We start from the raw sequence: 72,089 nt of genomic DNA, 5'->3' as shown, positions 1-72,089 counted from the left end.
GGAGGCAGAGAGAGCTGTTAGGCACAGCCTTGATGAGGAACTGAATGAGTTGGTGAATCAACATGAAGAGGAGTTAGCAGCCGAGCATGCTGATAAGAATGAGAAGTTGAGCAAGCTTCGCGCAGAGTACAAGATTTTGGTGACAAAGTCCTGTAAAGCCGTCGTGCTTCGTGAGCGTCAACAGGTTGTTGCGGCTGCTTCTGCCAATATTGCGATCCCTCCCCCAGTCGTCGAGCCCGAGCCTGAGCAAGAGCGAGAAGCTCCTGATGTCGAGGACTAGATGGACACTGATCAAGGCGCTCCTGGTGATGGACAAGCTTGAGCTTTCCTGCCTTCTTGTACATGTAGGTGTTGCCTTTTAAAGGCTTTAGATTCTCTTCTTTCGACCTCTGGGCTTTGCCCGAGGGTGTAGTAGTAAATACTGTTTGATGGGTTCTCGTGCTCCTTGCGAGGGCCTCCTGAAAATACCTTTGTACGACCGAGTTCAAATGCTTTTCTCGTCGACTGTAAAATCACCATCTAATGTTTATTGCGGAACATGACTATCCCTCACTAAGCAGGGGACTTAATGTTGATGGTGGATTTTCGACAAAGGTCAAAATCGTAAAATCATGATACTGCATGAACGCATGTGACGATTCATATTTTACGATCCGTGAACCGTTTCACGATCTCTGATCTAATTCCTCTCAGAGCCATGATGAATATGTTTCTCGAAAGGCCTCCCACTAGCTGAGTGTTCGATGCTACACATTTCAATGTGACCTCTATGTAGAATAACAATTGGGCGGTCCTCCTACATAATTGTTTGTTGAGAGGGCTTAATGCCTTCAGGACGTCGACGATACTCGTTGTTCCCTGACTACATAGAGAGACAAACCTCTACATAGAAGAATGATTGGGCGGTCCTACTACATAATTGTTTGTTGAGAGGGCTTAACACCTTCAGGACTTCGGCGACACTCGATGTTCCCTGACTATGTAGAGAGGCTGTGTATAGATTCAGGCGGCTCTCCTACATAATTGTTTGTTGAGGGGGCTAAACGTCTTCAGGACGTTAACAACGTTGCACGTTGTTCCCTGACTATGCACCTTTCAGAACGTGTATGATGCTTCAACTATCTCATATCTCGATTCTACAATAGATTAATTCTACCGTGACATTCGCCACAGAATTCCTAGAAAATAATCTATTATATCTTATTACTCTGTTCCATGAATCCCCGACTGACTCCATGGATTAGTAATAGATAACCAATTCATCTCATTACCCCGTTCCCTGAATTCCCCGGATGAATTCATGGATTAGTAATAGATGCACAATTCATAATTATTGCTCTGTTTCATGAATCATTCTCCGCTGAATTTCATGAATTAGTAATAATTTCTCAACACTCGAGCATCTGGACTATCACCGAGTAAGCCCCAATAAAATGGTGCAAGTGTACTCAACAATTATGCACGAACGAGCACCCAAATGCACGAATGAGCATTCGAAAATATGGACAAACGAGGAATCCTACACAAAATAGGAGAGAGAAAATAATAATTAAAAAAAATAGAAAAGAGGCGCCTAGGGACCGGGCCCACCGGCCGGTCCCCCATGCCTCTTCCTTTATTTTTCTTATTTTATTTATTTATTTCATGAACTCATGAAAACTCCTTCATTCAAGCAACTTTCCTTGTTTGAGCAAAACTCACGGTTTCTCCATATTTTCACAGTTTCATGAAAAATAATAAAATAGGGAAAGTGTCGTGGAAAGTGTCGTGGAACCAGGCTACCTAGCCAGCCGGCCATGCCCTAGCCGCGGCCGGTCCCACACCTTGCAATCCCTTGTTTTCATAAATATTATTTCCCTCATCTCATTGAACTCCTCCGTTTGAGCAAAAATCATGGTTGCTTCATATTTTCTCAAATATTGCCCAAACCATGAAAAACCCAAAAAGTCATGTAGTCACATGACTGACTAGGCTATCACGCTAAATAATAAAATATTACTCCCTCCATTCCATTTTACTTGATGTTTTAGGGTATTTTCTATGTTCCAAAATAGATGATAGTTTTGGTATTTTTCTCATATTCTCACTAATTTCCCTTGCTTTGGAATTACACAATATTATTAATTTTTATTGAAATCAGTACTCTAATTTTAAATCTACTCTAAATTTTTATTGTGTTCCAAAATGATAGAGAATTTGGTAATACATCCCAAGTAAAATACTACGGGATTGATAACTTTCCCTAGAATCTAGAAACTAAAAACTAGGTCATCTAAATCTTTAAGAAGAATTAATATGGGTAAACATGGAAAGATTTTACTCTCTCTGATATTTCTCAATCTCCGTGAAAAACTCTACAACGTCAAGTAAATCGGAACGGAGGGATTATTATTTTAATATTCTCCAAATATTGATCAAACGAGCAAAGTCCTACTTGCTCATTCGAGCAAAATCAAGAATTTCAGTCAAAGATCGAACTCTTCTGAAAATCCAAGATATTGCTCAAACGCACACCAGAAAATACCAATACTCTCAGGACTGAGACACAGACATTGTGGTGACATGGGCATGCTTCCTTGACCAACCAAGGCCGACCCTAAGGCTTGTAAGGAGCCGGTCCCATGTATTCTTATAATTTTGACATAATTAGCTCAATTGCTCATATTGGGTTCAAACTCTTTCCAACCAACTCGGAATTTGCTCCATCGACCATCAGCTGGTCCCACACCACCAAGGGCCGGTTCTATACCCTCTTGGCCGGTCCCTCACTTCTCCAAAATTAGGTTTCATCATCTAATGCTCGTACGAGCATTATTCTAATAAATGATCAACACCAGCATTTGATCATTCTTTCACCAACCGGTCAATTAAGGACCCTGGTGCACGCTTACTCGAGCACTTGGGAACCACATGGTTATCCATCATCCCATGTGGTCGGTCTCTCCCTCACTCATGACCTATTTTCAGTAATTCATCAATTGACGAACAATTGATCAAAAAATAGGATTTCAAACAAACGCTCCACAAATGATCATTCTGAGAAAGTTCAAACACTAATAATTTTTTTTGATCCAGTAATCAACATTCAGATTAATTACATAATATTTGGTAGGCTACCAATATTTTAATTAATATTTTATTGGGTCATGTTACCAATAATTCGACAAATTGAGCAATACTTGCTCAGTTGCTCGAATATTGATCCAACTATCAATATTCAGTAATTCATCGAATTGAGCAATACTTGCTCAATTTCTCGAATATTGATCCAACTATCAATATTCAGTAATTTATCAATATTCAGTAATTCGTCGAGCAATACTTGCTCACGAATATTGATCCAACTATGAGTAATTCGTCGAATTGGGCAGTACTTGCTCAGTTGATCGAATTTACAACATTTGTTCAGAGGGGAAATATCAACATAAGAACTGTACGTCTGATATGTTCAATCCATAAATCACTGAGCATTCGTCACTCATGCTCAATTCAACAAAACTCAGAATCACTGTCTAATAAGTCAATGACCGACTAATCAAATACACGTCTGCTTTGCAGATTCCACATTCGTGAGATCTCAATCACGTCACATGGCGGATACCAATTAGGGTTTTGGTTTGGCGGCTTACGGCACCTGTGTTCATCCACGATGAGAAATGTGAGTAAGTCGTGCAAGCAATTGAGGAAGTTATCAAAGTATTGGGTGGACGATCAACCAAGTCTCCACACGACACGGAACTAGTTTTACCATGATCTCCCACTTTCCCACTCTTCCACTCATGAAAGTGTCACAATTACTGGGATCAATGTGTTTGCTACTGTGACAATATAAATAGGTTCCGAATCGATGACTGAACAACAAAAATTCGTATATACACAAGTCCTCTCGATAAAAACTTATTTACACATATTTACAGAAACCTTCAACACATCTACAATCCTTGATCACCATTGATCCCGCAATTCTCATCTTTCCTCCTACAGATCAACCCATCTCCCTTTTTGTGACCGAATTGACTCTGGAATGGCCATTGACTTGGTTTAGGCCGGAGTCCTACAGATTGATCTCTCGAACTCAAAGCACTCTCGTGCAGTGCATCTGTGTGAGGTTAAGCAGTTTGCTCGGTTGAGGAGTCTTTCCCGAACCATCGTCTCTTCACTTCCCTAAAAAACCAGCAAATCGTTTTTCCCCATCTACAGACTCTAGCTTAGCAACCAGGACACATAAGTGTAGGGGATTAAGAAATCTTGTTGCAAGAGTCTCTCTATTTATAGATTTTCAAGGTTGTAGGTAGCTTTGTGAAATGACGAGAGTACCAAGTACAACATAATATTTTTCATATCAACCTATTTGAGACAACCTTGTGTAATCTAATTCAGACAAGCACTGTCAAGGAGATTACTTTTCAGCAAGGTGACACTAGGTATATAGAATAGGTACGCAAATCGAACCTAACTATTAGGATCAAACCCAAATGTCGGATTAACGTACAAATGTATTTATAATAATTATAATCGCGAAAAGAAAAGTAAATAACACAACAAAACTGGACTAGATCCTGGGGGTTTTCTGCAAATGTAAACCCAGTTTTGAATACTCTTAAAATTAAGCCGCTAGAAAGACTACTACCAACTCTGTATAGTTGAGACCAAGTAAACTAACACCGAGTTACCTAGTTCCTTCAGTATCCCTGCGCATACGACCAATCTTGCCAACACAAGTGAATCCAAAGTCCACTATCTTAAGTTTTTTTACCAGCCGTGAAGACTTCTTGCATTCTACTCTTTTGGATCGTTTTCCGAAATAGTAAAGGACTAATCTGTATTCAGTAACCGCTCTATCAATCTCAACAACTAAATCAGAAATGTGTTGAGTCAAACAAAGGCTCTTCCGTTTAAATAGTGTTAAGTTAAACAAACGCTCTCCCGTTCAAATAATATAGTCTCCTTTGTTCGATTTTAATCAACCAAGATCTAAATTATCAAGATAATCAGATCTGGGTTCACAACCTATGACATTCGAATCTTGAAGAGAACCACCAAACAATGGATCGTCGATTTATACAAATAGCTATAAGATGTCTATAAAAAATATAAACAAATTTATGTCGGATCCATCCAATCAAGTATGTGCACGAAGAAAATCTCAAAGATCATAAACCAATAAGAAATCTTTTTGTCTCCAAATCTTCAGTCTTCAATGTACATGCACAAAAAACTTGATACCCTTGTGATTGATCACGCACAGAATTGAGTCTTTTAACAATGGATGATCACAAGCCTATCGTCAGGTATAAAGACAGATGTAAACTTTGTCAATCCTTGATCTAGTTTGAGTGGCCTTATATCAGAAGATAAGGAACTTAAGAATAATTAAACTAGGTGCGATCTAGGTTCAACTGTCGTTAGTCCATAAAATCAATAATCGAAACCTTCTAGTTTCTCACCAACAGTACTTTCTAGTGCTTCTTGATCCCACATAAGAATTTAAATTAGCGGACATAAGAGATTTTACCTAATTAGGTTATTCTCCTCTCCGAAATAGTATTACAAGTAATATTATTAGTCGGCTACCACTCTGACTACAAAATGAAGTACGAGTTTCAGGATCAGTTTATAAGAAGAACAAACATCACTATTTATAGACCAAGGTTGATTAGGCACCAAGGAATTTCCATAACCGAAAATATCCAAAGATATGCAATAAACACCAATTTGTGGTTTTGTCTAATTCCAGCTAATATGCAACTAATATACAAAAATCCCTCATGGATGACAACTAAATATTAGGTAGTTGTTAGAGCATAGCTCGGTCGAACTCACAAGTGTTGTTATATCAAGCTTGTTATCAAATTAAGTTTATCAAAACTATATCTTGATTTCTAGTCTACATTTTAGTCATGTGTCGGACTAGGTTAGAAGTGTATAGTTGAGTACCGGACTTCACTGCGTTCACCATTTGAAGACGGAGATCAACTGAAAACTTTGGAGGATTTCATCGACAAAAGTTATGTGAAGACTGAACCATTCCTATTTACTCAAGTATTCACAATTTATCTGTGATACTAAGTCGCATGACTAAGTGGACTTTAAATTATAACACAATAGAAATTTTGAGCCAAGTTTATACTGTTGAATATTTTTCTCGAAATATGAATTAAGATATAAGTTAATCATCAACTTGATGAATTTATTAAAGAACAATTTATTGCTTATGAACTAGATTATGATTCGAGTTAATCATTTGAAAATAACTTGAAACAATCATATGTGTAAGATTATCATTGATGTTATTAGGGAATGTTTCAAATTGATTATTGAGAGATTTTAGAACTACTGAAATCTGGATATAGGGACAGTACATATACTGGCGTAACTGTTTGGTTCTAGATCAACGGTACACGTACCGTCGAGGTCTAAGTTCGGTAACGACTTGTTGGTACACATACCTGGTATGCATACCAAAAAGTTATGTTGCTTGTAAACACAAGGGTGGTGCATGTACCCTGTATGCGTACTGAAACTCCTTCGATCCTAACTTCCTTAAGGATACAGTACCCAGTACATTACCTTGGCAGAGTGTCTCACGAACTGGAAGCAGTACACGTACTTACCCAGTCGAATAGTTTTATATGCACTTCAAAGTATTAATTTCTAATGAAATATTTGGCATTTGAACAACTCTCTAAAACACATATAAGAAATAATTGACCACCTATTAAGTTATGGTTGTTTATCATGTTAAGTCTAAAGTGTTTGATGAAAATGGCTAAGCCTATTATGTTCGCATGGCTAACTTTGGTTAACCGTTCTTGAACAGATTCATTGTAGACGTTCGGTTATGGTTCTTCCTTATCCAAATGTATTTGCTATCAGTGTTTATCTCAAGCTAAACCATCTAATGGTGGAGAATGATCACTTCATTTTACCTTGAATCTTAAGTCGAATATCATCTAACAGTGAAAAGTGTTTGCTTGATTACAAAGTTATCTTAGCTTAAATCGTAAGCAACCTTCGATCTTGATAGTCTATATAAAGAGAACCTCGAGCAGCTAGGAAAACTTAATCCCGACACTTTCGTGTGTCCTAGTTGCTAACTAGAGTCGATTCTATCTTAACATAGGTTTCCAATTTTACCCAGAAACATAATTAGGTTTATCGAATTAAAAACTTCGCTTAGGGATTCGTTAAGCCAGGTCCGACTATCTTATCTTTGATAGTTCTTGTATCATATCTTGTTACTGTTTGTTTGAGCTTTCGCTCCAACGAGTAAGATTGATATAAATCACAAAGTTCTTCGTCTCAGACTCTATGATTCCATAAGAAATTACAATTAAAAAATTCTTCATTGGTACTAGTTGTTGATTTTCTTGTGAGGTGAATAATAATCTAGGCTTCTCTTCGGGAGTCGTAAGTACCGGATTTTGAGATTCACTTGACCTAGTCTACTGTAAACGATTTCCTATCTCACATGATCTAACGATAGAACAGAAACCAAAATAGGATTATATGTGGGAGACAGATTGGTTTATAATGTCTTCTCTTAGATTGAAGCAACTCTTAGGTTGTAAAGGACGTCAGCTAAGGGAATTAATTGCGCAGAGTCTTGCGAGATTCAAGAGGCGTAAGGAGCGCGATTGTAATTGAATCGTTGTGATGGTGTATTCAGTCTCAATTACATTCCAGTCCTAAGATATTGATAGTGAGATAGAGTTTTTAGCGCCTTAATACAGTGTCGTGTTCAAATTTGGACGAGGTCCCTGGGTTTTTATGCAGTTGCGGTTTCCTCGTTAACAAAACTTCTAGCGGCTGTGTTATTTCTTTTCCGTATCATATTTGTTTATCTATATAATTGAAATATCACAATTAGTACGTTAATCAATCAAATTATATATATCCATCATTATTTATTGGATACGACTTTATTGATCTTTGATATTCATCTTTGGTGTCTATCAAGTACTCTCACGGTATCATCAGGTTCACAAACTTGTTCAAAGTAGATAAAGACTCTTATATTATACCTTAATTGAGATTCATTAAGTTGTAACTCTCGGAATTGTTAAGAGTTTAGTCCATATAGGTTGCAGGACGAAAAAGTTGGTGGTGTATTTGTAACCCCGGTTCTTTCAGTTGGTATCAGAGTAGGCAAACATGCTAAAACCTCATAAGTTTTTGTTTGAAGCAATCTAATAGTATGGAAAAAAGTTATATCTCTATAAACGTACCGCCAGCAGTCGATGACACAAATTACTTATGGTGGAAAATTTCTATGCATCCCTTTCTACAAGCGTGTGACTTTCCGACATGGAAATTTGTCGTAAAAGGATATAACGCTCCAACAATTGTAAGATACGGTGCTACTGTTGAGAAAGATATAGCCAATTATAGTGAAACTGATATCAATGCTGCAGAGCATAATTCAGACGGATTAAACGCTATTATTCATGCCATAAGCACAGATCTTCAACACCATATGACTATGTGCACTAAGTCTAAAAATGCTTGGGATATCTTAGCAACCGTATTTGAAGAATACCTCAGAGCTAGGATTCAAGACCTAAATTCTGATTGGGAAAACCTTCGTATGGCTGACGAAGATTCGTTTGGTGAGTTTAATCACAAAGTTTCTAAAATTGTTAATGCATCTTATGCATTGGGTAAAACTATTTCTGAAAAGGACATTATGTTGAAGATTCTCCGATCTCTTCCAGCTAGATACGAGTCTAAGAAGCACGCCATTATTGAAGGAAATAACGTTGAAACACTTTCCATAAATACTCTTGTTGGAAAGTTAAAAATATTTGTTCACGAACAGAATACAACAAAAACTTTTGCTTTTGAAGCTGTAACCAGTTCAAATGAATATCCTTTAAAAACACTTGTCTTGGGCTGACGAATGTTGCGCTGATCATGATGAATTTTTTACTTGTCTATGACCACACAACAGATCAAAGATATTGTAAGAAGAAGCAAAAGTGTTATAAAGAGGCGTTTCCAAACTAATGCTTCTGATGATTCGACCATTCAAGAAAAAATCTCTTCAGTGCTTTAAGTGTCGTGGTTTCGGTCACGCCCGAAAGTATTTTCCAAGTAAAGAATATTATCAAGGAAATAATTTTTCCTTGGGTCTCCTCATATTATTCATGATATGCATCCTTTTGAAGATTTTAAAGAAAATTCAGCTCTCTCTGCAGAAACATTTGTTAATCCTTATTCTGATTCAGACTATGAATCAGATAAAGAGATTCTGGACTTCTTGAACAAAAGTGAAGAAATTCACCGAGAAAACCTTCGTTTGAAGAATACGTTGGAAAATTTCGAATCATCCTTTCAAGTGAAATACCTTTAGTTAAACAAACTTAATGATAACTTCACAAGAACCCTATCTTTATAGGAAAAGGAGATTGATACTCTAAAGTGTGATCTACAAAGACTCTCTGGAAGTTCTGACGAAATTTTAGCAATTTTATTGGTCAAAAGTCCTTTGGTAACACTAACGATATTGGGTTCAAAAATAAAACCTTGGTCATTGACAATTGTTTCATTCCTGCCGCTTCAAAGAAAGAGGATAAAGACTGTTGTGACAAACAGGTAGCAGATTCTCAAAACAAGGATCTCTATCTGCTATGCCTGTTTTGCGGTAGTATGAAACATGTTCAAACCAAAAGTTGGAAGTTCAAGAATAATAACAAGAAAAATTTTAAACTTTAGAATGACATGCAGAGAATGAATCAAGCATTGAAAAATTGCACATGAACTTCTGAGCCTAAGCAGAGAAAACAAAGAGTAAGATCCAAAAGAGGTAAGAATCCAAATTGCACAAAAAACCTTGTGACGTCACTTTGTGACTCGAGTAGTGAGCACTCTGCTCACCCCACCGCTACTTAATTGTAGTAATGTATGCAGCCTCGTCATTAGCTTGAGAATATGAGGTAAGTATCAAGGTTGCTCAAGTATGTTTTTGATTTCCTTCTTACTGATTGCTAATTGAATGACGATATCCTTTAACTGTTTTTCTCATATTAAACACATCTTTTAAAGACTTGATATGTCTATATACATCTTTTATGCTTTAAACCTGTTTATTGAGCTAACAATAAGATTGTATCTTATATTGATATTTACTATGAGGAATTCACATAAGGATAAGTATGTATGACTTATTATGCTTAAGGATGTCAAAAATGTGTAATTTGTGGCTCACAAACCGTGGAGACTATTCCCACACCATACAAATTCGTGAACCTCGTAAGGTTTATTAGATCAGTCTTTCTGTTATATGAAGCCTCCTTCTGGAAATATATTACCTTCTGCAGTAGGGTAAAAACTGATTCTGTTGAAAATGCTAAATTGGGTGTGCCGCCGAGAAACGAATCTAAACCCTAAACAAATGTGCTGCACAGGAGCACTTTAGATTCGAGAGATCAATCTGTACAATTCTTGCCTAAACCAAGAAATGGCCTTTCCAGTCTTGCTTCGGTCACAAAATGAAGGAGAAGGGTTGATCTTAGGGAGGGAAGCAGAGAAGATGTTGAGATCAGAATGATGAATTATGAAGGTGTGGTTGTTTTATGACTTGTATCAAAATGAAGAACCTGCTTGCAGAATGTGAGCTATCAGTTCTTGACGTTTTCTGGATACTTGCATTAATCAACCCCTAACTGTTGTTGGTTGAAATAGATTAAAAACCTATTTATACAAGTCATAGTTGAACACACTGATCTCGTAGGAAATGGAAGTAGTTAAGTAGTGGAGAAGTGGGGATTGTGTGTAAAAGTGGTGAAAACCATGTCCTTGTCATGAAGGGAAGACCGGTCAGCTTTACAACCACTACTCCTTTACTGCTATCAACCGTCCGCCTTTCCTGACACTTTCTCATTAATGGGCGTGTTGCACGCCGCATGTTGTAAACCGCCAGACCAATACCCTGATGAACATCCCCCAGTTTGTGACATGTTTGATGTCTCGAGTATTTTCGTGGAAAATATGTAGCAAGTTGTTGAGTGGGTCTTGCTTGCAAGACCTAATTATTTTGACCAATCACGCGCAAGCTAGGCGGCGGGCGGTCATATTTGAGCAGCTGCCAGGAGTTATCCATGTACATTAAAGGTGTGGTGGTCGGTCCCTACAGGAGAATGAAGGTTGGCAGCCATTTTGACATCCTATTGGTTGGCCCAAATTAAATCTAAACCGGTTAAATTGGCTAGCCAAGTTGGATTGCTGAGATGATTTGCAGAAGTTTGTGTTAATTCATGAAATTTTTTAATCAGAAAATTCAGATGTGAGACCCTCACTAAAACTGCTGTAGAATTCTCGTACAAACTCGGATTTTGATGACCCGCCCCCATTCTTACTAGAAAAGAATTTCCTATCTTCCGCGTGGGAATATTTAGGATTTGAGCTCGTTTAGGAGGTGAAAGCAGCCCGACAGTTAAAACTCATGAATAATTTTGTCACTTTTCAGCTATGACCTAGCTCGCCTTTTAAGTTGTATCTTTTAGCTCGCCTTTTAAGCTCATACTCAAATTATTTACCAAATGCTCTCAGCTGTTCGTCTAGTCTTTGGTGACCTTTTGGATATCATTCGACCAAGTTAAAGGTATATGAATGGTCAAAGCCAAAGACGGGTTGTCGGCCACCTTCAATTAAAAGTGTAGGTTGCGTCTTTGGAGCGATTTGATTGGATGATGGGAAAGAGGAGCCCGCAGACAACAAAATAGAAGAAGGAAGGTCGTCCAAAGGAGGCTCGAGTTAGGGAAAATTGGCCGGCCAAGTGGCGCGACCAATCCCTTTCTGCCACGTATTTTAGTCACGGTTTCCTCTTTTCCCGTTTCTGGTAGGATTTGCTCTTACTAGTTCCATGATGGATCAATTTCCTAGTTTGCGTAGGTTTAGTTTCGACCAATAGGGATCGAGATATTGCACAGACCGCAAAAACCTAATTTTTTGTAAATTGATAAAATTAGGTTAGAAAATTGAATTTTACGAGCTGACACAAAATTAATCAATTTTGGTGAGTATTGCGTGTTGACACAAAATCACTAATTTTTATCTCAGAGCGCAGGCGCAGCGTGCCTCTAATTGAGCATTTTCATGCACATCTTAATCCTGACATCTTCGGGAACTCATGTTGCTCATCTGCGAACGAACATTAGTTGTCATATCATGTCAATATTAAGAGTTCGTCCGTGGACATAACATAGGGAAAATGCTCATCAAGCCATGCATTTAGTGAATAATGCAGGTGGGGGATTAATAAAATTTATAGAATACTTGGTGAAAAACCGGGGGTCTAACAACCTCACCCAATATTTCGCTTAGCAATTTGTATGGACTAACTCCAATATACTTTCAAGAGAATCAACTAGACAGTCAGACTCAATCTTAATAAAAAGTATATCAAAGAGTTATATCTCACTCTCTCAATTCAATCCGCAATCAAACAAATAATAATTTGTGAGCCTGATTGAATATAAGAGTGATAACTTGAACGGTACCAAAGACCAATATTCGAGGATCAATCAATTTCAATCAACAACCAAAGGTTGGATTTACCAATTGATCGATTCAATGCACAACCTGTGATATTTCAATTATATAACAAAATATAATGCGGAAAATAAATAACACAGACACCAGAAGTTTTGTTAACGAGGAAACCGCAAATGCATAAAAACCTCGGGACCTTGTCCAAATTTGAACACCACACTATATTAAGCCGCTACAGACACTAGCCTACTACAAAGCTTATTTCGGTATGGATTGTAGTTGAACCCTAATCAATCTAACACTGATTCAAGGTACAGTCGTGCTCCTTACGTCTCTGATCCCAGCAGGATACTACGCACTTGATTCCCTTAGCTGATCTCACCCACAACTAAGAGTTGCTACGACCCAAAGTCGAAGACTTGATAAACAAATTTGTATCACACAGAAAAGTCTATTGAATAGATAAATCTGTCTCCCACAAATATACCTACGAGTTTTTGTTCCGTCTTTTGATAAATCAAGGTGAACAGGAACCAATTGATAACCCGGACTTATATTCCGGAAGAACAGCATAGAATTATCAATCACCTCACAATAATCTTAATCGATCAACGAAAGAAGATATTGTGGAATCACAAACGATGAGACGAAGGTGTTTGTGACTGTAGCGCCCCCAAAGCTAGAAGCTGACTAATCCAAGAGATTAACTAAATAAAGAGGCGCTATGAATCTAAATCAAATACTTAAACCTTCAATTAAGAAATCTGCTACAAAAACTTAAACCAAAACTAACCCCGCTCAGAAATATATATACAAGAAATCCTCTCAAATAATACATAGTCAATAGTCATTTGGTTTACAAATAGAATATACAACATAATAAACATATCAGAATATAACCAACTAACGAAGTCAACTTCTCGTAGCTTTCCTGCGCAACTCTGATCTGTCTCTGAAACTGAAAGTGGGAATGGGTGAGCACATCATCCCTAAAAGGAGTGCCCAGTAGGAATAACATTTAACTTTAAAGAAATCATGGCAAGAGATGGAAAACAATACAAGTTTTCCCAAACATTAAAAATAACCAAGTCACTGTAAAAAAAACATGTATATGTACAAACTCCTTCTTCAAACAATGTATAATATGGTTGTGCAATTCCGAACTCGAAAATCCACACCTAATCGTACGTATGGATGTCGACAATTCCGAACTCACAAACTGTCGACCAATATATCATAAAAGCTCTAGGTATAAATGTGAAGGAGCGTATCCTATATACCACAGGTGGAAATTCTTATTTCCCATAAAATTCATATTGACATTCAAACATTACAAGTCCTTTCCAAACCATGGAAAGATTAAAAGAATCAACAGAACTATAATAATACAAACTAAACAAAGCATGAAATACACATACAGTAAAATACATGAGTTTGTAAAACATAAACTTTTGTAAAAGAAACAAGAATGGTTTCAACAGAGTCAAATGTATTCCCACCTCTTTTGATGACAAGCCACGCCTACCTTGAGATCCATGATCCACTGGTTCATCCTTTGAGTTGATCGTTGTTAATATAGACTAATTGTTAATCATACAAGAGGTCTAAGAATCTAGCCAAAAGCTCATACAAGAATCATATAGTTATCTCTAATGGTTCTACACCTTTTTATTATCTATCTTTGATAGGTGTTGTAAACACCTAATTTTATATCTAGTATTTATGTTTTCTTTGTTATTATTCTTGTGAATTGCATCTCTTATGTTTAGTTTTGAGTTATTAGGTGCAATGGAGTCCTTGGGAGCAAATGAAGGAGAAAACGCCCCATTTCGAGCATAAAATACAAAAATGTCAATTCACAGGCGAGTGATACATGGAGCCGGCTAAGGTCGCAAAAAGGAGTGAAGAATGATCTGTCAGTTCCGCGCAACTGGCAATTGAGCAAGAAAACAAATTAGGCAGTCAGTTCTCTGAAACTGACAAGCCAACTATCACTTTGGTGGCCCTTATCTTAACTGGAGTGCCTGTATCAATTTCCATCACTACACAACCCTTAGAATCAGAGAATTTTTATCTTTTCTCTTATCATTTGAGCTTTACCTGAAATAAAGAGGAGTGGAAATGGCTACTGCTGTCAGGCAGAATTAGAGAAGATAAGAGAGAAATCGACGAAGAATTAGGAGCTGAGATGTCTGAATTTGTGAAATATGGAAGATTCGTGTTGTTTCTGGTCAAATTGAAGACAAAGAACGATAAGTTAAACTCGATTCGAGTTTGGGTAGCTGCTGTCGTGATTTGAGAGATGATGATAGTTTGAGGTTTTATTTGAGTTCGAGAAATTGCAGATTCATAAGGAATGGCTCGAGTTACTGGTGGGTCTGTGACAAATTTGTAAAAATTGCAAGCTAGGGTTTTTGAGTCTGATGTTCAAGGGTTTTGTTGGCCGAAGATGTAACTGATATTCTGATGCTTGTCTGGTGGTTGAGATGGTGGAGTCTCAGATGAATGATGAGTTTTGGGTTCTCAACAATACGATTCAACTGAGTTTGTGGCTCTGAGATCTGAAATTGAGTGATGGATGAAACTTCAACTGTTGGTAAGAACAAGTTCAGGCATGAGTTGAAGCTGATGTTGTTGTTGGTGCATAATACAAGGAAGTGATGGTGTTGGTGATGGTATCTGTTGAAGAGAAAAAAGGAGATACTTCTGGTGATGCTATGAAGTGGAATTGAGAAGTTGTTGCTTTGAGATTCATGGGTCTGTGTTGGATTCAATGGAGATATACTAAGAGACTTCAGGGGAAGAGAATGTATAACTGATTGTGATTCTGCTGGTCTTGTAAATGAGTTGGAGATGGGGTTGAGTCCTGGTAAGAATGGATGCTGGTTTGCAAGTCTGGTTCAGGTGGTGAGCTGAAGCTAGAGCATATGCAGCTGAATTAAGTGGTGAACTGAAATTGCAGCAAGAGCTACAGAATGGATTTATGGGTTTGTAGTGGTGTTGAACTGTTGCAGGAGTACATGAAGTTGCAGCTACATTTAAAGCTGAGAGGGGCTGGTCTGGAGGTTGTTATTAGAGCTGAGATGAAACGCAGAGCTGCTGGTGTTTGAGGTTACGCAAAATATGTATCCTGGTCATGAGTTGTGAATGAGAAAGTGAGAATGGAGTAGCAGGCAATTCATGCTGCTTTGCAGGTCAGCTGAATTATGAGATGGAGCTATGATGGAGCTCATGGAAAAAATGGGTCTCTGCTGTAACTAGGTTTGATCGATGTTTTTGCTGAGTAAGTGCATCCTGAGATGGAGGCAGGCAGAGTAACTCAGGATGAATGTGTGTGAAAATTTGGATGCAATGCTGTGGAACTACAGGCAATGTTGTTGAGGTTGATTGCGAAACTGGATGTTGTTGCTTGTTGAACCTACAATGACTTTGATAAGTGTTGTGGAAAATTGTAGAAATTGCAGGTGATGGAAGTCGAATGTATATCTGAGCTGAAATTGCAGGGTCAAGAAGATACAGAAGGCAGCAGGTATGGAGATGAACCTGGTGGTGTTGGATATTTTGTATTCGACAGAGAAGAGTGGAGATGATGTGCTGCAATTGGAACTGAAGTTGCAGAATGGTTCAAATTGTATTTTTCATGGCAGTTGAGCTGATATGTTGTTGGCAGAAAGAGGAACTGAGAAGGCAGGATTGTGAAAGAATGAGCTGAAGTGCAAGCAAGAGATAGAGCTGAACTCGAATACAGGGAATATTGCAGGTTAGGTGTTAACTAGTGCAGCAATGGAGTGAAGTATTGCCATTAGTTGAAGGTTATAATGGATATGAAGAATACAGGGGTAGATCGTGTGATTTTGAGTTTGTCCTTAAGTTCAAGAAGCTGCTATAAGCCATGAACTAGATTGTGTAATTACAGGTTAAGGTTTGTTGTTGCTAAATAGAATGGTTCTGTAGTGCTTTTGCTGCAGTTGTGAGGCAGAGCAATGAAGCGCCATCATGGTGCACCATATTATGGCTTGCAACAGCTCAGGTTTGTGCAAAATGGCCTAGGCCAAAGTGAGTCAGACTAAGCCAGACCTGACTCATTTGTTTAGCTAACTGACTCAATCTAGTTCAGACATTGAGTTAACTCGGCCGACTAGACCCTGACTCAGTGGCTTTGACTGAGTTGACTGATACTTTGACCGGTGACCGGGTGGACTTTGCCGGTCACCTGAACTACTTCTCCGACCAATTTCCGGCGCTAGCACCAGTTTTCTGGCGAGATATTTTTGGAAGAGTTTATACATGGGTATTTCTCTCATATGGGCTTCGTGGACATCTTTGTATTGGACTTTGGAGATTGGACCTAATCTTAGAAGTTGGAGAAAAGCTACAAAAAGGAAAAGTTTTTATTCTTTTGGGTATCACGTATTTTCTACTTAGAGCTTTGGAGAGCGGCGACTAGGGTTTGCTTTCATTTTTGTTTTTCATCTTCTTCATTTTATTATTGAATATGATGAACTCAAAAGTTATGAGTAGCTAAATAACTATTATTGGTTATGGGATAAAGTTGATTTCACAACATGATATTGCTTCAATGAATTATTTTTGTCTCAATAATTTATTGTTTATGATTCATGGTTTTTATTGTCATATGATTTGAATACTTGTTAGGTTGAGTCCGGAATCAATCCGATTTGCATTCATTTCTAGAGCTATATTAGGGTTTTCAATACGAAAAAGTTGTTTATCCCTGATTCTAAGTAGCATAATTGTGGGTAGTGCTTGTAGTGATATATCATACTAGTCACAAGTGAATCATAACTTTTGTTAAAACGGATTAGTGCTTTTACACGTTCGTTTGCATTGATTAGTCTTATTCCATAGAACTTAGTGCTTTTAGGGGGTTAAACTTGATTGTGTTTTTACACTTTAGGTTTCCTTCTAGGAAGAATTCACATATACATCTTTTAATGTGGTTGTGATGAAATCAGGGAATTAGCGGGATATATTTGCGATCAAGGTATCCTAGGACTTTTAGTAAATGAGATATTAAAATTCCAATTCTAGTCATTGATGAAAATACATGTTTGTGAATGATACTATCCCGTGACCAATATCTTCTCCTTATTGATTATTCAAATTATTTTATTGCTTTCAATTACTTTTATTGCTTAGATAAAAACAAAAATCTCCCCCTTGGTTACTAAGAAACTGAAATTTTATAACAACAAAAGCCTCTCTGTGGGAACGATCCTTTCTTACCCTTGTTATATTATATATTTTAAGTTGTGAGAAAGTAATATTATTTTTGACGCATACGACAGCGATCAAATTTTGGCGCCGCTGCCGGGGAGGCAGCGGTTGTTATTTTGTTTTGGTTTCTTATTTGTATTTTGTTTTTAATTTTGTTTTGAGAATTGTGTTTCAGGTACCTTGCTGAAATACAAACCGAGGGAAGCAATGGGTGATGCTAATCGTACACTCAAGGAGTTAGCTTCTCAGAAGTTGGATCAACAACAATGGTGTATTGAAGCAACTTCCAATTTTGATATCAAGCCAGGGTTGATCAGTCAAATACCAAAGTTCCATGGATGTGTATGGGAAGATCCGAACAAGCATCTTATGGAGTTTCAATGGTTGATGACAAACATGATACCTAATGGGGCTAATGCAGATGAAGGACTGTTGCGTGCTTTTCCTTTCTCTTTACTCGATGCAGCTAAAGATTGGTTATATTACTTACCGCCTGGTAGTATTACAACATGGAATGGGTTGAAGAAACTTTTCTTGGAGAGATATTTTCCTGCGTCGAAAGAGACTCAAATTCCCAAGGAGATTTGTGGGATGAAACAAAGTGTGGGGGAATCGTTGTATGAATGTTGGGAACAGTACAAGAGATTGGTAGCAAGCTGCCCTCATCACCAATTTAGTGACACAATGATTATCCAATACTTCTATGAAGGTCTCCAAGAAAGTGATAGGAATCTTATTGACGCTGCAAGTGGTGGTGCACTTATGAACAAGACGGTGACACATGCTAGAGAGTTGATTGAGAGTATGGCAGCAAATTCTCAACAATTTTCAAGTCGTGGATCAGAACCACCTACCAAGGGAGTTCATCAAGTTGACGAGATTATTGAATTACGTCAACAAATGAGAAATATGATGGCAATGATGCAACAAATTGCAGCAGTGGTTGTAAAACCATCACGCACAGCTTATGAGAACGTAGAGCATGTCAATGCTATATTCTCAACTCAGTCGTATGGTATTTACTCCAACACTTACGAGAAAGTTACAAGTACAAGTTCTGTTTACAACCATCCGAGTGAGTTCCAACAACAAGTGCAACAACCGCAACAAGCCCAAAATTCAGAATTGGCAAAAATGGTTACTTTGGTGGAGGCTTTAATGTCCGTGGTACAACAAAATCAACAACTAGCGAACTTAAATCAGCAGAAAACGGATAATGCAATTAAGGAATTGCAATCACAAGTTAGTCAACCACAACAACAACAACCTCAAAATCAAGGGTCCAATATGGAAGAGTTGCTTAAATCTTTTATGCAAAGAATGGAGGGTGCAGTCAAGGACTTGCAAACACAAGTTGGTTCGATGGCCGAGGAGATTAATCAGTTGCATGCACAAAATGGTGAGAAACTCCCTTCCAAACCTCTTAACCCAAGATATGGTGTCAATGCTATTACGTTTGGAAGTGGTACACGACTTGTGCAACCTGAAATTACTGATTCGGGTAAAGAAGAATCCCCAAAGGAACCAGTTTTGGAGGAAAAGGATGTTGATTTCCCCCAAACTTCTGAGGTACCTATTTCCAACTCTAAAAATCATATTCCTACTTATGTTCCTCCTCTACCTTTTCCTGGAAGGTTCGTTAAAGCTAATAGAAAGGTAGAGCAAGATAGGGATATTTGGGATGTTTTTAAGAAGGTCCAAGTGAATATTCCACTCATTGAAGTAATTAGGCAATCTCCTCGCTACGCAAAGTGTGTAAAGGAATTGTGCACTAACAAGCACAAGCTAACCGGTAATGAAGTAATGAGTGTGGGGGAGAATGCTTCGGCATATCTTCGAAAGAAACTCCCACCTAAATTGAAGGATCCCGGTAGTTTCACAATTTCATGCACAATTGGTAAAACGAGGTTTACAAAATCTATGTTATATTTAGGAGCTTCTATTAATGTTATGCCTACTTCTATTTATGATGCTTTAAACCTTGGTCCTCTTAAGAAAACCGGCATAGTTATTCAACTTGCCGATAGATCTAATGTTTACCCGAAAGGGATTGTTGAGGATGTTTTGGTGCAGGTAAAAGGACTAATATTTCCAGTGGATTTCTACGCTTTAGACATGAGTGATGTGAATTCATCCTCGTCTACACCTTTACTGTTGGGTAGACCATTTTTGAGTACCGCTAGAACGAAGATTGATGTCCACAATGGCACCTTGACTATGGAGTTTGATGAAGAAGTCATACACTTCAACATCTTTGAGGCAAGGAAACACCCAAGTACCATTCAATTAGATTTCCTTAATGTGTTGGAAGCCGGCTAAGGCGCAGAAAGCAAGGAGATAGTCGGGCTGACGACTTTAAACCAAGCGCTACATGGGAGGCAACCCATTGGATGAGTATTTCTTATCTCTTATCTTTTAGCTTTTTCTTTTCTTGTAATTATTTTTTCTGATTTCTTGTCGCATATCATTTTATGATTTCCCACCTTGACTTTCTTTGGACGATTCAATTTACATTGAGGACAATGTAAAGTTTAAGTGTGGGGGAGTGGTTAAGCATTTGCATTGTAATATTTTCAAAAAAAAAATTCAACTTGTGTAAAATAGTGAATAAAAAACTCCAACTTGTGGTTAGTTTAGAGTCACATAGTATACATGTCGCTAAGATTACATCGAGATTCTCATAAGAGTGACTGAACTTAGAGATGACAGAGAACATGATCGGGTTTCTTACTTGTATGAGAGTTAAAGTTGGATTTAACCATGCCAGTGGCAAATGAGGTGCAGACTGAATTCGGTATTAGAGTTATGGTCCCATATAGTGGAGATTACCCATGTTACATCATGAGAGGCACCGACCTTCACTTCTTTGTACGTGTCTAAATTTGTGCTTTTAGAGTGCGTGTCACCGTACGTAAATTCCGGGTAGAATGGTGAGCTACCCAACCTCCCACCAATAGAAGCACTATTTTGATATCTTGAGTGCTATTTTATCAATCATGATGGTGACATCGAATTGCTAACTTACATACCACTTGTAATCTTGTTCGCAGTTAGCACCATCCACTTTATCTCTCTCTACACCAACAGGTCCTAGAAACACCATCATCATCAACAAGAGGAGAATCACAAATTCGAAGGAAAGTTAAAGACGTTCAAGGTTTACAAGCAACGGTACAGAAATGAGCAGATTTCAGATTCAGGTAAAGCAACAAGACAAGAAGAAGAATTTTTACAAGTTGAAGACTATTGTACAAGAGTGAAGACTATCAAGATGAGAGTCCAAGAAGTTTATGATATCAAGACATACAAGTTATGAAGAATCAAGCGGTAAAGTACTTACACCATGGCCTTTGTACTTGCATTTTTATTTTATCGTATTTGTTAATTTGTATTTTATATTCTCTTGTCTCAAAAAAAAAAAAGAGAAAAGTTCATTAGGTTCATCATTAGTTTTAATATTTTGTTTGTTTTTATTTTGTATTTAGCTTACTTATCTTGCATTATCTAAAAAAAAAGAAAAAAAAAACAAAAAAAAGAAAAAAAAAAGACAAAAAAAAATCATTGCATCATATTTTGGTTTGTTTAGTTCGTTTTTGGTTTTGTATTCATTCAATAAAGCCAATGGAAGAAGAAATATATATAATGAAGTTTCAAGCAACAAGGAATTAGAGGAAAGAATCATATATTCAAGATTCTACGAAGTTCAATATTTTATCATCAAGAGTCGAAGACAAAGATGAAGACAAGGATTGAAGACTGAAGACGTTTCTATGGATGTTGTGAGAGTGGTGCTAACTGTACGCCGAACGGATAACTAGATAAGTAAGCATATTCACACCTTCGTTAAGTGGTTGATTTCCTTGCTTAGAGATCGTCAGAAAAAAGGGTTTTCAAAATGAATAAAAGATGTGGGTTTTCAAAACAATTCGGAAGGTTTTTGCCTTCCTACCATTCAAGGTGTCGCAGGATTCTCTCTTCACTCCTACCTGGACACATGTGTGACCCATAAAAAGTTGTTTATTATTGAGAGCAATATCATAAAACCCTTTCTTATGAGGTAGAGTCGAGACTTTTGATCACTCCGAACCCGAATTTCTTTCGATAAGGGATGGTTATTTCCCTCTCAACTTTTAAGGATGAGATTGTGTTCATTTATGTGTCTAACTTCTTATTACTAGTGTGCAGAATCTCTATGTCTTCTTAGCGCGTTGGATGCTTTCATTACGGAGAACTAGTAAGTTGGAAAAGTAGGTTTTGTGGATATATCTCTAGTAAACCCTCACGAGATGGATTTGTAAGTTTTTTAGAATTAGTTTTGTTTGATTTTCTCGAGGACTAGCAAAGTCTAAGTGTGGGGGAATTTGATAGGTGTTGTAAACACCTAATTTTATATCTAGTATTTATGCTTTCTTTGCTATTATTCTTGTGAATTGCATCTCTTATGTTTAGTTTTGATTTATTAGTGCAATGGATTCCTTGGGAGCAAATGAAGGAGCAAACGCCCATTTGGAGCATAAAATGCAAAAAGGTAAATTCACAGGCGAGAGATACATGGAGCCGGCTAAGGTCGCAAAAAGGAGTGAAGAATGATCTGTCAGTTTCGGGCAACTGGCAATTGAGCAAGAAAACAGAATAAGCAGTCAGTTCTCTGAAACTGACAAGCCAACTATCACTTTGGTGGCCCTTATCTTAACTGGAGTCAATTTCCATCACTACCCAACCCTTAGAGTCAGAGAAGTTTTATCTTCTCTATTATCATTTGAGCTTTACCTGAAATAAAGAGGAGTGGAAATGGTTGCTGCTGTTAGGCAGAATTAGAGAAGATAAGATAGAAATCGACGAAGAATTAGGAGCTGAGATGTTTGAATTTGTGAAATATGGAAGATTCGTGTTGTTTCTGGTCAAATTGAAGACAAAGAACGATGAGTTAAACTCGATTCGAGTTTGGGTAGTTGTTGTCGTGATTTGAGAGATGATGATAGTTTGAGGTTTTATTTGAGTTCGAGAAATTGCAGATTCAGAAGGAATGGCTCGAGTTACTGGTGGGTCTGTGAAAAATTTGTAAAAATTGCAAGCTAGGGTTTTTTAGTCTGATGTTCAAGGGTTTTGTTGGCCGGAGACGTAATTGAGATTCTGATGCTTGTCTGGTGGTTTAGATGGTGGAGTCTCAGATGAATGATGATTTTTGGGTTCTCAACAATACGATTCAACTGAGTTTGTGGTTCTGAGATATGAAATTGAGTGATGGATGAAACTTCAACTGTTGGTAAGAACAAGTGCAGGCATGAGTTGAAGCTGATGTTGTTGTTGGTGCATAAGACAAGGAAGTGATGGTGTTGGTGGTGGTATCTGTTGAAGAGAAAGAAGGAGATACTTCTGGTGATGCTATGAAGTGTAATTGAGAAGTTGTTGCTTTGAGATTCATGGGTCTGTGTTGGATTCAATGGAGATATACTAAGAGACTTCATGGGAATATAATGTATAACTGATTGTGATTCTGCTGGTATTGTAAATGAGTTGGAGATGGGGTTGAGTCCTGGTAAGAGTGGATGCTGGTTTGCAAGTCTAGTTTAGGTGGTGAGCTGAAGCTAGAGCATGTGCAGCTGAATTAAGTGGTGAACTGAAATTGCAGCAAGATCTACAGAATAGATTTATGGGTCTGTGGTAGTGTTGAACTGTTACAGGAGTACATGAAGTTGCAGCTGCATTTAAAGCTGAGAGGGGTTGGTCTGGAGGTTGTTATTAGAGCTGAGATGAAACGCAGAGCTGCTGGTGTTTGAGGTTACGAAAAATATGTATCCTGGCGATGAGTTGTGAATGAGAAAGTGATAATGGAGTAGCAGGCAATTCATGTTGTTGTTGGTTGCAGGTCAGCTGAATTATGAGATGAAGCTATGATGGAGCTCATGGAAGAAATGGGTCTCTGCTGTAACTAGGTTTGGCCGATGTTGTGGCTGAGTAAGTGCGGCCTGAGATGGAGGCAGGAAGAGTAACTCTGGATGAATGTGTGTGAAAATGTGGATGCAATGTTGTGGAACTACAGTAAATGTTGTTGAGGTTGATTGCAAAACTGGATGTTGTTGCTTGTTGAACCTGCAATGACTTTGATAAGTGTTGTGGAGAATTGTAGAAATTACAGGTGATGGCAGTTGAATGTCTATCTGAGCTGAAATTGCAGGGTCAAGAAGCTACAAAAGGCAGCAGGTATGGAGATGAACCTGGTGGTGTTGGATATTTTGTATTCGGCAGAGAAGAGTGGAGATGTTGTGCTGCAATTGGAACTGAAGTTGCAGAATGGTTCAGATTGTATTTGTCATGGCAGTTGAGCTGATATGTTGTTGGCAGAAAGAGGAACTGAGAAGGCAGGATTGTGAAAGAATGAGATGAATTGCAAGCAAGAGATAGAGCTGAACTCGAATACAGGGAATGTTGCAGGCTAGGTGTTAACTAGTGCAGCAATGGAGTGAAGCAATGCCGTTAGTTGAAGGTTATAATGGATATGAAGAATACAGGAGTAGATCGCGTGATTTTGAGCTTGTTCTTAATTTCAAGAAGCTGCTGCAAGCCATGAACTAGATTGTGTAATTACAGGTTAAGGTTTGTTGTTACTAAGGGGAATGGTTCTGTAGTGCTTTTGCTGCAGTTGTGAGGCAGAGCAATGAAGCGCCATCATGGTGCACCACATTATGGCTTGCAACAACTCAGGTTTGTGCAAAATGGCCTAGGCCAAAGTGAGCCAGACTGAGCCAGACCTGACTCGTCTATTTAGCTAACTGATTCAATCTAGTTCAGACATTGAGTTAACTCGGCCGACTAGACCCTGATTCGGTGGCTTTGACTGAATTGACTGATACTTTGACCGGTGACCGGATGGACTTTGCCGGTCACCTGAACTACTTCTTCGACCAATTTCCGGCGCTAGCACCAGTTTTCCGGCGAGATATTTTTGGCAGAATTTATACATGGATATTTCTCTCATATGGGCTTCGTGGACATCTTTGTATTGGACTTTGGAGATTGGACCTAATCTTAGAAGTTGGAGAAGAGCTACAAAAAGGAAAAGTTTTTATTCTTTTGGGTATCACGTATTTTCTACTTAGAGCTTTGGAGAACGGCGACTAGGGTTTGCTTTCATTTTTGTTTTTCATCTTCTTCATTTTATTATTGAATATGATGAACTCAAAAGCTATGAGTAACTAAATAACTATTATTGGTTATGGGATAAAGTTGATTTCACAACATGATATTACTTCAATGAATTAGTTTTGTCTCAATAATTTATTGTTTATGATTCATGATATTTATTGTCATATGATTTGAATACTTGTTAGGTTGAGTCCGGAATCAATCCGATTTGCATTCATTTCTAGAGCTATATTAGGGTTTTCAATACGAAAAAGTTGTTTATCCCTGATTCTAAGTAGCATTATTGTGGGTAGTGCTTGTAGTGATATATCCTACTAGTCACGAGTGAATCATAACTTTTGTTAAAATGGATTAGTGCTTTTACACGTTCGTTTGCATTGATTAGGCTTATTCCATAGAACTTAGTGCTTTTAGGGGGTTAAACTTGATTGTGTTTTTACACTTTAGGTTGCCTTCTAGGAAGAATTCACATATACATCTTTTAATGTGGTTGTGATGAAATCAGGGAATTAGCGGGATATACTTGCGATCAAGGTATCCTATGACTTTTAGTAAATGAGAGATTAAAATTCCAATTCTAGTCATTGATGAAAATACATGTTTGTGAATGATACTATCTCGTGACCAATATCTTCTCCTTATTGATTATTCAAATTATTTTATTGCTTTCAATTACTTTTATTACTTAGATAAAAACAAAAATCCCCCTTGGTTACTAAGAAACTGAAATTTTATAACAACAAAAGCCTCTCTGTGGGAACGATCCTTTCTTACCCTTGCTATATTATATATTTTAAGTTGTGAGAAAGTAATATTATTTTTGACGCATACGACAGCGATCAATCTCAGGTTTACTAACTCAGTTAGATTGATTCTAAAGTCCAATAGATAAGTCTTATGAACATCTACAACTTTGTAGAAGGAATCGAAGGTTAAATCATACCTTAAGTGTCCAACACATCAAAATAGAAACTAACTATAAGCCCAAGCCCAACAAACCATCTCCTTAAACTAGGCCTGGTTCTTCTGGGTCAACTAACGGTCACTAACGGTCAAAGTAACGGTCAAGGGTCAACTAACATTCAACGTCCAAGGCCGGGTCAAATAGTCAAAGTCTAAACTCAGGTCAGGACAAGGTAACACGGTGAGTCAACACCGATTCAGCACCGAGTCAGCTACACTAACTCAGTCAGACATTAGACTAGGATCACTAGCAAACCTAAATCTTAAGAGCAGGAGTTCATACAGTTTCACTAACTCAGATTCTATCCAAAATGATCATTACATAAATATTCACTCTAATAGAATTCAAGAATTCAATATACAACTGGAATTTAAGCTTTACCTGCAAATGCAGCTTTAAGCATCACTCAGATCATCTCAATACATTCATATAACTCTATTTATAAAGTTTCAGTCCTATAACATCTCATACAACCTGAGTTCAGTTCAACATAACCACCATTACATATCTCCTCCCCTGTAATATCAACACCATCAGATTCCCTCATTAACTCAGATTACTACATCTGCAACTCATATCAACAACAACTCAGTTTCACCATTGCACATTCATTCATTCGCCACTCTAACTTCACCACAACTACATCATATACTTCCTCCATGTCCTGAGACTAAAAACACCACTACCACCAATCAACCACATACATTTTCCTAACTCATTCACAACCAATCCACTTCTCATTTCAACACCAACTGTGAATCACCATTGCAGTACCATTTCCCTGAAAACCAACAAACATCAAAAACACAACCAAAGCTTCAAGCCATAACTTCATAAATCCTCACATCACCACCACCATACTCATCTTAACCATTTCAGCACCACCAGTTCAATACCATCAACAAATCTGCATACCTGCAATCTCCTAACATTCATCCAATCATTAGCACCCTTTGAATTGCAACATCACCAATTTAATTCTTATGAAAACCTAATCTCTGTTTTGTGGAAGAACATCATTCACAACTTCAATTTCAAAAGCCTATCTTCCAACTTTAATTTGTATTTCAACCTCAAACTCTAGTCCGTGTAAAACCCATCTCCAATTCCATCTTATTCATCATTAATCGAACCTCTAAACAATCTTCTGAGTTGCTAACTCATCAAATCAATTCTGCAAAAACCCCGATTTCCTATTTCTTGAAGAACAGAAACCCTAATCATTTTCAAACTCAAAACATCAGTCAACCTCATCAACACCGTCGAACCCATCCTTTAATTCAATCTCTTAAACCCACAACTTCATCTTCCCTGACTTTTCTTGAAACCCTAATTCCTCAAATCATCTCCAAACAACTTTAGAACCTCAATTAAACTTCGACCCGCTAGTTCTTCACCTAACAGCAACCCAAATCACTCATCAATTTTCTTAAGAACTCATCATAATCACCAAAACCCTAACTTGGTTCTCTCTGTTCTAATTCGTCAACCTCTAATTGATTTTCTTTACGAATTACAACTACACCATCTCCTTCATCATCCACATACTCATCAAATAACTTCATTCGATTGATTCCCTTGCTAACTCTCAATCAAACCGGTAGAAGGTCGAACAGAGAATAGAAAAGAGAAGAGGGAAGAAAACGAGAAGAAAGAAGAAGAAAAAAAGAAATGAGAACGAGGTTATCCTCTCGGCTGGGGATAAGGTCGACCCAATTTGCTGAGACACCCACTCCCTTAGACACGTGCAGCCATAAGGGTAATATTCCAAAATTACTATTTTACCCTCCGAACACAAATTGATAAATCTTCTTCGCCCAGTATCCGAATGACGTGTGCGAGTAGTCCATTCAGCGAAACTTTTTGAGATCTATCTAGCGGTACTAGTTTCGTATCTAAATCGTTGTTATATTAATTCTTTTAATTAACGTTCATGTTAAACTAATCGAGTCATTATCGGCTATTTCGTCTCTTGACTAGTCTAATAGCGTTGACGAGCTTAAAGGTCCTTATAGTGACTACTTTTCTATCTTGCCTATCGGAGATATAAATCTCAAGCCAATCTTACGATTGTACTCAAACACGATAGAAACAACAAGATCTGATCACGCAACTACATATAAAATAGTTGGGTCTAGCTTCACAATCCCAATGAAGTCTTTAAGTCGTTAACCTACAGGGTTTCGTGAAAACCTAAGGTTAAAGGAGAATCGACTCTAACTTATACAACTAGTATCACACAGGAGGTGTGGGGATTAGGTTTCCCAGTTGCTAGAGTTCTCCTTTATATAGATTTCAAATCAGGGTTTGCAATCTAAGTTACCTTGGTGACAAAGCATTCAGTATTCACCGTTAGATGAAAACCTGATTAGATTCAAGCTAATATCTTTCAACCGTTAGATCTAACTTAGCTTGTTATACACAAATGAAATGTAACTTCATGTAGGTTTGAGTGACCATACCTAAACGTGTACACTTAGTCGGTTCAACAATAGTTAACCAATGGTTAGCCATATGAGCACTTTCATATGAACCTTATTCATCTTCATCATAACTAGTTTAAATGACTCAAATGAACTAGTTAGAGAGTTGTTCAATTGCTTAGATCTCATAGAAGTATACAAGACACAATAAAAGCAATTCACTCGAATTGATTCATGAACATTATAGCCACGGTTTGCAAAGATTTCATTCCTTATTATATAAATGTTTTAGTTCATGAAAAAACCGATTTTAGAAAGCAACCTACCTAAGTATGCAAACGGGTACGCGTACTTAAGTAATCGGATTGAGTTTGTTTTTCACTTTCAAACTCCAGCAGAAATTCACGTACGTGAAACTTCTGCCAGTATGCGTACGGGTACACATACTTACCCGGATTTCCAACAACCGCCAGTACGCGTACGAGTACGCATACTTTGGGTTCCTGGTTTTTGGCTTACACAAATGTGAGAACACACTATGTTTATATACAAAGATGGTTACTTGTTCTAAACTCTCATTTCAATCATTGAAACTTTCTTTGAGGATGTTAAAATAGTTGTCATAAACAAACTATTTTCATCAAAACGATTTTCAAGTTATTGAAATAATCAACATGACTTTCGTCATGAGTAAAGATGAACTTGGCTAAAGCGAAAGCTTACCAACACATATTTCGAGAAACAGATATCTGAGATTGATCGCTGTCGTATGTGTCAAAAATAATTTTACTTTCTCACTCTACTAATATAAATGAAGTACGTGGTAAGAAAGAGTTCGTTCCCACAGAGAGGCTTTTATTGTTATAAAATTTAGTTTCTTAGTAGCCAAGGGGGAGATTTTTGTTTTAGCAAAACAATAAAAATAATTGAAAGCAATAAAACATGAAAATAATCAATAATAGGAAGATATTAGTCACGAGATAGTATCATTCACAAACATGTATTTTCATCAATGACTAGAATTGGTAATTTAATCTCTCATTTACTAAAAGTCCTAGGAAACCTTGATCGCAAGAGTATCCCGTTTATTTCCCGATTTTATCACAAACAACATTAAAAGATGCTATTGTGAAATCTACCTAGAAAGCAACCTAAAGTGTAAAAGCACAATTAAGTTTAACTCCCTAAGAGCATTAAGTTCTATGAAATAATACTAATCAATGCAAACAAACGTGTAAAAGCACTAATTCGTTTTAACAAAGGTTATGATTCATATGTGACTAGTAGGATATATCACTACAAGCACTACTCACATTTATGCTACTTGTAATCAAGAATTATCATTTTTTCGTATAATAACCCTAATCTAGCAATAGAGATGAAGACTAATCTAATTGATTCCGGACTCAACCAAACTAGCATTCAAATCATAAAACAATATAAATCATGAATCATAAACAATAAAGCTGAGACAAAACTAATCCATTGATTTAAATATCATGCTTGAGAAATCAACTTTTATCCCATAACCAATAATTGTATTTAGCTACTCATAGCTTTTGAGTTCATCATAATCATAATCAAAAATGAATTGAAGAAGATGAAAAATAAACGAAAGCAAACCCTAGTAGAATCGCCGCTCTCCAAAGTTCCAAGTAGAAAGAACGTGATCCCAAAAGAAGTAGAAACTTTCTCCTTTTGTAGCTTTTCATATTTCCAAAACTAGGTCTTCAAAGCCCAAAGTCCAATAACAAGATGTCTACCAAGCCCATATGTGAGGAGTACCCAAGTAATATATGTCCCAAAAGAGGTCGCCGGAAAACTGGTAAAATGACCGAAAATTGGCCGGAGAATGGTCGGAGAAGTAGTTCAAGTGACCGGAAAAATCCACCCGGTCACCGGTCAAACATAACAGCAGACCTTAAAACGGTCACTAACGGCATTAACCCGAGTCAGACTGATTGATTCAGAAACGAGTCAGACACTGACTAGGTGAGTCAGAGTCTGACTGCCAGGCCAAACCCATCTTGCACAGCCTGGTCTTGTGTTGCACCAATATACAACTAGTACCAGTCATTTTGGTGCTGCATCAGTTCCACAAGCAGCATTTCAATCTGAACCTTCTCTGGCTTCCTCCTCCAACTCATTCATTCCATAACTCTACTCGAACGTCAGCTTCCACCAATCCCTGTGATTTCTTGTATCAACAATATCACATCTACAGCTTAGCCTGCAGTTTCATCAATTGCAGTGACAACTGCAACCTCAAATCTCATTCCTTGGCTTCTGCAATCCACCAGCACCTGCTATTCCATTTACACACATGACCACCAGCTTCACAACATAACTTCACAAGCCTGTAATCATAACCTCCACCTGCAACTCTGAACTCAATTCCAATCACAAACCAAAACCATTGCAATTACCATCTTCAGCTGTACTGTCTCAGCACCACCTACTCCAGTTGAGAGTCATTACCAACACCAGACCTAAATGTTATATTTCAGCTGCACTAGACACCAACTCCAACAGAAGTATTACCTCCAAGTTCAACTCAGTAGCAGTTATCACTTCAACTTCAATTGCAACTGAGCTCAAAACCACCAATCATACATATAACCCATTATCACAGCCACACACCAATAGGCACTACAACCTGCAATTCCAGTTCCATCTGAGCTTTAACTGCAGCTGCAACTTCATGTACTCCCCATTCCAAACTTCCCTGTAAAGTTCCTAAGCATACATCTATTTCCATTATCTTCTCAACTCAACTTCATCACCTTCTGCCACAACAACCAGCGCCTTCGTCACCATTTCTTATTCTCTGTCACTTTCCTTATCAGTGCTCAACCAACATCTTCAGATCACATCTACCAATTTCGACATCCCTGTTATCAAATCAACCTGCGATCAGGTACCCAGCACCATTACAGCTCAACCATACTCTCGATCATCAGCACCAACATGACAGCCAACTCCTCAGCTCATTCATCCATTTAAACTTCAGTTCCACAATTCAGTATCACCAAAGCCATTTCCTGAGTCTTGCGCCGCAGTTCAGCTTCACAGTAAACACCATCTTCTTCTCTGGCCAACACCTGCAATCTCAGTTTATGTACATTAGCATAACAACCTGCCATTACCTGTACCTGCATCTTCTTGCATCATCCGTAGCTTCATACAATGTCTATCACATCTCATCTCTTCCTTGTAAGCCGAATTGCATTCATCTAATCCCTACATTCTCAAATTTCACCTGTAACCTGAGCTTACAACCACCAGTTTGTGGCCATTACATCTGTTGATGGTGGATTTTCATTTAAGGCTAAAATTGTAAAAGCCAAAACTATGCGCTAACCTCCTGCAAAGGATAAAGCCACTGATAAAGTGGAGAATACTTCTTCACTATAAACTTATAGCATTACCAATTAATGCATGACCAGCCTTGTATTTCCTGTACTGCTTCACTTTCATTATTGGTGCGGCATGACGACTGAGTGTGGCTCTCAACAGAACAACACGAATCTCCAAGCATTAAATAAGCATGTAAGAAATACCCGTACATGCTATAAATCTAGGAGTGTTATATTAGCCCGATCGAGCATCTGGACTGTCCGTATCAGTCTCAGAAACGATCACGACCATCCAACTTCACCAGCATGATTGGATGGCTTAGATCAGATCCATAACCCCCAGGCAGGTATTAGAGTATTCACCACCGACCCAATACGGGCCCCGCATGGTCGGTCTCCCCAAAAGGGTAGCATAGATTGCTAATACGTCCAGCCAAAGCAGCGTGGACGTGAAACCCTAAATTAGGGTTTGCGGCACATTACATGTGTCGCAAAACAGTCTCAACCATCCATCTTCGCAGGCATAGATGGAGGGTGTAGATGTAGATTCAAAGGGCCCAGGGCATGTCAACACAAACACTGTGGGACCGCCTACATACATGACCAATTGGTCAGGACCAACTATGATTGGTCGTCCCAGTTCGTGCGCCTAAACAAGGCATGACGCACGGCCGGAAAAACCCTAATTAGGGCTTGTGTTGCGATCACGAGCGTCCATCTTCTCCTGCTCGGATGAAGGGTTTAGGAGTAGACTAAGCAGGTCCGGTGAGCATCAACATGATCACTGTGGAACCATCTATCTCCACACCCGATCGGCCAAAGCTTATCATGGCTGGTTGCCTCCCAATTGCAAACTAATCTCGACCACTCAACTTTGTCGGACAAATTGAGTGGCTTAGATCACGTTTCTATGCGATAGTAAAGTATAGGCGTGTACATCAGCCCGCCATATGCACGCGCGGACTGATCAGCCAAGACCGACCAAGCTTGGTCATCTCGAAACGCGCGCCCGAAGTAGGCTTGTCGCGCAGCATTTGCGGCACAAAATTTGTGTCACAAATCAATCCTAGCCGCTCCTCTTTACCAGACAGATTGAGCGGTCCAAATCACGCATTCATGGGGCAGCAAGGTATAGGCGCCTACGCCGGCATGCCATTTACACGCATGCACAATCGGCTTGGCCAAAATTGCGTCCCGAGCTTGGTTTCGACCAAGATGAAGAGTGATGCTTGTGCACCTCTTCACAAACCCTAATTCCACTAACGGTCACAGATGAGTGTCTCAAAGATCATATCGTCCGTTCAACTTCACCTGCTTGGTTATACAACCCTGGTCAGGAGTTAACTGGTCAATGAGGTGTCGTGGTGATTATCATATGCCACTCTACCACACCATGTGGTCGGCCAAGGGAGGACTTGCTTGCGCAGCCTCCAAACCATCACATGAAGTAGGATGGACATGAAGCTATTTTAAGACGCTCAAACAGCGATGCTTCATACATGCTGAGTATATTCGATGCATTACTTGCATAGAATACACACGACACTTCACAAGTATCGACTTCCTAAATAACTTAGTTATTTAATCTAGCATCACATGCTGCTTTCTGTGGGTCCCACGATCCACACACTCGAGACATCAATCATGTCACAAACTGGGGGATACATACTGGGGTATTGGTCTGGCGGTTTACAGCTTGCAGCGCACAACGCGCCATCACAAGAACGTGTCAGGAAGTCATGGACGGATAGTGATGATGGGAGAAGTGGGCAAGACCGATCGTGTAACACTAACACACGCAACTCCACTACTCCATCACTCCACTTTCTCCACTTCCCATGAGAGACGTGGGTTAGGCTCAATGACTTGTATAAATAGGTTCTCCTCCCTATTTTAAAACAGGACAAGACAACAAAAGCAAGTGTTGATACAACCGTATTCAAACACCGGAACTGATAGCTTACATTCTGCAAGCCAGTTCAGCTTTCTGATACGAGTCATACACAGCCAACACCTCCACAATCTCAACACCTTCTTCGCTTCCCTCCCTAAGACCAACCTCATCTCCTTCACTTTGTGACCGAAGCAAGTCTGGAACGACCATTTTTTGGTTTAGGCCAGAATTGTACAGATTGATTTCTCGAATCACAAAGCACTCCCGTGCAGTGCATTTTTTTATGGTTTAGATTCATTCCTCATCCGCACCCCAAATTACCAAATTCGGCTGGAATAGTTTTCACCCATAAACAATTGGCGACCACAGTGGGAGACTAATCTTTCGGTTGCAAAATTGAATTCTCAATATTCATTCCAGCCTTCTCAATTTTTGGGATAGATCTTGGTTTCGATCCAATCATTAACCTATTCATCTTCGGTTTTCATCTCACGATGTATCTTCACCCGCTAGATTCTTCGGAAACCATAAATGATTCCGATATCATGGGAAGTGTGGCTAGAATGCTGGAGGATGTCTTGGCAAATCAAGATGGTATCGCTAGAAGGCAGAGCGAAACCTTCCGTCTTTTGAATGATATAACATCTCAATTACAAGAAAGATCGACAAGCATTTACCCAGACAAATCAAGAAATGCTGAATCCTTATCTAAAAGTCATGCCTTTACCAGTGGAGATACAGAGAGAGTGCGTAGCCATAGGGGACTCAGGAGAGACGAACAACATGGTCCATCCGGCGACAGAGACTCGGGACAACTCCGTAGAAGAAAAGACTTGTCCGGGATGCCACAACATCTGTCGGATAAAGAAAGGGAGCCTGCAGCTTACGGAGCTTTGCTGGAAGATTTATATCTCAAGACTCTTGCCGAAGCTCAGAAAACTTCCCGATCTACAACGACCTTTCAGCCAAGTGAAGAAATGCTCGAGGAGGGAGAAATCAACCAAAGGACGCGTGAGTGTGGCGGATAGAAGCATTCAACTCATTCACTCAGCAGTGATATTACAATGCCTTCCGAATTCCGTCACCCAGTCAAGCGAGCCGCGGATATGATGACACATGCTGGTCTTCCAACTCCGTCTCCGAAGCGTGCTTCACATCAAAGCCACATAGAGATGTCACGATGTCCACTGGCGCAAGAACAGCTAGACTCAAGGTACCTGCATTTTCCATTCCCAATGAAAAAGATGTTGGAGGCGTGGGTACGAAACGGAGAGGTGGAGGTGCCACCTGTATGGCGCCCACCGACCGATCAAGAAATAATGGATCTGAGATATTGTCATTATCACCGGTTCCTTCACCACCCTACCAGTGAATGCAACACCTTGAAACACATTGTTCATAAGAAGCTTAATTCAGGAGAGTATCTTTCCCTCTCTGAAAATTAGTGCGGACGATTTCCTTGGAGAGGTTTCTCGGGAAGATTCAGTTTCGTGCAAATGAGGCTCCAAAGAGCAAGTAAGTTCTATCAAACAATTTTACGACAAAGATATTTTTAGAGTTTACTGGGACTTGACATCCCACACACAGAGAAAGAGATTTGATGATCAAACATCATGTTTGTTTCTTTTTCACACGATGTTTACAATTTCATGTGACATGTATAATCATTCGTAACCAAGATGCAAATTCTATTTAGAATAATCTCTTTCAGAAAATCAATTGTTCACAAAACTATCTCAAAAACCAATTCAAAATTCAACCACCTATTAGTTCAAAACCTGAAATCAAATTGTGAAAGGAAATCCTCACAATCACTCAAAAGCATCTAAAGAAAGAACAAAAGTAGGCGGCACGAATTCTTCAATGAAATTCCTTCAGCAGCAACTCATCCTTCTGAGCAAGAGCAGCTTTCATCCTTTGGAGTGCGACCTGTTTCAGCTTCAACTCCTTAGACAACTTTTCAACCTCTTCTTCCTGCCGAGCAATACAGTCTGCAGAAGGAGCTTCGTCTTGCAATTTCTGAAGCTCCTGGATTTCAGAGAACCCTTTGAAGAACCAAGGAGCGTTGAAGTTGTACTGCACAAACACGTCTCGACGGCACTTCCAGTCTTCAATCACCTCCTCAGAAACACTGCGACCGGTCGTGACGCTCATCCCGTGAATAGAGAATAAAGATTTTTGGACGTGATTGACCAATGCAAGGCGACTTTTGAGCTTCGTAGTGGTAGCAATGTGGCCGTGCTTATTCCATATCACCGGGTATAACTCCTCGAACTGAGCCGGCACACCGAATCCTTCAACCAACACATGACCTGCATGAGGGGTATCAAAGGGAGGATCGAAGATAGCCCCAGGAACAACAGGTTTCCTTGCCAATACTTCATCAGGAACCTTGTCAGCTGCAAGAGGCCTTTCAGAAGAAGTCACCATGACTGCCTTATCAATGGGAACCTGCTCAGGAAGATCTTTAAGGGGTGTCGCCTCAGCATTAGCAGATGTTGCCTCTCCTGCATTCCTCCGGATTTCCACTTTACTCTGAATGCTGATTTCCGTCACGACCTCGTCTACAAGTCACTAAGGTTACCACTTGGGGAGGCATTCCGTTCAGTCGATCTTGCACCATCTTTGTCATTATCTTGAAGAGGATCAGTATCACCAGACCTCTCCTTAGAAGCATCACCATACTTCTCATGAAGACCAGCATCGCCAGACTTCTCATGAAGACCAGTATCGCCAGACCTCTCGTTATGACTACGAGCCAGTCTTGCGAAAGCATTTTCTTTCGAGATTCCCTGATCACCAACAAAGGATTACCTTTAGTGAAAGTTGCTCAGTAAGAACGAAACCAAGAGATCAAACAGAAAGAAATTTAAAATACCTGCATATTGGAGGAATTGAGGATCACCGAACCACATGCCTGCTTCTTAGACGTCACTCCTGCTTGGGGACTGTAGTCATCAGCTCTGGTTCGTTTACCTGGGAGTGGTTTCAACCGAAAATGCTCCTTCAAAACGTCAGAAGATGGTTCGCCGCGGGAATCTGTCACAACCTCCTCCGAGAATTTCTGAAAGGTTAACAATTGCTCCCTCCAAAATTCCTTATACCTGTCGGTTACCACTGGTTTTCTTCCGATAGGAAAGAAAGGAAGGCTCTGCACTGATGAAAAGGCGTCAGCATTAAGAATATCCGAGAAAAGTTCTTTTGGAGCCTCCAACAGACGAAGGAATGGAACACCCTGGTCAAATCCCATTTTTCGAGCAGCCCTGTCAATATTGTACGGAGTCACAGTAAATCCTTCGTCAAATAAAGACGGGACATATCCCGGAATGCAGCTTCGCAAGTAAATGAGTTCTCCAAGACTTGCGGTTTCAACATCAGTACGCAACACGGCATCAGGAATAGTAGCAAAAGTCTTTGGCGTAACAATGGAAGGATGGATCGGCCCCCATGGACGAAAATCTATGGAGGACACATTGTCGAAGACATCCACGAGCTTCACACCGGTTTTGGGACGTCTCTTATGCCAACGGAGTATTCTCGGACCACCATACAAACTGCTGAGCGAAGTTGCAGGAACAGGAGCATAACTTTTGAAATGTTCCCACAAAAACGCCTGAAGAAAAGAGATGTGGATATGCGACTCCACCTTCTTATACCCATTGGAAGCATGCATGTCTGTCGCTAAGGCATCCAGATGAGAATACAGTGATCCAAGAAACAAGGCACCTAGGGGAAGGACCTCACCTTTTGCCAGCCTTATAGAAAACATAACAAGGTCGCCTCTTATGGTATTTCTTCCAGAACCGTAGTCGAATATGTCTCTGGATAACCACAAAGACAGGAATGCAATCACGCTGAGCTCGTCTTCCAACTCCTGACCGGGTTTCGGGTCTACAGGAGACCACTCCGACACCCACCAAGTGTAAAATCATTTCGTGTCTTTCTTCTCCTTCTCTAGATCATCGAATTCTCCCACCTTTCGAATTATAGCATTATAAGACCGGCGTTCTGCATCAGTAAGTTTGTAAAAGAAGCTTCCAGCAACAGGCAGGTTCATCAAAGCAACCACACTTTCCAGAGAAATGGTCATCTCTCCCCATCTGCATATAGATGTATGAGTAGAAGGACGCCACCGAGAAATGAAAGTGATCAAGCCTGCATCATCTTTCTTAATCTGAAGAGTGGCGGACGCCATGACCGCATCAAGGATTTGCGCCTTAACTAAATTAGCCTTAATCTTTTTATTACTCAGCATGCGTCTCATCCATCCTTCGTAAGAGCCCAGCGGAGTGTGACAAATATTGAAGTCAATAGGTGAAGGCGGATATTCATTTCTCCGAAGACGGAACCTCATCACAAGTGCTGAAGAAGAGGATGCATCAGCTTCCATATTTTCTGAACCAGAGAGCAGGACTATCTTGTGACTAGGATGTTTCCTAATGTTCGGAAAAGGCAAATTGAACAACTCATTATCTATGTTCGGCATATCTTTGAAGATGTTAACACTCCCTGACTTGGCACCAACGTTATCTTCAGAAGGCATTTCAACAGGAGTCTTTTTGTTCATCCTACGAAAAGCAAACGTGGAGGTCAACACCTATACAAAACGCATGGGATATGAAGTCACATATGACAGGACACACATTCGTGTTAAAGCATACAAAGCAGGGAAAGCAAGCAGGCTGGTATAAAGTCATAGTAGCCAAGTCAAGGTCGCGAGACTGGTATGGGTTCACGTGAAGACAAGACTAGTCACGCCAGTCCGGTATTGGTCAACGTCAAAGTCAGGTATCGTCCACGTCAACAAATGAGGCTGGTATTCATCAAGTCACAGGTCCGGTATTGATCAATTTACAAGTCTGGCATTCATCAATTCACAAGTCCGGTATTGATCAATTTACAAGTCCGGCATTCATCAAGTCACAAGGCTGGTATTGGATTCAAACGAGGCTGGCATTAAGCCATGACAACATACAAGACTGGTATTACTCAAATCACAAAACCGGTGTTGGTCGAGGAAGCAAGGCTGGTATAAGGTCGACTTTCGGTCAGGCATATGCGGTGGGACCCGCATTCAAACAAACACACATGATGGGCCGCATTCATGTGCACGTATCATAGCACGGTTTTCTTATATTCATGGGAATCGTGTTTACGAAATTCAAGCCAAACTTCTTTCCAAGCTACAACCTAAAAAGCTAGGTTTTCATGCAACGATGAAAAGGAAGCAAAAACAACGTATTCATGGATTCACGACCAAGCAATCCTAGCAAATATTGGGAGTTTTTGCTATCAATTTCGGTGTAAGAACTAATCATGATATACCTTGCAAAAGGTTTTCCTAACAAATTAGGGTTTTTTCCTTAAAAAAAAAGGGAAGCTTACCTTGCTGCGGACGGACGGCGGCGGCGACGACAAGCTCCAGCGGCGTGATTGGCGGCTGAAGGTCACGGGCGGGATCTCTACACAAAAAAAAAAAGAGAAAAATTCGTGAGAAAAGAAAAAAAGGGGTCGGCCCTTTTTATAGACAAAAATTGGAAGAATCCCAATAGAAAAAGGATTCCTCTTTTTGGATTCTTCTTTTGATTCAAACACCCAAGGAAGGAAACCGGTCCCACCAAAGGATTCCATGTTTGCACGGCGGTATTTACATGAACTATTACTAGCGTTCGGTAAAAATTCTTCCGGGTAAGCTTCCTTTATCCTGTCTTTCTCACATATGTATGTCACCATCTCATACCTACCCCACAATAGTGTAACCATTATGTGCTAGGCAGGGGACTTAATGTTGATGGTGGATTTTCATTTAAGGATAAAATTGTAAAAGCCAAAACTATGCGCTAACATCCTGCAAAGGATAAAGCCACTGATAAAGTGGAGAATAATTCTTCACTATAAACTTATAACATTGCCAATTAATGCATGACCAGCCTTGTATTTCCTGTACTGCTACACTTTCATTATTGGTGTGGCATGACGATTGAGTGTCTCTCTCAGCAGAGCAACACGAATCTCCAAGCATTAAATAAGGAGGCATGTACTAAATACCCGTACAGGCTATAACTCTCGGAGTGTTATACTAGCCCGATCGAGCATCTGGACTGTCCGTATCAGTCTCAGAAACGATCACGACCATCCAACTTCACCAGCATGATTGGATGGCTTAGATCAGATCCATAACCCCCAGGAAGGTATTAGAGTATTCACCACCGACCCAATACAGGCCCCGCATGGTCGGTCTCCCCAAAAGGGTAGCATAGCTTGGTAATACGTCCAGCCAAAGCAGCGTGGACGTGAAACCCTAAATTAGGGTTTGCGGCACATTACATGTGTCGCAAAACAGTCTCAACCATCCATCTTCGCAGGCATAGATGGAGGGTGTAGACGTAGATTCAAAGGGCCCAGAGCATGTCAACACAAACACCGTGGGCCCGCCTACATACATGTCGAGAGTTTGGGAACCTGAGGAGGGCCAGAGAAGAAGAAATCAGAGTTCGATCAAACTCTGTTTCTGCTGCTGCTGCTGCTGAAGAACACGAAGAACGGACGTCCGAAGACAGTCGTTCTTCAACAGTGTTTACGACAAAGTTGTGGGGGTCGCAGCTGCAGTCTCAACAGCACTTCATATATATCGTTCTTCTTGTAACAGTGAACAACGCCTTTGCAACAGTTATTTCTGTTGCGATTTTTCTGTTCAATTGTTTTACTCCCTTTTAATCAACTTTTGATCTTTATACATGTATTTTGAGATCATGATTAATATGAGGAGCTAAACCCCAACACTGGGATGACGGAGGAAACCCTATTTCACGCATGTGGTAATTTTAATAATTCTTTATGACTTTTTGCACTTATTTTAATTGATTCATGATTTTCACTAATTAGTTGTGATTTCTTTTGATGGGGTATGCTTAGACGTAAGAGCTTTTGATACACCATGCTTGTGATTTACATCTAAATTTTAAAAAATCTATTTTTGGCAAAGAATAAGAGTCCATATTTTTAATATTTGAGCTATAATTGATTGGAGTTATTAATTGAGTCACATGAATGGAATTTGGTGGAATCCTGAATCTCAGTACCTCTCGATACTGTGACAGCTTTCCTTGTACATATTATATTAAGTCTAAAATCGAATCTCAACAAGTCCGAGAAACGAACACTTTACTTACCACTACAAAATTACATCACACACCTAATATTTCGCTTAGCAATCTGTATGGACAAACTCTAATATACTTTCAAGAGAATCAATAAGACTCAATCTTAATAAAGTATATCAAAGAGTTATATCTCTCTTTCTCGATTCTATACTTACTCAAGCAAATAGAAATCTACGAGTCTAATTTAATACAAGAGAAATCACTTGAACGGTACCAAAGACCAATGTTCAAGGATCAATCAATTTCAATCAACAACCAAAGGTCGGATTTCCAATTGATTGATTCAAAAGCACAACCTGTGATATTTCAATTATATAAAAAAATATAATGCGGAATAGAAATAACACAGACATCAGAATTTTGTTAACGAGGAAACCGCAAATGCAGAAAAACCCCGGGACCTAGTCTAGATTGAACACCACACTGTATTAAGCCGCTACAAACACTAGCCTACTACAAACTAACTTCGGTCTGGACTGTAGTTGAACCTCAATCAATCTCACATTGATTCAAGGTACAGTTGCGCTCCTTACGTCTCTGATCCCAGCAGGATACTACACACTTGATTCCCTTAGCTGATCTCACCCACAACTAAGAGTTGCTACGACCCAAAGTCGAAGACTTTAATAAACAAATCTGTATCACACAGAAAAGTCTACAGAATAGAAAATCTGTCTCCCACAGATAAACCTACACGTTTTTGTTCCGTCTTTTGATAAATAAGGTGAACAGGAACTAATTGATAACCCGGACTTATATTCCCGAAGAACAGCCTAGTATTATCAATCACCTCGCAATAATCTTAATCGACGCGGCGAAAGAAGATATTGTGGAATCATAAACGATGAGACGAAGATGTTTGTGACTACTTTTCTATCTTGCCTATCGGAGATAAAGATCTCAAGCCAATCGTTACGATTGTACTCAACACGATAGAATCAGCAAGATCAGATCACACAACTACGAGAAAGTAGTATCGGTCTGGCTTCACAATCCCAATGAAGTCTTTGAGTCGTTAACCTGGTTTAAGAAACAAACCTAAGGTTAAAGGAGAATCGACTCTAGCTAATACAACTAGTATCACACGGAAGGTGTGGGGATTAGGTTTCCCAGTTGCTAGAGTTCTCCCTTATATAGTCTTTCAAATCAGGGTTTGCAATCAATGTTAGCTTGGTAACAAAGCATTCAATATTAACCGTTATATGAAAACCTGATTAGATTCAAGCTAATATCTTTCAACCGTTAGATCGAAAACTTAGCTTGTTACACACAAATGAAATGTACTATTTTGGGTTTATGTAACCGTACCCAAACATGAACATTTGTTGGTTCAACAATAGTTAACCAAATGGTTAGCCATATGAGCACTTTCATATTAACCATGTTCTTCTTCACCATAACTAGTTCAAATGACTCAAATGAACTAGTTAGAGAGTTGTTCAATTGCAAGGAAATCTTATGTAAATACACAAGACACAATCGAAGCAAAAACGATTTGATTCACTCGAATTGGTTCATGAACTATATAGCCACGGTTTGCATTTAGCATTCCTTAGTTAATATGAATAAGTTCACAAACAATCGTTTTTAGATATAACCAACTCAAGTTCGCAAACTTAGTTCGCGGACTTAAGTTCCCGGAAGGAGTTCACAAACTCCAGCAGATATTCTCGGGTAGAGAACTTCCACCAGTTCGCGGACTGGGTTCGCGGATTGAGTTCGCGTACTTAGCTCACGCCACTATTCCGGTTCTCTTGATCAACAAAGTTCGCAAACTTCAGTTCAAGGAAAAATGACTTATACATATATGTGTTACCACACAATGCTTATATTCATCATTGGTTATATAATCTAAACTCTCATTTCAATCATTGAAACATTCTCAGAGGAATAGATAGGCGAGTTAAACTCGGCTCGAAATAACAAATGTGTATAATCAAAGTCTATATAGCAAAATGACTTTTGTCTCAGAATCGGAGATATAGTAGATAGACTTTTGAGTGATAGATAAGTTCAAGTCTCCACATACCTTTTAGTCGATGAAGATCCACCAATTCCTTGAGTAGTCCTTCGTCTTATATGATAATTGTCATGGAGTTCTTGAGCTCAACTATACTTTTTATCCTAGTCCAAGACTTAGCTATGGTAGACTAGAAATCAAGACTTATAGTTTTGATCACTAACAATTACAAACATGCTTGAGATAGCAACGCATGCGAGTTCGACCGAGCAATGCTCTAATACAAAGAACTTTTCATGTATCACCCAAGGCTCAACAATATTAGAAAGATCAACTGATCAGAGTTCAAAACCTTTTGCAGGGGATTCCGACGGATGATGTAGTTTTTGCAGTTCATGAAGCAAGCCTTAAGCGCGCGTCTCCTAACTCCGAACAAGTAAGTATCAAGTAATTTGGTTAATATAAGTGGTAGCATAACCTTTCATAATACTAATGCTTTTGTGTCTAGGTTGGCCGTTCTGTTCGTACTCGAAGTGAAGTAAGTTCTCAGCAACACAAAATTGAGGTTAACAAAATTGTGAATGAACTTGAGCTTGTTGATGCTGGTTCCTCTCCTTCATCAGGCGTTAATAATACACCGATAAGTTTTACTTATTATAATTACTCATTTAACGGCCATGCATATTTGTTTAACTACCACATGCATAGGTTTAGCCGTTGTTGGCTAGAATTCCATAAATAAACTTCAGATTTGAGACATCTGAGGAGAATTGCAACAGATTCTTCATACAGATTCGTATTTGAGCGCCCCGACCCCTACTTTTTTTAGGAAAAATAATAATCTATCCAATGCAAAAAGAAAGACTTGATTCCGAGCTCGTTAGGTAAGTTTAAACCCTGTGTACATTTGGCTTCAGGAATCTCATATAGAATTTCAGAAGCTTTTTAGATTGCGTCTACTTTGGTGTTCGGGACACATTTCTTAGATCGTTTGTCCGTTTGAGGCGCCCTTTTGGTATGTTTTTGGGAAGACCTAGGAGAATATATTTTATTCAGGAAGGATCACCAATTTTTTTAGGGATTACCGCCAGTTTTGATTTATCTGTGATGTAGTGTACAATAATCCAACTTCCAGGAGGAATCTTTGTCCTGTTTGGATTCTTGACGTAACCCAATGATGTGGAAACATCCCTTAGAGTATCGTGACTCTATTATCCATCTTTAGATTAGTATTAGTCGTGATTTCGGCTTCCATAGGCCATAGGCATGCCCATCCTTAGGTTTTACGTTTATACCTTTTGTTGGTAAAAAAACGTATTTTATTAGGGTATCGTTTATACCCTTTCTTCGTGAAAGGGTGACACCCGGACGAACCCATTAGAATTGTTATAGACATGATATGGACTTCTTGAGAATAAAACAAGGACACAAATTTAGTCATGAGGGTAGGCTTCGTCTTTTGTTCATGAGGCCTGACATGTCCTTAACCGACCAAAACCCCAACCGTGCGTCACATATATCTTCAATTTTATGTCTTCTTGATATAAATCATTCCTTGTATTGCAGGCTCATACCATGGGTACTTCTCAAGAGACGATTATTGATAATGGGGCGGATTATATTTTCCTAAACAACAAATCGAGTGTGCAACAGTCCCTGGTTATTAGTAATCCCGATGGAGAATCACAAAGAGGTGAGGCAGAGCATAGAGGCATAGTTGGTTATCCTATTGATGGTGCTGACTTCGTAGTCTCTTTTACCCTTCTGAAACCGAATGATACATTGGTGGGGGGTTTTGGCGTTGCTACCAAATATGCCGAGCTGTATGATGAGTGCCAAATATTGTATATATTTATCCCTTTTTGTTGGCATTTAACTCATCCTTTGTGCATTAATTCTACATTTTATCCCATATTCTGTATTTTCATTGTTTTCAAGAATAAATATTTTTCTTACTTAATTTTATATTTTTAGGTAATAAATAAAGTTTGGATGAATTGTGGAGCGGAATAGAGCAGAAAAGTAGTGAAAAGCCGGGAGGAGTTACGCAAGGAAGCCGCGAAGAACGTTGTGCACAAAACCAAAAGGCTAGGAATGGTCTTGAAGAAGAAGAATTGTCCTTAAAGAAGATATGGGCTTGGCATACCCAAGGCCCAAAACCCTTACTCAAACACATTTCCACTATCCAAGCCCGTCTCGGATTTCAGCCGTCAGATCGAAGCATTTCAGCATCCTACGGTCGCTCCATCATCGCACATCAAACTCCGAAGCCCCCGCTTTACATCGCAACGCCCATCTCCATCTTGGGTCGTCCGTTTTGCTACATCCCTTCATCCGACGGTCGCTCCACGCTTACCTCCGTATCGCCGTTGGATCCACCTACCATCTTCCCATCCATCGCTCCTTGTCGCAGATCATCAAACCTCGCTGCACCCGCCTAACACCCAAGTATCGAACACCCTATACCCCTAGCCAAACTCCCCCTAACCCTAACTCTATCGACTTCTTCTTTCTTCTCCATCTCTTCTTCCTTCCCCCGTCTGCAGAACCCGTACCACACCTCCACCATCATCACCCCTACCTTCCTACAGCTATTACCTATCTTTATAGCCCCCTAATTCGTCAATTTCTCCCCTGCCGAAACCCTAGGTGAGTGGTTGACGAATTAGTGAAGCTAGAAAAGCAATTGAAGGCATGGGAATGGAGCTGGTGAACGAGGAGAGGAATGGGTTGAAGAGGGAAGCGTCAAATCGCAGGTTTGGTAAGAAAAATCCCTAACCCTAATTTTTCTGTCCATTTAGGGTTTGTTTGAGAAAACCCTAATTACTGCTAGGGAGAGCATGAGGAAGAACAGTGGCAACATGGGTATGATTAAATTAGTCGAATTAGGTGAGAAACCCTAATTTTGTCACTGTTCAATTTGGGGATTTGGGGGAATTTTTTTTGTAAACCCTAATTTGGGTGTCTGGGTATAAAAAGGGGACTGTGGTGTGTGTAATGGATATGCCTGGATTAACCAGAGCATCAGTAGAATAGTTTAGTTTTGTTATGAACTGTAGCTTTGAGGGTTTCAATCTTTTCAATTCCATGATTCTCAATTCAAATGCATTGTTAATTTTAGCTGTTCTGAACTCCAACATGTATTTAATTTGAGTGTGTGATTGTTACATTTTATATCAAGCTCTTGTTCATGTTTATGTTCTAAGTTTATCCACTGTTATGTGCTTCCCATGTTATGTTATTGTGTTTAAATTCATGTTTTGTTTCACTGTCAACTGTTAATATATGTTTATCTTCATGTCTATCATGTTCTGAACCTCAAATGCTAGGATTAGATGAAGCTATGAACCAGTAAGGAGTCAAATCAAATTATGACATTCATGTTGTGTTTGGAATGCTGAGATAGTCTTCATCATGTGCAGCTCATGTTCAATGTTGCTAAGCCCTTAGACTAGTTGTGCTTTAATCAGACAATTAGCACTTTGGTAATTATTTTAGCTGTGATTAGAATATCCCTTAGGTTAATGGTGGATTCAACGTCCTAGTGATCATCCTCTTGTCTTCATTGTTTTCTTATTTCTACTTCACTGTTTTCTTCACATCACTGCCCTTGGCTTAGGCCTTGGTTTATTACACTATCATTTTATTGTCTTTGCTTCACTGTTTATCTCCATTGTTGTTTGCTGTTTTGTGCCTTTCTTATCACTTGTTGTTCACTGTTACTTTGTTAGTTCATTCTTTTTCTTACTTGTTTCCACTTGTTCACTTGTTTCCACTGTTACTCTTGTCTGTCACTCTTTGTTGCACCATCTCTTTTTCACTCTTTGTCACTTCTCTTCTTCTTTAGTCCACTGTTAGGGTAAAAGGCCAAGATCCTAGCTAATCTAAAGGCCCAGTTCACTGTTACTAAGCCCAGTTCAGTCCATCAAAGGCCCAAACTGCTTCACAGTTGATCAAAGCCCATCTTGCTCTTATTGTGAAAGCAAAAGCTTCAAAGTTATTCAAAGCCCATTGATATTCAAAACCCTTTGGTACTCAAAGCCCATTAGCAATTTAGAAACCCAAAATAGTTAGAAACTCCAAACACACCCAGTCTCTGTGGATCGACCCGTACTTGCACGAGCTACAACTGACGACCGTGCACTTGCGGTATTACTGTAGGCCCGTTTCATTTCGCTTCAATTTTATACGCTTTCCCGGGCCCATCAAGTTTTTGGCGCCGCTGCCGGGGATTGGTGCTGTGTTTTTCTTGTAGTTTTCTTGGCTATTTTGCATTTCACTTCATCGCACTTGCATCTGCATCTGCTTCACTTCTTTTGCTGTTGGGCCTGCTGTTCTGAACCTGTTTTCCTCTGCTGGGACGCCACCAAGGAAAAGAACCAAAGCCCAACTGGGTTTTTGCAACAATATCAGAGCAGCTGGGCTGTGCTAACAAGGTAAGCATAAACCCATTAAGAGAACCCAACCTGTGGGCTTCCAATTTTTAATTGTGGGCTTGTAATAATTAACCCAATTTTTGAGCTTTTTATTTTCTGTTGGGTTTGTAATTAATTATATTTGGGATTGTATTTAATTTTTGTGGGCTTGTTTAAATTCTTTCATTGGACTTGTATTTTGGACTCTGGGTTTAAACCCAGCTGAGCTTGTAACCGATTGTGGGCTTGTTTCCACTCAAGAGTGGACCTCGAAACCAAAGTTTTAAAACAAACGTCGGGCCTTAACCAACTGGGCCAAATTAAACTTTCAAAATTAAAACTTAGTGTTTCATGGGCCGCAGCCTTCCTCCCATTCCATTAGAGGACCAACAGTGGGCTTGCTCCCAATTTCAAAAACCAAAACTTTTCTCCCATTCAAAAACCAAATTTTACTTGCTCCCATTTTAACAACCAAATTTTTTCTTCTTTAACCCATTAAAACCAAACTTGCTCCCAAATTTTAAAAAAACCAAAAAAATGTCTCCCACCAAAACCAAATTTTTCCCAAAAATCCAAACCCTTTAAAAAACCAAATTCTGAGCTTTGTACATTCTTTACTTAGCTTTTGAGCCAATCATGAATAGATCTTTTTCTATAGTTGGGGAGTATAACAAATCCCTTAGAGAACTTGCATATGGACAAACTTCACGTTATGAACCTTCCACGGACCATGATGTCAATAGTCATAGGAATTATTATGGACATTTTCAAAGTCCCGAGCCGCAATACATGAACCCTAATGACTATTCATACATGCATCATTCATCACAACGTGAAAATGAACATTTTGCTAGTGCCTCACTCACACAATCATCACTGATCGATCAATTAAAAGCTCGAATCACAGCTTTAGAAATGCAATCACATGAGGAATCTGTCACATCTAATTTTCTTAGGCAACCTGAAATCTATGCATGTCCCGCATGTGGTAGTTTAGACCACCCTGTTGAGAATTGTCATATTTTGCATAATTTTAGGCAATCTAGAGAAAATCCAAGGTATGAAATGCCCATAAATTGTGAGAATGGTAGTCATTGGGACCATAATCAATCCTTTGAGTGTTGCGATCAATATTTTGTAAACCCTAATGACCATGCACACATGTACCATTCACCACAATTTGAACATGAAGAATTTTGTACTCCCATGAATTTAGACTCCACCACAGAAGCTTTAAGACTCAGTAAGCAAAACTTTGATAGATCTACATCACGAATTCATGCATATTTAGATCAGATTTTGCTTCACCTACAAAAGGAGGAAATTCATGAGGAAATGTATGTTGTCCCTAATGAAGTGTCTAGTCCCATTCATGTAAATGATGTTGAATATGAACCTAATTTAGAGGAACATGAATCGACTAATGACACCACCACTGTTAATGAGGACCAATATGCATGCTACCATGATGATGATTATGATGATATGTTAGAAGAACATGAAAATATTGTGGAACCTGTTGGTTCAATAACATATGGCTTCTCTCCCTTGACCTTCATGAATGTTGTTTTTTCTAATACTCATTGTAATTCATATGATTTTGATATTGACATGAGATTCGTACAATTATTCTGTGAAGATGAGCATGACATAGGAATAGTTGAATCTTCTGTAGACACTAATGCTAATATGCATGAAAATATATTTGATGTGTCTGATTCTCTACCTAGGTCACATTGTGATATTTCTCCTGATTTTCCGATGCATGAGAATAAATTTGTTGATGATGTTGATGACTCTGATTGTGATCTTGCCAATTTGTTTGATGATTGTGAGCATGTTGTGACACGTGTAGAAGACTTAGGAGATGTTGATGTGATTAGTAATGATGTGCCTATCGTCCTACATAAGTCACAATCTGATGGCCTTCCACCCAACCTAGATTTGGTTTGTACCCATATTGTCAAACCGACTTTTCTGAGAGTCCCTAATCTAGGTTTGGAACTGTGTGCTTCCCAAGTCCTCTTGGACCATTTTGCATTTAAATATAATATCTTTGAGGAACCACAGTTGGAAATTGCATGTTTGCCCGTCCATAGCAAAGTACACTTTGAGTTAGATCTTGTGCATGATGAACCCCCAAAACTGCGCGATTTTGTTATCAAAATTATATCTTCTGTAAAATCCAGGTTTGGGGGTAGCTCATTTGGTTTCACAGCTTCACGTGCTTTTCTTTCATGTGTGAAGTTGTTGAAACCGCTACACTTTGTCTTTTGGGTTGATCCTCAACTCTTTATACTTTTGGTGTATGGTGAATTTTTTGTATATAATCCAGTAGATAAATTTTAAAACCCTTTTTGTTCCTTTTGTATATATTTTGCTACTCCATGGTGATCGCGGCTGAAATATGTTGGATTCTAACCATGAACAATGGAGTTCGGTTCTTTCTTTCGTCAAATCGGGTAATCTCTTTCCTTTCTCTCAAAACTCAACATGTTCTTCTGATTTGTCATTAGAAACATTGAGGATAATGTTTAGTTTAGGTTTGGGGGTATAGAGTAGATACCACAATAACATGTTTATAATTGAAAACAGAACTCCCGCTTTTTGAAAAAATTTAAAAAAATCCAAAAAAATTAAAAAATGATTAAAAAAAAAAAAACATAAAAATGGAGCTCATTTACCTTGAAATGTTGACTCTTGTGCAAATATGTAATTATTAGGAGTCTTAGTCTAGATATTTAGGCACCCTGATTCTAGCACAATTCACATAGTGATAAGAAACTTGCACGCGCACGATCTACCAATACATGTATAGCCTCGATCTTCAAGGTGTTTGATAGGAAGTTAGATTGCCAATCACTTTAGAATACTGAATGAGACTTGACTAGCTTGTTCTTTGGTTGGCTGGGATAGAAGTTGGAGGATACGTTAAGAAAAGCAACCATAGAATTTGACCGGATGCATTCGATAAGGGCCACCTCTTGCTAAGAGTCATGTAATTATGTTTTTCTTTTTGTTCATGTATCAAAAGTGTCATGATGTTGTAAAGATCAAAGTTTTTCTTCAAAAAAAAAAAAAAATATCAAGTATTTATTTATTCTATGTTTTGTCATGTTAAAGACAATAGTTCTCTCTTGTTCCAAAAATAAAAGAGAGTAATCAATGTAAATAAGAGTCATGTAAAGAGTTATCTTTTTGTTGTAAATAGTCTTGTAATAAGCAAGGAGGGTGCAGCCATCGATGTATAACGCGGGTAAACTGAAATATCACCAACTCATTGGGTGAACATTCACAATTCTCGTAAAGCCGGACAGCTAGCTTGGCTTAGAATTCGGTTCTTAGCCTAAAAACTATCTCTTGGTGATTAGTAGTCATAACTTCAGGTCATTCTAGAAACATGTGTAGATACACTTTACACTCTTATCACGTGTCTTTAGTTGTTATCAGTGCTAGGATTGTGCCTTAGATAGCTAGATTGACATCTCCATTTTGCTGTGAGCTTAAACTGACTTGCACATATCACATTTGATGGAATCTGAGCTTATATTTTGACCTAGAACTTTGTAGGTACGTTCTAAGCAAACCTTCACGAGACTTCACTCGTCCACTAGGGACACTTAGTGGTTTAAAAAGCTTAGTGCATACGCTAAATGCATTCGAGAGACCAGCGACAGTGGTATAGGTAGGATTTCCTTAGTTTTGTTTTACTTGAGGACAAGTAAAATTCAGGTTTGGGGGTATTTGATGAGTGCCAAATATTGTGTATATTTATCCCTTTTTGTTGGCATTTAACTCATCCTTTGTGCATTAATTCTACATTTTATCCCATATTCTGTATTTTCATTGTTTTCAAGAATAAATATTTTTCTTACTTAATTTTATATTTTTAGGTAATAAATAAAGTTTGGATGAATTGCGGAGCGGAATAGAGCAGAAAAGTAGTGAAAAGCCGGGAGGAGTTACGCAAGGAAGCCGCGAAGAACGTTGTGCACAAAACCAAAAGGCTAGGAATGGTCTTGAAGAAGAAGAATTGTCCTTAAAGAAGATATGGGCTTGGCATACCCAAGGCCCAAAACCCTTACTCAAACACATTTCCACTATCCAAGCCCGTCTCGGATTTCAGCCGTCAGATCGAAGCATTTCAGCATCCTACGGTCGCTCCATCATCGCACATCAAACTCCGAAGCCCCCGCTTTACATCGCAACGCCCATCTCCATCTTGGGTCGTCCGTTTTGCTACATCCCTTCATCCGACGGTCGCTCCACGCTTACCTCCGTATCGCCGTTGGATCCACCTACCATCTTCCCATCCATCGCTCCTTGTCGCAGATCATCAAACCTCGCTGCACCCGCCTAACACCCAAGTATCGAACACCCTATACCCCTAGCCAAACGCCCCCTAACCCTAACTCTATCGACTTCTTCTTTCTTCTCCATCTCTTCTTCCTTCCCCCGTCTGCAGAACCCATACCATACCTCCACCATCATCACCCCTACCTTCCTACAGCTATTACCCATCTTTATAGCCCCCTAATTCGTCAATTTCTCCCCTGCCGAAACCCTAGGTGAGTGGTTGACGAATTAGTGAAGCTAGAAAAGCAATTGAAGGCATGGGAATGGAGCTGGTGAACGAGGAGAGGAATGGGTTGAAGAGGGAAGCGTCAAATCGCAGGTTTGGTAAGAAAAATCCCGAACCCTAATTTTTCTGTCCATTTAGGGTTTGTTTGAGAAAACCCTAATTACTGCTAGGGAGAGCATGAGGAAGAACAGTGGCAACATGGGTATGATTAAATTAGTCGAATTAGGTGAGAAACCCTATTTTTGTCACTGTTCAATTTGGGGATTTGGGGGAATTTTTTTTGTAAACCCTAATTTGGGTGTCTGGGTATAAAAAGGGGACTGTGGTGTGTGTAATGGATATGCCTGGATTAACCAGAGCATCAGTAGAATAGTTTAGTTTTGTTATGAACTGTAGCTTTGAGGGTTTCAATCTTTTCAATTCCATGATTCTCAATTCAAATGCATTGTTAATTTTAGCTGTTCTGAACTCCAACATGTATTTAATTTGAGTGTGTGATTGTTACATTTTATATCAAGCTCATGTTCATGTTTATGTTCTAAGTTTATCCACTGTTATGTGCTTCCCATGTTATGTTATTGTGTTTAAATTCATGTTTTGTTTCACTGTCAACTGTTAATGTATGTTTATCTTCATGTCTATCATGTTCTGAACCTCAAATGCTAGGATTAGATGAAGCTATGAACCAGTAAGGAGTCAGATCAAATTATGACATTCATGTTGTGTTTGGAATGCTGAGATAGTCTTCATCATGTGCAGCTCATGTTCAGTGTTGCTAAGCCCTTAGACTAGTTGTGCTTTAATCAGACAATTAGCACTTTGGTAATTATTTTAGCTGTGATTAGAATATCCCTTAGGTTAATGGTGGATTCAACGTCCTAGTGATCATCCTCTTGTCTTCATTGTTTTCTTATTTCTACTTCACTGTTTTCTTCACATCACTGCCCTTGGCTTAGGCCTTGGTTTATTACACTGTCATTTTATTGTCTTTGCTTCACTGTTTATCTCCATTGTTGTTTGCTGTTTTGTGCCTTTCTTATCACTTGTTGTTCACTGTTACTTTGTTAGTTCATTCTTTTTCTTACTTGTTTCCACTTGTTCACTTGTTTCCACTGTTACTCTTGTCTGTCACTCTTTGTTGCACCATCTCTTTTTCACTCTTTGTCACTTCTCTTCTTCTTTAGTCCACTGTTAGGGTAAAAGGCCAAGAGCCTAGCTAATCTAAAGGCCCAGTTCACTGTTACCAAGCCCAGTTCAGTCCATCAAAGGCCCAAACTGCTTCACAGTTGATCAAAGCCCATCTTGCTCTTATTGTGAAAGAAAAAGCTTCAAAGTTATTCAAAGCCCATTGATATTCAAAACCCTTTGGTACTCAAAGCCCATTAGCAATTTAGAAACCCAAAATAGTTAGAAACTCCAAACACACCCAGTCTCTGTGGATCGACCCGTACTTGCACGAGCTACAACTGACGACCGTGCACTTGCGGTATTACTGTAGGCCCGTTTCATTTCGCTTCAATTTTATACGCTTTCCCGGGCCCATCACTGTACCGGTTGATTCGGCAAAGATATGGTCATATTGCTACAATGGACATAATAACTTATGCTGCTCATCCCACGATCGAAATAGTTAACGACTTGTTGGAGATCATTGATGCAATAAGGGACTTGACTCTGAACAACATCCCTTCTGGTTACTTCATAGATCTTGAAAAGCTTGTGGCCACTTTTAAAAATCTCCGCCTAGATGAGAAACACTAACTTGGATGCTAAGGCAAAAGAATTAACGAAAACATGTCCTACTAGATAAGTCGTAGACTCGTGTCCTGAGTTCGAATCCTATAAAGTCCCCAGTCGGGACATTTTCCTTCATCCATGGAGTTTCTTAAGCCTCATCTTCTACACTAACGACTTGGTTATTCCCATAAGAAAGACTCACCACATATCGACTGCTTTCAGTAGCGATGTAAGTAAATAATTCCCCTTAGGATTGTAATCCTGCGTGAAACTGTTGCTTTTCTTGTTACTCAGGTAACTTGGAGTTAAAACCTTTTCTTCTGGTTCTTAAAACCTCCCTTGAGAGGCATAGGGGACGGGAGGTGATCAGCTTCTTGAATAGATGGCTACGAAGGGAGAGGAGTATTGTAAATCCGACTAGGAGGGTCTGAAATACTGTTGGGGATAATTATTTCACAATCTGGACCATAAGGCGAGGGTGATATAAGTGGCCGTCAAATCGTGTCCTTTGGTTTTTATGTCTGACTGTGACACATGGGGAAGCTTGTCGAGACGGTCTTTTTAAGAGAAAAAGGATTTGACTGCGAGAACTGCTAGGAGTGTCTGGATGAGTAGCTTATGGCTTGATTGAAGAAGAGTTTCGGTCTTGTATACTTTCCTTATTTACTTTAGTGACAATATCTGGTTGTGATTGTATGTCGATTAGTGGAGTCTTTATCGGGTTAGTATGGCTGGAGACTCATCGAGACTTGGTTGTACAATTGCTAGGACTCTTCTTCTTTCTGACAGGACGGTGTTGAGATGGAATATCTACCGGAGACTTCGCATATTCGGATAATTATGAGCTTCGTTCGAGCGTCGTCTTGTAATCTAGTCTCATTCTGGTCATGATCCTCTGAAGCAGGAACGACAACAAGATATATCTTGGCTGGTGGTTTATAACCCTACACGACTCTGCAACGCTTTTGACAAGGTCATGAATTTTGTGGAGACTATACAAGTGTTCGTTGATTTTTATCATGTAGATGACGAAAAGACAAATCCGACAGAAAAAGAACTAGGATAATCGAAGATGGAATGAAAGAGTTATGAATAATATAGTAAGGTAAGGTAAACTTCCCAAGTCCCCTGTGATCAGGTTGAGGGCCCTTGACCTAAACGAATTTTGGACTAAATATTCGCCGAAATCTCCAAGTTTAGAGCGTCATATGGTCCTTGAGGTCCTTGAGAGTGATAAGGTCGGCTGGATGGTTTCTCCTTTGCTCTGTCGCGTTCGTAATGAGCTTTATCTTCTCCGGTGAGGTCGATTGCAGGCAAGATCCCGTCAGTGCTATTCTCAGCAGTTTTAGTACTCCTTCTTTAGGAAACATGTACTCGATCTGACTTGTTGGATCTATCCCTACAGGTAACTCTAAAGGAGTTTTCAGATAAGTCTGGATGTCGATCTGAGATTTTGCAAGATTCTGTTGAGTCCCCACAAGCTCGCCTTGGTCCTTACCTATTTTTTATAGGATTAACATCAGATTTTCATGAAAATAGGTTACTGGGGCGTTTAGTTATGCAGGAAGAGATACAGAAGATCTAGAACGTTATTAACCTATTCACTAAGGTCGAAAATTATTCTAAGAGGGAAAAGTACTGGTAGGGATAACTCTCTCGACTAAATCTGGGTTTACAGAGACTGAATCAATGAAACATTTTTATGTTTGGATTGGTGGAATTGGCTTCTTTCCTAATAGTGACCATGATTGAGACCTGTAACTGAGTGAACAACCTCCCACTGTGGTTTCCAAAATGTAGTTACCTAAAATCTGAGAGACTTTAGAAGTGGGATTCTAGGGTTTCTGAAAGTGAGTTACGGGAGGTTGAGCACGAACAGTCTCTGCCTAAACCACGCACAGTGTCCATTCAAAGGCTGCTTCAGTCACAAGGAAGAGGTTTAGAGCTGATCTTAGTGAGGGAAGAAAACGAAGAGAGAGATCAGAGAATTTTAGGGTTTGAAGAAGAATTGCTCTGAGAGGTTATGAGAAACATGGTCGTAGCTTGGAGAAATAAATAACCTATTTATAGCTGAATTCTTTAATCTCAGGCCGATGAAGATAAGGATTTTTTCCGTGACGTGCGGAGCAATTCTCTCGTCTCTTCAGGAATATAGATAAACTAGGTTGAGTTTATCTCATTATTCCACCGCCTTTACTCTCTTCTGCAGTGAGAAATAAGCCGGGTATTTCTCACACGTGTCGTAGACCGCCATACCAAAACCCTAATTGTTATCCCCCCCCCCCCCCCCATTTGTGTGAAGCTGAGTCAGCCTTCATGATGATGTGTTGAGAGAGAAAAATATTCTATTTAGCTGACACTAGTGGAAAATAGATTTTTAACCACTTCTTGGGCTTCACTAAAATGACGGTTACTGGGTTGTAATAGATTTTGGTGATGTGGCCCACAGTGGTTTTAGGTAAACTTGTTTTTTTCATAGTCGTTCTAGAGATGGGTATTTTTGTAAAAACGAGGAGCTCCCTAATAGGTTTTAGTAGAGTTGTAAAACCACTGTGAAAGTAAATACTTTCTATAACAAACCTTTTTAGAATTCTATCTGTCTAGGATGAGTCACGTGAAAAGGCATGTGATGCCTCGGAATTCGTGGGGAGAGTCCGAAAAGGAGATTTGATTCCTACATGAGGCTCGTGCCTACCATGGGGAATATTCAGCCTTGTCTGAGATTTTCCGAGAGAATTGAATCTCTCTGAGATTTTGCAGAGAGATTTGGATCTCTCCATGTTAGAGCATAGCTCGGTTGAACCCACCAAGCGTTGGTATGTCAAGTTTGGTTGTCATATTTTAGTGAATTAAAACTCAATTAAAAAATCGCTTGATTATGTACTAGAGAAAACTTCGTATAGGTTAGGATAGAAAGACTAGGATAATGAGACATACAAGTATTACTCAAAGACTTGAAGAATGTAAAGAAGTAACAAGCTACATCGACGACATCATCCTTCCTTTTGAGGTTAGTAATATTTTGACTTGAACTGTTTCATTCCTAACATATCTTTCAAGTCGTGCTATATTGAAAAAATAACTGCGAAGCTGTGAATGATTATACTATAGTAGACATAGTGTTAAGGAATTAGAATACGAAGTATAACGCTTATCTTTTGAACTTCGTATATAAGACATCAACATAATCGTATGAATGCTATTTTGGTTATGTGTATGGGTATGGGTGAAGATTTCGTCCTAGGAAACAATGTTTACATTCGTTTAAAGGAAGTACATTCATGAACTTGTTTTATGAATCGAAAGGGAAATCGCTAAGATTATTGGTATTGTTATCCATTGTATATCTTTGGATTACCAATATGTGTGAGTTAGTAGAACCGATCATAACTTGTTATGTATCTTGGTAAAACTAGTCAGAATGCCTGACTTATGTATTGGTATGAATTTTATTAGTGTAACCGATCCTAAGTAATCACCTAAGATGGTATGATTGATATTTGTAATTGGTGTGACCGATCCTAGTAATTGGTGTAACCGATCCTAGTAATTGGTATGACCGATCACAAAAGAGTGTGTAATCGATCCTTGTAATTGGTGTAACCGGTCCTGGTAATTGGTGTAACCGATCCTGGTAACTGGTGTGACCGATCACAAGTAATACCATAAGAATATGGTAACCGGTCCTGGTAATTGATGTAGCCGATCCTGGTAACTAATGTAACCAGTCCCAGTAACCATATTAAGGTAGAATCGATCCTTGTGTTTGGTAGAACCGTAAACCCATGATTAGTGTATTGATATTTGATCAATCACATAGTTCTTGGAAATCAGATGAACCAGTTTTAAACTTGTTTGGAAGTGTGGTATAATCGGTTCCAAGATTGTAAATATGAAAAAGGATTTACAAAGAAATAAGATGTCGACATACTTTGAACATGTTCAGCAACTCTTATCTTTTATTGTTCAAAGATATTCCTTAATAACTCAAGGAGATCCTGGACCAAAATAAGTTGAGAATCTTTTAATTAAGGTTGTTAATTTTATATGCTTTTAATTACCAGCAATTAAAATGCATATCTCTAGAAAGTAAAAATTGGTAATGTGCATTTACTAATTGGATATTTTCTAGTAGGATTTCAGTTATTTTTGGACAGAGCATTTCAAGGAATTATGAAAACCGATTTAGAAATATATTGCATATCTTGAGAATATTCGATTTTGGAAATTCCTTGGTGTCCAAACTTCCTTGGTCTATAAATACCCAAGTTTGCATTTCGAGCAAACTATCCTAAGAGCCAGCAAAACTACCTTGTTGTGTTGTTACTGGTGGAGCCGTCTATTCGGAGAGGAAAGTACCCTAATTAGGCGAAATCTCTTATGACCGCTCGTTTAAAGACTTCTGTGGGATCAAGAAGCTCTACGAGTATCGTTGGTAGGAAACTAGATAATTGTATTAGTTTTCGATTTGATTTGATTGACTAACGATTGTTGAACTTTGATTGCACCTAGTTTGTTTATTCTTGAGAATCTTCTCTTCTGATATAAGATTCACTCAAACTAGATCGAAGTGTCGACGGGATCTTTAGAACTGTTTTTAGATCTAAAGACATCTTGTGATAATCCATTGTTAACAGACTCCGTTTTGTGGGTGATTGATCACATGAGATTCAAGTTGTGATGTGCAGGTGTTTATTAAAGATTTAAGAAGATTTGAGACGAAGAGTATTTCTTATTTGGGTTCATAATCTTTGGTGTGCACAAAACTTGATCGGCTGGGATCCACTATAATTGATAGATTTGATTGATTAGTTGCATAGATCGGCATCAATATTTAGTATCTTGGTAGATCCTATTATTGATTGCAAAATCTAAACTCTGCTAGTTTGGTAGTTGTTGTATAGATTGATCTAAACCCAACAAAGGAGTTTATTGGATTAAACAGAAGAGCCTTTGTCTAACTCATATCACTGAGATTGAATATAGTTGTTACCAGACAGATTTATTATTCTTTTACTGTTTGGAATACGAACCAAAGGAATTGTTCCAGTGCGTGCACTTATTGAATGTCGGAAGCGCAGGGATACTGAAGAAACTAGGTGAACTACAGGTTTAGTTGCTTGGTCTCAACTATACGAAGTTTGTGTGATTTTGTATAACGGCTTAATTCTGAGAGTATTCAATTCTGGACTAGGTCCCGGGGTTTTTCTACATTTGCGGTTTCCTCGTTAACAAAATCTTGCTGTGTCATTTAGTTTTGTTTTCCGCAATTATAATTATTGTTATTATAATTTAAAGTAAATTACACAAACGTTAACTCTGTATTACTTGATAGTGATCCTATAGAGTTTGGTTAAGTCTGAACCTATTATCAAGTAATCACACTTTGATTGTTGTATTGTCTCGATCTCGTATCCATAGACGATCACACAAAGTGTGAATACCGATTCGTTGTATTGTTTCGACTCAGTCCATAGACAATCACTTTCGGTAAAAGGACTTATAGGTGGAAAAGTTTAAGATTGTGGTATATTTGGATACCCTCGTCTTTTCACTCCGAGATTTTGAAGAGACATTTGAATCTCTCCGAGATTTTTGCAGAGAGATTTGAATTTCTCCAAGATTTTGCATACGAATCAAAATGTCTCCGAAGATTTTCTTAACGGATCCGAATCTCTCTGTGGTCAGTTGGGACTCGTCCTGGAAAGAGAAAAGGCTTTGTACGCCCGATTAATGCCTGTGCGAGACTTTGTCTCACTTGACTTTGACCAGCGTATTTTGCAGAGATGTGCTATTAATCAACTGTGTGTCCATATGATGGGGGCCAACAAGACCAGTGTATCTCGAAAGGATGTCCTAGGAGTCTGTCGAAAGGGTCTAGAGGCAGAATAACCAGTGTATCTCGCGGGGATGTCCTAGGAATTATTTGGAAACCTCAGTAAGTTGAGTCAGAACTTAGAGCAGACATGACCAGTGTATCTCGTGATGATGTACTAGGAATCAGTCCTTGATCTCAAATAGGGTGAGTCGTGCTTACAGGAGACATGCATATGTCCGCTCTGGGTCATAAGTCCGTCGGGGACGTTTTTACGCATATACAAACCCTACATGACCAACAGTATCTCGTCGAGGATGTATACTAGGAATCATGGCATCACAATCAGCTGTGTATCGCGAAGACATGCTGGAATTGTGGCTGTTTTGGTTCATAAGTCTGTCGGGGACGTTTTACGCTCTACATAACCTACGTGACCAACAGTATCTCGTCGAGGATGTGCGCTAGGAGTCACAACATCACGACCAGCAGTGTCTCGCAGAGACGTATACTAGAAATCGTGGCTTAGGATGCCTTGAAGGCCAAGAGTTTAATCTCTGTGAATTTGTCTATGGTATTGAAATGTCACTTTTGCCCCTTATCAAAATTTCACCATCTACAGTTTTACAAGTAAAAAGAATCCAAATATGGATCTAGAGAATTTTTACATAAATTTTAATAAATATACATAAATTCTCTATGGGATGGGCAATGTTTTCTGTTTTCTGTCAGCAGAATGATCGGGGTACGGATAATGTTCGGGACGCAAACGTACAAGTGTTATTCAGTTTTGTAGAATTCAAATTCGATCAAAAAATCGGTCGATAAACCATGATGCGACATTAGTTCGGAACTGAATATGTACGTAAATAATTCGTTTTACAAATGTGGGTTCGGCACTGAAAATACGACACATATTAAATTACTTTTAAACACAATTTTGTAGGGTATGGATTATTTTTCGTTTAAATGAATTATATATAACATATACTACCTCCGTCCCTAATTAGATGATCTAGTTAAAATTTATTAGTAAATTTAGAAATGATTTATCTCTCAAATTATACAACGGATTTTCGTAAACTTTGTATCATCGGAAAGCATTTTAAAACACCTATCTAATGAATATAAATATGACTATCAAATTTTACATATTTCTTATAATAATGCTAATCTATCACTCCACTTATTTATGGTATAGGTCATCTAACCAGGGACGGAGGGAGTATTCACCAACTAAATCCACGAGAAACCAACAGCTTAGTGGATTAGTTCTACTTTACCAAGCATTTGGTCCGTGTCCGAATCTCTCTCTAATTATAATTACACATGAGTTTTTGGAAAAACACGAGATTTATGGTGGGTTTGGATGTAGAATTTTAAGGGTGGGATTTATGAGTTCAGGGGATTTGGTGGAATTATGTTTCCTTCGGTACGTTTGGTTACCCAAATCTCTGGAATCACGTTTCCCACAGGAATTACTTTCCAGCAAATCTTCCATATGGAGTCCGACCCCTCCCTCTAAAATTTTCTTGGAAACTAATCAAGGGATTTGTTGACCCACTTTTTTTAACTTTAAATCCTATATAATGCAATTTTAAAATTTGAGGGTAATCCCAAACAGTACAGAGACTTTAAAATAAGAAAATTCTATGAATCCTAGAAATTTTAACCGAGTTACCAAACACATAAAGAATTTACACGAATCTCAGAATTTGCAATCCCATAAGATTATAAATTCCTGTAAATTGTGAATCTTGCAAACAAACCCACGATTAGTGTTGGGCTTAAGGGAAATAGGTTCAACAGCTAATGTGCCGAGTAGAGTAATGGCAATTAGGGGTGTAAATAATACCCGAAAATACTCGGTCTGCCTGTATCTGTCCGAGCCCGCCTGTACCCGAAGTAGCCCAAAGCCTGTTATGGCCCGTCATGGACCACCCGGACTGGTCTGGATTAATTTATTGGCGGTCTCGGGCTTTGCGATTAATTATGATGCCCGGCCTGATACCCGGCCTGATGCCCGGCCTGATCCCCGGCCTATGTGCCATTAATCATTTAATATCCTCTTAAAAAGACTTAAAAGTTACAATTTTATAATTGTCAATTTTGTGTCAAGAAAAATAAAATATATAATTGTTTTTACTTATAATTAACCTTTTCAAAACATTAATGGTAATATATTTTCTTATTAGAAAGTTTATTGTACTCTATTAATTATTTATTATAGGCTAAAATTAAAAATTTATCAGTGTAATTTAAATATAAAATAATACTATCACTTACGATACGCGATGTTGGAAAGGAAAGGATATTGTATTTAATATCGTTCATTTGAAAATTTAAACTTAAAAAAAAAATTCAAAATAGTGGCCTGTCCGGCCTGATCTGGCCTGCCCGTATAAAAAGCGGGCTTTGGGCGGTCTTTGGGTAGCAAATTATCTACTTGTGCCCGGCCTTTCCGGCCTGAATTTGTTTACGGGCTCACAAATATTAAGCCTGGCCTGCCCGGCCTGTCTTAGTTTTTGGATCGGGCGGCCCGGCTTGCCCGAATTTACACCCCTAATGGCAATAAGGAAGGAAGAATACGCCGATTGTTCGTGAAGCTGAGAAAATACACGTTTTCAGTTCGGACTTTCGGTAAGACGGCCATATAATGCGTTTCTGACCGGCACGTAAAGTTTGCGAATCATTGGCGAATTGTTCGGTGACTTACTAATCTTTTTGGGTTTCTGTTTCTGTGTGTTACTTTGAGAAACACCACGGCACCGCTGAAAGAGAAAGAGAAAGAGAGGGTTCTGCTGTGTTTCTGATATACTCCATTCGTTCAATCATTCTGCCCAACTTAGTTCTTTGAAAATCGTAATTCTAACCACTCGATGGATATCTGTGTTTCTTAGCTCATGATGTTTTCCATAAGGTTAACTTCCTCCTCCCTCTCTTCTTGTTTTTCTCTTTTTTAATTAAAGCACCTGTATATCCCTACTGATATTCTTAGCTCTTACATAATCAATTTCATTCTTCTTCTGCTTAGGATTGTTTTTGATTTTTAGCTTTAAATTGTTCGTCTCTAAACTGTGCTTGTTTGGTTTCTGGAGAAGGCACAGGAGAAAAGTGATAGTGTCAGTGGGACTTTTAGGGAGTGGGTATACTCTCTATAAGCTTTATGGTGCTCACAAGCAGAGGCTGCTTGATCTGGAAAAAGAACTTGAAGTTGAAAGAGAAACCAATGAACTCATTAAGGCACAGTTAAGACCAAAAATCTCTACTTGTTTGGAATTCCACTATATATCCTCTCCTTACTGGAGCTTCGTTATTCTCATACGTTTATTTTCCCTCCTGTCTTGTAGATTGCAAGCACATTTTGAGAGTATCCAGAGAATAGCTGATTCAACGACATTACCCTATGCAATTCACTATTTGCAGAGTCGCATTTCACAAGATTTAGACCTTTCCAACTCGATGCAGAGGTTAATACAAGCAAAGAGTCAGCCCAGCTTACTCACCAAGGCAGAAAAGGTAGAGCTGTGGGAAAGACTAAAAATTCTCGGTAAGACTGCACACTCATTTTTGTTTATCTATTTTTGCATTCAAAAGGATAAGAAAAGGTAAATAATTTTTTGTTTTGTTGTAATGAAATAATCAGTTTGTATTTAGCTAAATTTGGGGTGGCTTCTTACATATTAATTTTTCCATCAATTAGGTTTTGTGAAATTGGTGTTGTCATTGTGGGCTATAACATTGCTGAGTTTATACATAAGAGTTCAAGTCAATATTTTAGGGAGACATCTCTACATTGATACAGCACGTAAGCAGGGAAGCTCTCTTGTTCTTGTAAGTGCTACTTTTGTACATTTCTGCTTCTCACAAAATCTATGTATGTTTAGTCAGTTCGCTTATATTATTTTCAGTTCCGATTTTTTTCTCTTTAAAAGGAACATGACATCGTTGGGCATCAATAGGGCTCACAAATGATTTCTTAACTGTAGTCTTTATTAATACTGCATATGGCATGTTGTGTTTATCCAGTAGAGAAGAATAATATTTCGTTACGTTTAGATCACATTGTAAAATGCATGGTTATGAATATTAGGGGAAACAATGAGCATTAATACTATAAAGTTGGATTAGTGGTTATTAGAAATGAGTTGACTTTGTAGATTGCTAAACATTACTTGCATAGTAAAAATTAAAAACCTATCTTACTTATTCGTGCCAATAGCCATGATAAGGATTGAGAGAACGAAGAGAGACAAAGAAGCTGTATTTATTTGTTACGCTCAACTAAGGTGATGAGAACAACCATAAGGAAGCAATGGCTGAATTCATTGTTTTTGTTTTAGCCTTTTAGGGTAACTTCTGTTGATGTTCCTAACACCTTACATTACTTACCATTCTACAGTCGAGCAGTTTAGACATACATAGATTTGCAAGGGGCACCAAATATAAGATCGCAACCAAGTGTATTAGGTTTACTGCAATCTTATTTAGTGTCTTTATGCTAATCAACATCTTTAAAAATTTAAGGAGTATAAATAGAGTTGCTAGTTGGGTATCTTACGAAGGATGGTTTGATGAATGAGACATATTGCCCGCCATGAAAAATATGCTACGCAGCAAAGTTACTCTTCTTTTAAGATGAAAGTGGACCATCAAACTAAAGTAACATTTTACACTATCTACGATGATACAAAGAAGGATCAGATGCCTAATCATGTGTGGAGATTCTCTTATGGCTAGTAACAGGTCGCTGTAAAATCATAGTTAAAATAAATAGTCTTAATAGTGGAGGTGAGGGAGTATAAGGTACACCTTTCAAAAGAGGTTTAAAGTTCAGAATTTCTTGACATTTATTAAAGAGTTGATTAGTCATTAGTGTCCGCTAGTTGATAGCGATATACCACTATCACAAATGGTGATATTTTTGTACTTATTGGCTGGTAAGTCAAGTGTCAGACTGTCAGTCCTCACTCACCCCTGATAGATGTCTTTGTTGTATTTCCATCTATTTAGTAATCGAAGAACAAGGAAATTAAAGCTAATTTAAAAATGGATAAGAATACTGCCAATTGACCATAGAAAACCTGATCAGAACCTGCCAAAGGTGATGAAGTTTTGGCATAGGCATTATAACTCAGCAAGCCATGTTGAATCATTACATACACCTCCCTTTGATGATCCTAGTCACCTTTGCACGTGCATGTATTCAGACGACTGGGAAGTAACTTTTCGTCCAGAATGTTCTTCTTCAGTCAGTGTATTTGCGCCAACTCGTGACGTTTTTACCAAGAAATCATTCATATACACTTTGTAGTTTTTGCAGATTCGATTTCTTGAAACAGACAATACAGGTGGACAGAAGGATTTGAGTTTTAATTCAAATATCATGAATAATGTACTGTATATTATTTTAGTAAGAACATTCATTCATCTGCTAGTCACAATATATCAAGTAGGAAAACGATAATCATGCGTAAGAAATTTTCACCAAGACATCAACATCGTTCAATACCTACGATGTTATGCATTATTATTCGTACTCCCGATGTTCTCTCTGTTTTATGCAAAATAATTGTGTACTGTACGCATTATGCATTACAAACACATACAATGTCAGGGGTGCTTGCACGTCTGCGTTCCAGCTCTTTAGACCAGATAGACAGCTATAATCCCTAGTACATTGAAATTGTTGGAAAAAAAAAAAACTGGAGGTACATTATGATGATGGATGTAAAATATTCTTTGATGGAGGTCTTGTGTGCCCTTGTTTACAGGAAGAAGCTGACCAATTCGACAAACATGGGGAACAGGAATTTCTAGCAACTGCAGATTATTTGTCTAGCTACGGGATGACACAATTGATCCCAAGTATGGAGATGGCAGTTACAGAAGTTCTCAAGGGGTGAGTGAATTTGTTAATGCAGTTTTCTCCTGCCGTAAGAAAAAAATTATTTCCCTAGGTATCATTGCATAGGTGCTCGAATATAGTTTCTGTGTCTGGTTATATGCCGTATCATTGTAGACTACTACGAATGAACAGCTCAAGCGTTAAAATGACACAAGAAGAAGCACTCCCTTACTTATGCAACACTAATTAGTATTACCAATCACAATTTCCTCAGAAGTTAAGTTACTTACTTCTATACATGGGTAACTTTTCAAGGGACTTAGAAGGTCAAGACTTTAGAGAAATTTAATAACATGACGTAACCCTTTTCTTATGTATTAGCCTAAGAAACAATTAAGGTTAATTTTGGCTTTGGGTCTCAGAAAGTGTTCAGATTTTTCTTTTGGGTCCCAATCATGGTTTGCACTGTCACTGCGTATCATTTCAACACCACTCTCGCAGATCAATGCCGAGCGGTCAATTCCAGTTTTGATCATCTTATATCTATGAATCTCCAAACAGTTAAGGGTGTCTGTGTTTTGTTATTACTTGAGCTTTAATCATGTCATTTTAGAAGTTGTCAGGCTTATGGATAAGACTAAAACCAGTGGAACTCAATCATAATATGAGTAGATTCATAATCCTGATCATCTAGCGGGTTTAATTGAAATCCACCATTCTTCTAAAGCAAGGAAGGACGGACTCATAGCCAGTGGAATCGAAACAAGTTCATGATCTATTAGATGAAGATCTAGCAGTATTACAGTCGACCAATTGGTATTATTTTGGTACTGACATATAAAACTTGTGTTGTTATTCTGCTGCTGCTACCTTGAGAATTCAGAAATGCTTAGATCAGCTGGATTCTCTGACTATGAGCTATAAGTTATAACCTTACTTCTGTAACCATTCTGTCTCCTTTCATTCATTTAAGATACATTTGTCTGCAGAAAGCATCTGAGTGATACTTTCAATGCTCCCGTACTACGCGAAACCATCATGCAGATACTGGACAGATTCGTGAGCATCGACGGCCCTCATCATTGGGTAACATACTTGGTGCCTGAAAATGCAGTAGCTTACAAACGTCTCACTGCTGCATCTTCCAGCGGTTTGGAAGCTGCTACTACTTCATTGCATCCAGATATCGATAAGCTTGACCAACTCATGGCAGAGGCAAGATTTGTCTTGTCAAGGTATGCTGGTTTACTCTATCTTGTTGTCCCTCTTACCTAATGATGTGATTCAAAACTTACCAGTAAAACCTGTAGAAGCAAAAGCCGTTTTGAAATTTCAACTCTGCCAGCCAGTAAAATAACAGTAAGCAAAAAGTAAAACCTTGTTTTGAAGATCTAGCAGATGGGTAGTGATAAAACATGTAAGTAAATACACTTGCAAAATGAAAAATCACCAAAGTTAAATTGATTGATTGGATGCCAGTCGTACTTCCTAATTGGTCGACTGTAATACTGCTAGATCTTCATGTAATAGATTTCCCAGAATTTTACTGCTTGATAGATCTATTCTAATCAAGGATGTGTTTGTCTTGTCTTCTGTTCTTGCTGCATTTCTGTACAGTGAGGATTTCGGGAGCGTAGTGGATATATCATTGAGATCTGTGGTGGATGCTTTAGTGGACGAGATGGGATTCGGTTCTTTGCTGCCTTCTGGGTTAGCTTTGGCAAAGGTATTGCCTGAGGTTTCAAAGATGAGCCTATTACTTCTTGAAGAGGCAGTTAGGAACAAATTTATTCAAGTTGTTCGGAACCTACCAGCTGTTCAGTTATTCTACACACATCTCTATGCAAATATGCCTATAGTGGCGTAAGAGTAAACAAGGCGGACTACTTTCACCAGAAAAGATTAGTACTAGACCCTTTAGTGGTGGTATTTGTGACGTTAGATTTATCCTGAGTTACGCCATTTTTTGATTGAAGAACTGGCAAATGCGCGAGGGGACTTGATTCATAGTTTGATTAAGGTGGCCATCACCCTGCAGACTTTCATTTCAATGTACAATATTAAAAAAAATAAGAGGAAAAAACATTTGCCATGGGTCTCAAAGATGTCAATTCCATTCGTTTGTGCTTTTTTCCTGAAAGGCTAGACAGCTTGTTTTTTGTTTCTTGTATTTTCGTCAGAAAGCAGTTTCAAATGAGCTCTTTACCCCATAATCTCATGCATTATTACTACTCGGTATCAATCTGACTAGAGTAGGGGAATTTACTTCAAGAGTGAGTAGTATGACGATCTAGGACAACACTTCAAGCATGGTTCAACCCAACTGATCACAAGATTTTATCTGGATTATGAACTTGAATTAAAAGTGAACCCTGATTTTGGGCATACCTAAATCTTTCTAGGCATACAAAACAATAGTCCCATCTTGGGTGACCTTATAAGGGGTACCTTATGGGTAGTTCAATTACCTATATACCCTTAATACAAAAATCTAAAATCAGTTTTCTAAAAAATCAAAATCAGTTTCCCTTAACATCTCTTCTTCCTCCTCTAGCCGAACTCTTCCCTCTCCTGCGAAAAAAAGTTCATCATCGTGATTAATTGTCGATTCGTAAAAATTTGATCGTAGGTTAAACTCAACCACATAATGACTCGTACAAAGAAAAGTAGGGATTAGGCAAACCAAATCGTCTTCTAATCCATCAATTGAAGAAGAAGAACCAATTGAAGATGAAGGTGTAGAAACTGAAAATCGACCACCAATTGAACCAGAAATTAAACCAACTGCATCTCCAACTCCGGAAATGAGGATAAGAAAGTAAGTTTTACAAACCCAATCTCCTATTTGATGTTTTTCATCGATTAAATGACGGTTACAGTGTTGGGTTCGGCTCAAAATTGAGTTGCGTTTTTAGCCGAACTGTTCTTCACAAAAGCTTCCTGTAAGTGTATATGAACAGTTCGGCATGAAATTTCATGAAATTTCAAGCCGAACCTAGTCACAGATAGAGATGCATAGGGGTTCGGCGTATTCGATAATCATAATATGTGCGAACCTAGCACATTTACGAGGTTCGGCTATTACGATATTCTCAATATGTGCCGAACCAATAACAATTTTTTACCCAAAAAATAACAAATTGATGTTCGGCTCATACGATTTTAGAAATATAAGCCGAACCAGTAATTATTTTTTTTCCGCGCTACTCAGGATGTTGTTCGGCTTACTATGAAACTTTCATATAAGCCGAACTAGTGTCTAGCAAAAGGGTTGGAATTGAAAATTATAGGTTCGGCGCATGCAGTAAACAGATTCAGTGAGCCGGACCGTTCATCAATTGGTAGATTCGGCTCATAGATGTGAGCCGAACCTCAACCTGTTTCGCCGAACCATGATCCAAAAAATCATCTAAACAACCTTTATAATTCTGAAAATTATCTTAATCACTAAACAAAATATTTAATCACTAATCAATATTACTAACACTAATACGTAAAGGACGGATTTGTCATTAAAAAAAAATTGGGTTAAGGGGTTATCTGATTTTGCTATTTCACAACCTTTTTTGTCTTTATTCAATATGCCTAGAAAGTTTTTGGTATGCCCAAAATCAGGATACTTTTTTGCTAACCTTCTTATTGGGCTGGACTATTATTTACTAAATTTCGTTATTCATCGTCTCTTGAAGTGGTTATACCAATTTTTTTGATTTTTTTTTTTGGATATATATTAAACAGGAACCAGGCAGTGCAAAATGGGGATATCTTTCCTGTTATACAGTCAGGAGGATGGAGATCCCAGGATTTTATATTAGATTTCCGAGCTAGTTTTAGCTAGAGCATTAGTTCCTCTATTAAGTTTACGAGAAACCTATTTACGAAGAGTCCTCGGCGGCAACGTTGATAAGTCGTATATACTTGACAAAAGAAAATTATGTCCATTTGATATTACACACTTCTTTATTGATAGCAGTCACTAACGTAAGATTGTCTGAGATGAAAATTGTACCCCCTTCGTTCTAGTTTAGATGTTTTCATATTTTCCCAAAAAAATACCAATAATACCCTGATATTTTGTTTTTGGAAATTTAAGTTTATTTTTAAATGTACTAATATCAATTAATGTTAGAAGAATTTTCTCAAGGGTATAGATGAGAAAGTTTCATATCATTTAAAGTGTAACGGAGGAGTATGAGGTATGTAGTCATGAGAACCATCCGATGGCTTGGATAAGGGCCCGAGTTTCTGCTTTTATTACTGAGTTTGCATTGGCTGTCGAACATCTGGCTGCTATGAAGTCTCTAGTTGGCATGCAGTAGATGATTTTACATCCTGCATTTGTGGATGCTTTTCCAAAAGATGCATCAACAAACATTAGTACATAATCTGGAAAATCATTCAAAATTGCAAGAATCGAAAGATACTTGTTATTACAGGCTACAGCAGAAAAAGAAGTATACGTAAGACTGCGATAAAGCTTCTGAGTTTGCTGCAAAGACTCTATTTGAGTTTTAAAGCTTCTGAGTTTGCTGCAAAGACTCTATTGAGTTTTAATACACCGTAAAACATTAAATAGTTTTGACTTAAGTTTCCAAAACTAGACTTACGTCTTAGCTTTCCATATTTGCCAAATAATAATGATGTAGAGTCTATGATATCCAAACAGATGAGGAGTAGGTTTAGTATGAAACCAATGTATGATCTATTTTCTAAGAAAACGAAAAGATGGAATAACAGATCGAACCTTGTGGAAAAATGGAAAACCAGACTCCTCTTGCAAAAAAAACAATGAAAAAACAGATGGTCAAATGTTTCAGCAGTTAGACCACGCAAGGGGCATAAGTCATCAAAAACAACAACAAAAAGAAATAAGTTGCACTTCAAAGGAAAAATATCCTGTAAACATTTCTTTATGGAAAAGTTTAAACTTTGGAAGGATATCCAATTGCCAAAGCCTTAGCCATTATCTTTGTTCCTGAACTGAAATATTAGATTGATCATGCAAGAAAGATTTAAAAGTAGACTTAGTAGAGAAATGTCTAGAATTAATCAAAGACCTTCTAATGGTATCCATTCCTGAAATAGGGATTCATATTTTATGAATTTTATCAATCTAATTAGGAGTAAAAAATTCATTCAAAGCATAATCTTTTCTTTTGTTATTATAAAGATTTATCAGTTGTGATACAAGAGTATAGTCTTGCAAATGATAATCAGAAGGTTTCTGTAAGAGGTCGTGTTCAGACTCTACCCATAAATCCTGCCAAATATGTATATCCTTTCCCCTATACACTAGCCAAACATGACTTTTTCTAACAATATCAAGACCCCTTCTCAATCCTTTTCAGATCCAAGTACCTTGTTTTTATAAAGAAGCATGCAAAGTGTTGGAGCATAGCTCGGTTGAACCCACCAAGCGTTGATATGTCAAGTTTGGTTGTCATATTTTAGTGAATCAAAACTCATTTAAAGAGTCGCTTGATTATTTACTAGAGTAAACTTCGTATAGGTTAGCTAGAAAGTTACTAGGATATGAGACTTATAAGTATTATGTGAAGACTTGAAGAATGTGAAAAAGTAAAGAGCTACAACGACGACATCATCCTTCCTCTTGAGGTTAGTAATATTTGACTTGAACTGTTTCATTCCTAACATATCTTTCAAGTCGTGCATATTGAAAACATAACTGCGAAGCTGTGAATGATTATACTCTAGTTAGACATAGTATTAAGGAATTACAATACGAAGTATAACGTCTATCTTTTGAACTTCGTATATAAGACATCGACATAATCGTATGAATGCTATTGTGATTATGTGTATGGGTATGGTTGAAGATTTCGTCCTAGGAAACAATGTTTTACATTCGTTTAAAGAAAAGTACAATTCATAAACTTGTTTTATGAATCGAAAGGGAAATCGCTGGGCTGATTGGTATTGTTATTCATTGCAAATCTTTGGATTACCAATATGTGTGTTTAGTATAACCGCTCATAACTTGTTTATGTATCTTGGTAAAACTATTCACAATGCCTGACTTTTGTATTGGTATGACTTTTATTAGTGAAACTGATCTTAAGTAATCACTTGAGATAGTATGATCGATATGTTGTAATTGGTATGGACAATTCTAGACATTGGGGAACCGATCCTAGTAAGAGGTGCAACCAATCACAAGTATGTGGAATTGATCCTTGTAAGAGGTACAACAAGTCTTAGTAATTGGTAACCGATCCTATGACTTGTGCAACCGATTACAAGTAAAATACCATAATAATGTGGTAACCGATCCTAGTACCTAGTCAACCAATTTTTGGAAAGCTAGTGTGACCGATCCTAGTACCCACATGGACGTAGAACCGAAGCCTTGAATTTTGGTAGAACCGTGAAACCCATTAATGGTGATTTGATAGGATAATCAATCACATAGTTCTTGGAAGTCAGATGAACCAATTCTAAACTCGTTTGGAAGTGTGGCAAATCGGTTTCAAGATTGTAAATATGAAAAAGGATTTACAAAGTAAAGATGTCGAAATACTTTGAACATGTGCAGTAATTCTTATCTTTTATTGTTCAAAGATATTCCTTAATAACTAAAGGAGAATCCTGGATCGAAATAAATTGAGAATATTTTAATTAAGGTTTTTAGTTTTATATGCTTTTAATTTCCAGCAATTAAATGCATATATTTAGAAAATAAAAATTGGTAATGTGCATTTACTAATTGGAGATTTTCTACTGAGATTTCGGTCAATATTTGGACAGTGCATTTCCAGAAATTATGAAAACCGAATTTGTAAATATATTGCATATCTTGAGAATATTTTCGGTTTTGGAAATTTCTTGGTGTCCAAACTTCCTTGGTCTATAAATATTGAAGTTTGCATTTCGAGCAAACTAATCCTCAGAGCCAACAAAACTACCTAGTTGTGTTGTTACTGGTGGAGCCGTCTACTCGGAGAGGAAAGTACCCTAATTAGGAGAAATTTCTTACGAACGCTCGTTTTAAAGACTTCTTTGGGATTGGGAAGCTCTACGAGTACCGTTGGTGGGAAA

At 38.5% G+C, this 72,089-nt stretch overlaps 1 protein-coding gene across 1 annotated transcript; it reads left to right on the top strand.

Annotated features, from left to right (window-relative positions):
- Positions 1–61,927: 61,927 nt before the first annotated feature.
- On the top strand, positions 61,928–67,178 carry LOC113298067 (peroxisome biogenesis protein 3-1-like). Its single transcript, XM_026546724.1, has 7 exons — positions 61,928–62,105; positions 62,287–62,433; positions 62,536–62,735; positions 62,889–63,019; positions 64,960–65,087; positions 66,023–66,268; positions 66,651–67,178. The coding sequence occupies exons 1-7, from the start codon at positions 62,089–62,091 to the stop codon at positions 66,898–66,900; spliced, it is 1,119 nt and encodes a 372-aa protein (XP_026402509.1). The 5' UTR covers positions 61,928–62,088; the 3' UTR covers positions 66,901–67,178.
- Positions 67,179–72,089: the final 4,911 nt, after the last annotated feature.

Source organism: Papaver somniferum, chromosome 7 (genome assembly GCF_003573695.1).
Source record: "Papaver somniferum cultivar HN1 chromosome 7, ASM357369v1, whole genome shotgun sequence".
NCBI lineage: Eukaryota > Viridiplantae > Streptophyta > Magnoliopsida > Ranunculales > Papaveraceae > Papaver > Papaver somniferum.
This window is presented reverse-complemented; position numbering and strand designations above follow the sequence as displayed.

Excerpts from the sequence above, each read along its gene's own strand:
- LOC113298067 (XM_026546724.1), top strand. Across the intron at positions 62,434-62,535 it reads AATGAACTCATTAAGGCACA|ATTGCAAGCACATTTTGAGA; the intron begins GTTAAGACCAAA and ends CCTGTCTTGTAG. Across the intron at positions 63,020-64,959 it reads AGGGAAGCTCTCTTGTTCTT|GAAGAAGCTGACCAATTCGA; the intron begins GTAAGTGCTACT and ends CCTTGTTTACAG.